Source organism: Melospiza melodia, chromosome 6 (genome assembly GCF_035770615.1).
Source record: "Melospiza melodia melodia isolate bMelMel2 chromosome 6, bMelMel2.pri, whole genome shotgun sequence".
Classification (NCBI taxonomy): domain Eukaryota; kingdom Metazoa; phylum Chordata; class Aves; order Passeriformes; family Passerellidae; genus Melospiza; species Melospiza melodia.
This window is the reverse complement of record NC_086199.1, coordinates 18,176,495-18,248,583: the sequence shown is the minus strand read 5'-3', so window position 1 is coordinate 18,248,583 and position 72,089 is coordinate 18,176,495. Positions and strand designations below refer to the sequence as shown.

The 72,089-nt window shown below is 39.0% G+C and overlaps 2 protein-coding genes across 5 annotated transcripts; one reads left to right on the top strand and one right to left on the bottom strand.

The window, feature by feature from the left end:
• Positions 1–12,512: 12,512 nt before the first annotated feature.
• GALC (galactosylceramidase) lies at positions 12,513–44,260 on the bottom strand. The gene is given in 18 exon segments (XM_063160156.1): positions 12,513–15,126; positions 16,849–16,925; positions 18,477–18,640; positions 20,868–21,048; positions 21,430–21,574; positions 21,908–21,997; positions 23,231–23,320; positions 23,778–23,905; positions 25,110–25,234; positions 27,265–27,420; positions 29,605–29,735; positions 35,228–35,266; positions 37,348–37,487; positions 38,878–38,991; positions 40,911–40,974; positions 42,871–42,939; positions 43,842–44,233; positions 44,236–44,260. Coding segments are annotated over 18 exon segments (2,274 nt in total). The 3' UTR covers positions 12,513–14,982.
• A 71-nt stretch (positions 44,261–44,331) lies between these two features.
• GPR65 (G protein-coupled receptor 65) lies at positions 44,332–55,149 on the top strand. Of its 4 annotated transcripts, XM_063160159.1 has the most exons (4): positions 44,332–48,009; positions 49,696–49,791; positions 50,749–50,803; positions 52,675–55,149. In XM_063160159.1, exon 4 carries the CDS (start codon positions 52,795–52,797, stop codon positions 53,827–53,829), a length of 1,035 nt encoding a protein of 344 aa, XP_063016229.1. In that variant the 5' UTR covers positions 44,332–48,009; positions 49,696–49,791; positions 50,749–50,803; positions 52,675–52,794; the 3' UTR covers positions 53,830–55,149. The 4 variants fall into 4 exon arrangements, with proteins under 4 accessions (XP_063016229.1, XP_063016228.1, XP_063016227.1 ...); XM_063160158.1 differs by lacking the exon at positions 50,749–50,803 and having other exon boundaries at positions 52,678–55,149; XM_063160157.1 differs by lacking the exon at positions 50,749–50,803.
• The last annotated feature ends 16,940 nt before the right edge of the window (positions 55,150–72,089 follow it).

The following is a 72,089-nucleotide window of genomic DNA, read 5'->3' as shown; positions in this document are numbered from 1 at the left end:
CTGCTTTGAGACCTGTCAATCCTACAGCTATGACACAAGATGCTGCTTCCTTTGCAAGCCCAGTTCTGACAAACCTTTACCTTGATTTTGAGCCTTTCATTTCACTTCACTTTCACTGCTAAAAGTAGTATTGATCTCCCAGGAGGAAGAAAGTATTTCTTTGCCTCTCTGAGGTGCCATGGCAATTAAGATGGGTATAACTTTTTAGGAAGCTACCGAAATGGAAGGCACTTAGAAGTTCAAAGCAATATCATTATATTGCTCAGAAAATGACACAATATGCTGACAGAAATTATGCAGTATACTGCTTAATAAACTTAGAGCCAGCATAGTAAAAATTCTGTCAGTAATAAACTCCTTTCCCAGTTGACTGTAGTCTTGCGTTGCCAGAAGTTATCATAATCTTGCACATCCTATAGCACTCCACCTTCACACTCAGTAAAATGGTACCCCAATGACATTGGCAGCCATATTATTTATTATCTACAGTAATGAAAAATACAAATAATTGACCTTGGAATTCTAGGGCTTACTGTTAAATTGATCCATTAAAAAAGTAATAATATTTTATGCACACTTAGGTGAATGTGTTTCCATCTAAGTGAGTATGCCAACAAGATGTGGATCTGCCTGTGTTTAATATCTTGGAGGTAACCTTTATTCCCCTTTACATTTCTCTTCCTTGCTGCCGCAGATGTAACTTACACTTATTGCCATATTGAAGAACCACTTGGGCAATCTGTCCTTGTGTCCCTGTCTGGCCTACAAAGAAACCAACACACATCCAGAAGGCTTAAAGACAATACCAAAAAACAATAAACCATTAGTTGATATTTGCTCTATTTTAGCACAGTGTCAGCTTTTCCTATTATTTTAAAAATGGTCATAAATTATGTATTTGTGTACATGGGTGATTTGGGAGAAAAACCATGTCACCACACATGCCAGTGGCCAGTAATATCAATGGGACCCTTTTGAAAGGCCTCCGATTTACTTCCTGTTAGACATAAATGATCTGGACATTGATTATCTGATCAAAAACATCATCTTGTCCACTCAACTGTCAGCACTTTCTAAATGGAGAACAACACAATCTGAGAGTAATTTGTAAATTACAGAGCGAAAGCTGTTCACGTAAACAGATCGATGGACAAATGCATAAAGGGAATGGGGCCTCCTGACAGATTACTCATAAAAACAAGTTATTAGAATTCATTAAATAAGCATTACCAGTTTACCAGCTTTAACTATCACACTGCAGCAGACGATGGATTTCAGAAGACACGGCTCAGTAGTCTGAGCACAACGCATTTGAAGTATTCGAATGCCCGTGAACTACTGGTTTGAATCCAGGCATAAGGCATAACATTTTGTCCCTTTATGGATGATAAGCCACATATTGGATGTTTATGGAATGTAGATAAGACTTAGAGAGCAGTCTCTCCTGCTGGGATAATAACAATCACATATCAGCTTTTCATTAAAGGAAAAGAATTAGCCAACAGTGTGCTTGGCCAATCTTCTCAAGTCCAGCATGAGCATGTGTGACTCACATCTTTCTGCTCAGTGCAAAGCTTTGGAGAGTGGCTTTTTTTTTTAGAGAGACTATCTTTACCAGCCAAAGCTGAGTGCCAGAGTATGCCTGGTAAAACTGTAAAAGGGGAGATGGCAATTCATCACAGGGCACGAACTGTGCAGCCAGAAAGATGCTAACACCAGTGCTAGAGCAATAAACCTTTACCTGAATCCTATCAAAGGGTTTAAGCATCATCCTGATGAGATTCTTCTTTTTTGCCTTTGCTATGAGAGACCACTCATGACTTGAAACTGATTCAGAGAAAAATTATTGTGCGAAATGAACAAATTCTAAGACCAGCGTGGCTCCTTCTTGCACCAAAATTTGCTTATGAATCCTTTAAAAGAGCACACACAAAACAAGAACTGAGAAAGTAATTTGGCAACAGATATAATGAAGAGGGAAGTTCTTTTCTAAGCAGTAATGTCTCAAGAAAAATACAGATTCCTTGTAGCGTGGGAAACATCTAAATTTTTTTGATATACGTCCAGTTCAGTTACCCTGTGATATGTCCTCTAAGAGTGTGATGACCAAATGCCACAAGGCCTTCTCAGAAATATAGCATAGACCTAATAAATACATAAATAATCCAACATTTCTTTGACATTTATTGACTTCCCAGGGGCCCATGGAATATGAAAGACCAGAATTTTAAGCAGTGTTGCCTTGTGTAGTTGAAAGGCAAAAGATGGAAGGATTTTGTTTACCTGTAGTCAGAGATGCAGAGAGAATATTAGAAGCTGAAAGTGGAGGAGAAGTAGCTACTGAGCTTGCTCTGAAGCCAGAGATAAAATGGGTTTAGATCTGTGACACAGAGAGCAGAGGCCCATAAGTTAAACTTCATCTGTCAGAATAAGCTAGGCTTGATGTTTAATATTCATATTCCATAAAATAAGAATTTAAGGTTGAGCACAGTTCAAGATGCCTTCTCATGCTAGAGTACCTGAGATTTCTCCTTTGACCAGTTTATTAAGATATGGATACTGCCACAACCATTCGGTGTAGAATCAGGAAAAAGAGTTTTTACCCCCTACTACTTGACCTCCCTCCCCAGCCCATCATCTATATAAGACAGTGGTAAATGGGAAACATTTGCCATTATTCAGGTATTTATTCAGTCTTTCTACAAGATGCTTCTTCCAATTGGCTTATAAGGTACTCCATTTGGAAAAGAAGGAATCTACTGAGGAGGATTTTATGAAGCAAAACTAGCTTTATTGGTGATAGCTGATCCAATATTGTGCTGTTTGCTTAAAATGTATTGTTGCTGTAAGCAACACACTGAATTGCAAAACTATAACTGCAAATAGTTTATATGTCTGTGGGTGTACACATCAGCAACAAAGCAGAATGCAAAGATGTGCGAATAGCTCAAACTCTAATTCAGCTATCATGCTTGCAGAGCTTGATTTACTGTTTTAATAGGGTGGCTTCTCTATGCTGGAGCTGTCTTAAGCATCATTAAAATACTAAAATTTGTTGCCAGCTAAGAACATACATATGTTTTTACAACAGCTCATCTCAAATATCATAACTCATCTGACAACAATTGTAAACTAGCATAAGATGAGGCTGACTCCTCAGTCAAGCTTCATGTATCCCTCCCCAAAGCAGCAATCAGCCTCAACAATATGGGAAAACAGACTGTCAGTTTAATTTCCAGGACTAAAGCACAGAGAACAAGGGTCCAGTTCCATTCCCACTGACTCGACTGCCAGGCTGTGGGTTGCTCTGATATGAGTTCTTCTTTCTTCTATCTGAAAAATCCTGCTCTGCTCTGGAATGGTAATATGTACTTCCAAAATCAGCATTTCAAAGGGCTGCCCATGTTTACCACAAAATACTCATAGGAAGTCATGCCTGAAGTCACTTGTTTTGGTGCTTTTGGATAGGGGGTGTGCCAGATACACCCAGTGGATTTAACAAAGAATAACTTTGAAAAAGGTTCCTCTAAGTACTTATGCTTCTCAAGCACAGGAAAATCCAGGAAAATTATTGGACCTTTTATCTCACTTTTGCACATTTTTTGTGTGACTTGTCAGTCTGAATTCTTCACCGAGTGAGCTGTAGGGACAGATTGCACAAATTAAGCCTAACCAGAGACCAGGGAACCCATCGGCAGAAGGGCTCACTACCCTCAGCTCCTGCTGAAAGTCACCCCTGCCTTCACCTCCCCTGGGAGTTAGCTTCATTCCCTCACTTAAAATATCCTACAGCTAGCTCAGGCTGCTGCTCAGCCAAATGCTCCCAGGAAGCCTGCCTCACTCCCTTGGCCCAGGGGCTGACACAAGCCCTGCTCCTCGTGTGGTGTTTTCCACGTTAGAGCCCTCAGAATCCTCTGTTCTGCCAAGCGCTGCACACAGCTTTCTGAGGCATCGGATTGTAGCTCTATTCTCTTACTAGAACTCCTCCTCCTCCTCCTCAGCTTCACTGCTCTGTGCTCTGCATTACAGCCCAGGGCAGCCCAAGCTCCCACAGTGCTGCAAGACCATGCCCAAACAGATGGATTTTCATTCCTGGTGGGGAATCCAGCAGCAGGAGCTCCCACCGGCTACTGGCAACAACAGATTTACACCAGCATCTCTCCCAGGCTCTTCCTTCTCTCTCAGGAGCTAAAGGCTCTGTCTTTAAAAATTCACTCACTAAATAATGCAGGAGGAGCTTTTCAAAATTATTCAAAACATTGCTAACAGGCTGCCAAGCTGCATGCCTGCACTGGTTATACAAAGCACAGTCATCCTGGTGTTATCCTGCTGGCTGAGACAGGATCCTATTCCTCACCTGCTCCAAAGATAACTGCAAAGAACCACTGTCCTCAACAGGCCGCACGATACCTTGGGATCTCTCTTTCAGTTTCTTGCATATCCTTCACTTATCCAAGCACATTTTTGGGAAGCAATTTGCCTGTAAAGTACTGTGGGTGAAAGGGAAAACCTGTCAAAGTTTCAGTAACCACATTTCTTTCTCGCTTTTGCACAAGAGAAAAATTTATAGCAAAGAAAAGCAAAATGAAAACCTGAGATGGTCCTGAAGATCGCTTTCTGTCAGAGCAAACAAGGAAAAGAGACATGACCCTGAGGCACAGAGCACCTGAAGGCCTGCAAAAACAACCAGAGGAACTTCATAAAGCAAACAGACAAAGAAATACGCAGACAGAATTAAGATTATAAACCAATTATCAAAATTTCTCTAGTTTTTAAAAAAAGACACTACTTTTCATTAGATAGAGGGGAATGACATTCCCACAGAAAACATTATCTTCTTCTCCCACAGAAATTCTTATTAAATACCCGTCTTAGAAGCCACATAAGACAAACAAGGCAAATAAGCACCAAGATCCTTGCCTTGTGCACTCTCCCCACCCCACATATGATATACTCACCCTTTAAAAAAGAAAACCTCAGGGATGCCTTACATAAAAACAGGACTACAGAACAGCCTCCACTTCAGTTTCACACATCCTCTAGTTATTGCAACAATCTCTGGCAAAATCAGAAACATTTCTCACTTTGTTTTCCAGAAGACAAGGCACGGTGATACTTTTTCCTGTCAGGATCTTGTATTTTTGTTTTAATTTACACAAAGACTCTGCTTCCCAGTCTCTGCATGGGCAGGGACTTTCTAGAATAATGCTAAAGGCACAGAGAGAAAATCAGGGAGCCCATAACGAAGGATTTCCTTGAGTAAGGTGTTGCTGGAGAGGCTGAGCTGAGATAGCCCACACTGATGTGCAGAGCTGTGCTGCCTGACCATGGGGGTCTGCGAGGGACAGGGAAGGACATCACCTCAGGAAGCCTGGGGCTCAATTCAGAGTGAAAGCAAATAGCAAATAGCTGGCTATTAACCTACAGCACATAAAGCTTTTGAAAACCTGGCATGAGGGAGTGAATTGCTTTCCCGGTAATCACTGCTCATTTACCTCTCCCATATTTCAGATTATGATGTTCTGAGACACTTGCTAATGGACAAACCCATCCTCCCTTTCTGCTTTCACACTGTTGACCTCTTTCTTTTCATAAGTTTCTCGATCACCCCAAAGTCAGCCAGTTCCAATTCCAGACGTGATCTTTGTGTCCCCCTTTACGCGTTTACAGGGCTGCTGCCTTTCCTTGTCTCCAGAGCCCTCTGAGCAAAGGACTGCCTTGCTCAAGTCTAAGCTGGATGACAATTCCTCTCAGTACAAATCTGATTCTTTCTCACAGTGTCTCCATCCCTTGCAGCTGCCCAAGCTATCAATTTCATATTTTAAAACTTCAGCAGAAAAACGAGCCCCACACCTCAGAAAACCTCAGACTGCTGGGAAATACCAATCTTGCAGCTGTACACTGTAAAAATCTCCTGCACAGCATTCTCCTCCACTCGAGTCTGGGGTTTCACCCTGTGATCCCACCTGCACACGAGCACAGCTCTCCCAGACAGCCTCAGAGCTCACACAGCTGCACACAGCTCACAGGGAGACCTTCTGACAGTGGGGCTGGAGCATTGCAGAAGCTTTTAGGATATAGGCTGTGGCAGTGAAGAGCAAACTCATTGTACTCTGAAAATAATCACTCTAGATCCTTTCTTAGCTTGAATAACAGTTTAAAATTACCAAGACTCACACAAAAGCTGTGCCACTGGCAGCAATTAGAAATTGGCTTTTTCTTCATTTAATGGTTTAGATCCAGACAAACCACTGCAGGAAATAGACGCTTTACAAAGCATTTGGGGTTTTATAGGTTAATCTGCTTTAAGGAGATGCAAAATTATTGAATGAGGAATTAGTATTCCTTGTAAGGGAAGCCTTGAGTTTAGTGCACAGAAGGCCGCCCCTAGTCTCAGCCTTATCTTCCTTCTCAAGCAAAGCTGCCTTCACTCCTTGTTTTTCATGGCTCGGAGCGGCTGGCCCCAAAGCTGCAAGGCAGCTGTTCCCTTAGCCATGCTTCCACTGCCATCTAGTGCCCCCAGCACAGACTGCAAGGGCCCCTTTCGCTTTACGAACTTGTCACAAAAGATAAAAAGTGCTGAGGTTCACGTCAAACCTCAATTTTTCATTCGGAAACCAATCTTTGTGATACCACTATAGATTTTTTTTCCCGAGAACAGATCAGACTTGCCGTAATGAGGTGGGGTTTTTTTGCAGCCTGAAGTATGAGCTACCCCTCCTGACTGTCTGGGCTGAGTGCTGATTTCAAATACCATGTCAGTCACACTCAGTGAACTGGAACAGCATTGTTGTTTATCTGGTTTTGGTTAGGTCTGAGAGACTTTTCACAGGGACTTGGGTCTCCAGAGAAGAAGAAGCAGCTATAGTCACACAATAATGTGAGCAGTGCTCATTAGCTTCAGGAAAACACTGAGGAAAGGGGACTGCAGATGGAAAAGTGGACTTGGCCTTGTTTTTCTCTTGTGCCGTTCTGCTCTTTTGCTGGGTACAACTTACATCATTTTTTTCATCAGAAAAGGAGAGAGCCTGGACATGAGAGCATATTATGAACTCAGGTTTTTACAGGTGCAATAACACTCCTCCTGCCTTTTTAAGTCATGTTAAATACACAGGGACCGATCCATCTCTGAGAAGACACCATGTAAGCTTTACATCCTTACACTGTGTGTTTCTCTATCAAACAAAGCCATTTCCAACCTATCCTACTCATCTCTATTCTACTGGCCCCACTAGGAAGGCAACTCTGAAGCACAGCATGTTCCCTTACCTTTTCCAGGGAGTGGGCAGCTGTTAGTGATGTTATGTTTAACTCACTGATTCCACCACTCTTGTCTGTTTTTTCTCTACTGTGAGACTGCTGGACTGTGAACCCACACAATTTCAATGTATACAGGATCAATGGAGTCCTTTCCAAAACTTTGTGAAGAGATCCACTCATAGTGTGACTATCCTTAGGTAGAGCATTATCCCTGTTCTATACAGACACAAAGAACAAAAAAGGCAGCATGTTCAGTGGCAGATTGAAATGAAAATAAATCATCCCTTCCAGTCCCCTACCACCTCTAACACAGAGCAGAGGCACACCCTCAGCAGATTGTTCTCAGGGCAGTCATTTCCTTACAACTTCAACAGGAAGTGACACTGAGCTGTTAATCAATGTTGTCCCCACTAATGCATTAAGTCTTTGTAGGAAGGAAGTTAAAGCAGCAGCTCTGTTTTTACTTAGGTCTACTAAGCAAGAGTGCTCAGTGCCCTGGTACTCCTGTGTGCTTCCTTGTGAGGAAACTGAGGCATGTGAAATGATCCCAGGAACAATGCTAGGATGTACTCCAGACCTCCATTCTCCACTCATTTAAAACTCTGATATCTGTAGTAAATTTAAATTTATTAAAAAACCCAAATACCAAGAGCACTATACACAATGCTCCATAATCACTTAAAATCAGAAGAGTACATTTTGAAAACTCAGTATATGCTCATAGGAAATTCATTATATTCTGACTTCAGAGCACTGTCCCAACAGAGAGAAACCTAAACAGAGACTCTCTGGAGCATGAAACACATATTTCTCTCATTTGCAGTAGAGCACACTGTAATACTTGCATGGTGTTGAGGTCCTTGCAGATTAAAGCGGGATGCAGCCCACCATCTTTTGAAGTGGTAGAAATGGGGAGAAAAAGACATTTCAGTTACAAAATGCAAGGCTAAAAGATCAAAGGGCAGAAAACGCCATCACACTTAGAATCAGCATGTTACTGTAGAAGAAACTAGCTACATTTTCAGAGAAACTGCCCTCTGAAATCACTTAGTACAGATAACTAACACCGGCAGAAGTCTTCAAAGGCATCTGAGGGTGCAGTGTAGGCTCATCAGGGAGGTTGCTGAACACAGAATTACTGTAATCAAGTTTTGATGTAATAAAAGCAACCAAGTACCGTTTCTGCATCAGACTTCTTGAAGAAAAAAAAAATAAAAAAAATAAATGAAAAACAACAAAGAAACATGGTTCAAAAGAAAAGAAAGAAAATCCTCCAGACTATTATATTCCAGTGCCTGATAGTATAATAAAAGTGATCAAAAACCTGCCTGACTTCCAGGAGGTTGAGTTCCACAGAGAATGTACAGAAGATTGGCATTTATCATTCCCATGTCACCATGTCACACACAAGAAAAACACCCACCTTCAATCACTGAGGATGTTACACAGGTAGCCACCCTATATGGCACTGGAGAATGTGTGGGAGAAAGCAAAAATACAGCTAAGGCGGCTTGTGCCTTGGGAGCTAAAACACCACAAGAAATTTTAGATGCCTACATGGCCCTTCTGCTACCTCCTCGCAGAGCCAGTTTAGATTAATTTTATTTATTATAAAAATCAAGTGATGTGACAGTATTCAGATTCAGCATAAGAAAAATATCAGCTGCAATACAGAGGTAAAAAATTTCAACTGTTCAAAAAATGAAGATTGTTGTATTTTCATGTGGCTAAATATTTGTTTGAGAAAGGTGACAGATATCCCCTAAGTATTCACCATTTTAAAAGTACAATCAGGAAAGGAAAATAAAACCAAGGTATGTACTGAATGTATTTACACATGGGGAGGCTGGAATTATTGTTGCGAAGATTTACTAGAACTAACATTTAGGAAAAAATATTTATATCATACTATGGTATTTGAAATGATTCTCCCATGTGAAGCAACACCATAAGAGAAACTCCCATTGGCTTGGGAAGTGGGTGGTCACAGTTGATGTATCTGTATGAAAGCATTCATCTTATCAAAGTATTTTGTCTCTCAAGGTAGAGTCACAGTTGTTTCATGAACGGCTCAAACCATGCTGCAAGTAAATACTAAAGCTCAATAAAAACAAGATACATTCTGCAGTATCAACCTTGCTTTTATCATGAATCGGGAAGAAAAGTTGAATGATCTCCCTGCAACCATTACACAGATCATAAACAAATGCAATCCTGCTGTTTGTCCCAAAATCCATAGAATAGCCACCTACAAAAGAGAAGTGGAAGCTCTGTCACACTTTTGTCTCAGCACTCCACTAAGGCAGGTCTACAATGTGCATTCTGTCTAGCGAGGAGATGGGCTGAATGATCAACAGGATATTCTCAGCCTCCTCCTTCAGGTACAGGCTTGCCCTGCTGCACTGAGCATGTTCCGTATAATGCTGGCAAAACAATTGGTTTAGGACAAAGTATCTGCTGGGCTGCAAGAAAAAAAAAAAAATAAGCTGAACCATTAGACAGCAATCTTAGACAGAACAGGAAATAGGCAGCTCATGCCAGAGACGTTGTGGATCCCAGGGAAGCTTTACAGATCTCTGCACCAAGCCATTTGTGTGCACCTCTGCTCAGCACAAAACCTGCCTGATCTCTGGCCAGTCAACACTGCCATTTACTGCTCCCACTACAGGAGCAATCACATCAGAAGGGAATATGGACATCCTTAACAGGATTTGCTGCTAGCTATTGCCAGCTGCTCTTTCAAATGACTCTGTTAACACTATATAATCAAGCTAAGAGGCTACAGAGTCACTCCTGAGTGATCTCAGATTGGCCAATGTACAAAAAACTTCCCAAAAACTTGGAAAGGGGGGGGGGTGGCAGTAACAGAGAAATATTTGTCTTCTATTTTCCATAAAGCTCTGCTGCTATGCTCACAGGGAAGCAATCTTCTGCAACCAGGAGAGTGAGTCATACCTCACAGATGTGCCTTTCAGCTGCATAACCTGTTCTCATGTTCTCTAACCTTTTCTGATTCCACTGTTTTTGGGAAACAGCAGTGCCTACAATTAGCTAAACAACATTTGCTTTCTAGCAACAATGAAGTCTTGTGTTCTCTATAGGCATTTTAACTGAATCATTGTCCATAGGAAACAGTAAGGAAGATGGCTGTGTTTTCCAGCAGTAACTGAACAAAGGAAGCCAAGTTAAATCCAGATTGTTCTTTGCTTTTCCCTGCACTATTTGGGAACGTGTGCAGCTGGGGGGGGGGGTTGTTGGTGATGCTGTTTTGGTTTTTTTAATAGTCATTTTGTTGTTATCTCCTCCATTTTAGACCATGAAGGATTCCCAGACCATAGCTGCATAACATTAGAATAACATTACACGCTAGGTTTAGTTTCCTCTTACATACCCTGAAGTTAATTCTGTACTGAGACACCCCCTACAATAGTAATATCTTTGAAATGCCTCTGTGAGCACAGTAAAACCAAAGATTACTGTTTTCCTGCACTAAGTGAAGTCAAACTCAGCCAGGTACACTTGATACCAAGAGAAAAGGCATTTTTAAAAATTTAAAAGTCAACACTCCAACAAATACTTTTAGGACACTTTCATCTCTGCTTTCCTGAGACACGTAGGTTTAGCCTGGGGTACACAAAAGTAAAGAGTCAGGTTTAATGCACTCATTGCAAAGTTACCAGGAGCCCCTGACAAAACTGGTGTTGGGTTGTGTATCTGTTTCTAACCTTATCCAAACATCATTCCTTGAGGGGAAAACCAGAGTTTCACAGTTGTTTGTCTTAGCCACTATGAAAACCGCAGAGAAGTATCTTGGCACACAGCAAAAGCTTGGCAACACTGCTGCAGCACACATTTTCCTCTCCTCAATTATTAGTGGCCTTTGGGGCTTTTTTTAGAACACAAGTTCTAGAAACACAACCCTTATTGTTTCAGCAACACTTGGGCATAAATGGAAGGAGCAGAGCACAGCTCATGCTGACTTTTCAATGTACACTACTCAGAATTCTAAAAAAGCTACCTGATGATTCCACTGCCAGCCTAGGAAGCCTTCAAAACTAGAGGGTTTTTAAAACCTGTCTGTCTGCCACTCCCAGCATGTGCTAGACTTGTTTGAATGTAGTACTTACAAAGGGTTTAACAACAAACAAAAGAAAAGCACGAACAAAAACCCACAAAAACCAACCAAACAAACAAAAATACCAAAACATCAAAGAGAGGATAATGAAGTCTCCAAGCATTGTCCCTCTTTGACCATATCACTGAAATAAGACAGCTATAATTATGATTGTTAAATTCATAATACCCACTCCCCTCCAGAAAATGGACTCTGGATAGAAACTTCAGGTAAACCAATGAAAATTTATAAAATGAAAACAAACAACCTGCTGCTATGATGCAGTAAAACTGATTCTATAAGGCAAAAGCAAACCACTACCACTCCAAATCAAATCTGGAAGTAGAAATTTGGTTTTGATACAGAGATACAAGGAGACAGCCGCAAAAGGAGCCTAAAGAGTCTCCTGTAATTTTAAAGCAAAGGAGTCCTAGTGTTTTGCATGAGTTTGAAAATCCCAGAACTGCTCAAATCTAATTTCAAAGGTGGGGTGGCAGAGAAGGGACAGAATTGATTTTGATGCAGTGTTTGTGTAGGTGGTAGCACATAGCTAGTTACTGGAAGGCAATAACTCCAGGGTAAGCCATATCTACTGGCACAATGGACTGGGAAACATACCTAGCTCTCTGGAATTTCTCCCTTCTGTGTAAAATCAAACCCTAAAGTTTAAGTTTATCTTAAAGATAAAATAATGTGTTTGAAGACAGATTCAAAATGATATTCAAAAAAAAAAAGAGAAGCCTTTAAACCACAGAAGTACATCCTTACAACACTGTTTCTAAACCTAGAAACTGACTTTCAGCTAAATCTCACATGACCTTAGTACTCAGCAGTTTTGCATCACTGGTCCTCAAATACAATTTAATTCCCTTCACTAAATTAAAAAAAAATCCAAATCAAAACACCAGAAAGAAGCAAAATGTATATTGAATGCTATAAGAAAATCATTTTATCAATAGCACAAATCCTAATGCGTATGGATTTTGAGATATTTTTAATAAGGACTGGTTGGCTATACTCTGCAATCCAATCAAGTTAATGTCAAGCATATTTATCAGAAATCACAATGAAAAAATTGTCAGCTTTCTTGCTGGAGAAAAACAAGACCCATTTTACAGAAGCATTCTGCACAAATAAAGCGTTTTTAAGTGTTTTATTTGTCCATTTGGAATGATTAGCATTTATAATCAACAACATAAATCCACCCCTCAGTGAAAAACCCGACAGCTTGTTATTGCCAAACATATTACAGTCTACTGAAGGGTGAAGGATTACAGACATATAAAGATGAATAACATTATGTCACCATTAAATCACTTACTCTGTTCATGACACTTTAATCCTCCAACATTGTAAATTAAGATTAGGGGGAAAAAAAATCAACATTTCCAGTGATAAAATACATGGTGTTTAGTACACAATATAACAATACAGTGTATTACAGTAGTGCATCAGAAAGTTAAAAAAATGGACAGCTCCTTTGGAATAACATCATCATTGCTGATCTCTCTGCTTGCAGCCACAGAAGATACCAGGAAGTCTCCAAGAAGCATCCAACTACAAAAATCCATCACAGCTAAAATAATTTATTCTGAGATAATTATACTCATATTACCTGAATATGAGGACCTAAAATCAGATTCTTTCACATGTGGAGTGACCAGTGACATTCCTTAGGAAATCAGGCAAGCAATGAACAGATCTGCATCCATACTTGAAAATTACATGGAAAATTGCCTTTCATTTTTCACCCACTTAAGTAAACAGTTACTTAACATTTGGAAGTCTTCTACTAGAGTTTTAAAGCTTAGTGGTTTAAAACATTTTTCAAGGTTACTGGCATGTATGAAATTTCCAAGTATGAATAAGTAGTATCAATCTAACAGCTAAAAGACACAACATTTTTACTTACTAGAGAAAGAATTTTAAGAACTCTTCTCCAAAAACGAAAACGGAAGATCAACTTTATAAAAATTTTCCAGGAATGATATGTATAACATTAACTTTATATTAGATGACAACTTCAAAGACTGAAGTTAACAATTATTGGAATCAGCCTTCAAAATAAAGGGGATCAGAAGAATAATCTCTATAAATCAAAGTACACCGAAAACCTTTTTCTCCAGATGTTGCCTGCTACAAATGGCCTCATACAGCTATTAGAGCCTTATCAGGCATGTGGAACAACTTGCTTGTCAATTAAACAGGATGTGAATGTGAAAAGTAGATGGACACAGGAAGTACATTTCATTAAGACAATGGATATCATCTTCCTTCAAACTGGCCAACAACAAACAGGAAAAATTCTGGAGCCAATTGAACTGCAAATGCAGTGAGGAAAAACCCATTCAGTACCTCATGTTCTCAATTAATTGCTTTTTTTATAATGCAGTAACTTGGGGGAAAAAATAAAATGAAGCAACAGCTAAATAGAATCCCTCCATTCCCAAAGATCTGAATTATCCTCTGAATTTCACTCCATGATACCTAGGAAAAGTTTAAAAACAGATATCCCTGTGTCATTACCACTGGCACACTGAACAATTCCCTCTGTCCACCAGCTGCTATTTACGTTTTAATCAGTTTGCAAACCATTAAAGGCAAAGACCACTTTTTTTAAAATTTCTTTTATACCAGGAAGTGATAGTATCCATATCTCCTCTGTGCCACAGTAATACAATAAACTAAATATCATTGTTAGGCTTTAATTATTTTCTATTCAAAGCTCTAAATCTAGCAAAAGAGAGAGATGTTTGCCCAAGTTTCTAGGAACAAAAGGCCAGTTTCCACATGTGACCTGACATGGAAATACCCATGATGCAATGTTTTTACTCTTTGTACTATGCAAAAAACCCCACAATATTATCATCAACAAACTGTAAGTTATGGTATCTTTTCATCCATTTCAACCCTTTCAGTGGAAAGAGGAGGTAGATTAGAAGTAAGCCACATGCTGCACTCCCTGATCAGTCATAAGGCACATTTCCATTCCACTGAAAATAGGATATATTTTAGGGCTGGCAATGAAAGCTGAAAGATGTAATCAAATGCATTTGGAGAACTGCAATGCCTAGTCATAGACTGTAGCAAAAAACAGACAAAACATCTTTTTTTACTATAGGAAATCTAGGTAGTTTATCCAAATGAAACTTGAGAATGATGGACCTACAAAAGTACGGGGCCCACTGGCTCATAAGGCTTACTGGCATTTAATTCTTTCTTTCACAGTGAAAGCAATGGACGTAATAGAGGAAGTGTTAAAAAATAGGATGAATCTGTCTTCTGTTAATTTCTAAAGTTATCTTAGAAGTGAGCTGGTAAGTTAGGATGTTGCTATTAAAAGATATTTAGATCAAAGAATTTGTTTTCATCGTTACCTTGAACTAAAATTTGCCCCCAAAAACTGAAGGGCAAAAATCCCACAGCAATAGGGGATAAAGCTACAATCATGTTGATATCTACTCAAGTAAACCTTTAACAATTACCACGGACTGAATCCAGACTCTTTGCCAAGAGATCAATCACAGTTTAGCCCTCAGCTCTCCAGTTTGTCTTGGCTCTTACACAAAGTAACATGAGAACCAGGTTCTCCAAATGCCAAAGCCACCTCAGCAAGCTTCAATGTGAAAGTTGTCAAACTGTGCAAACTCAAAGGAGCGAGTTCCAAGGGCAGCCCAGCCGTTCCCCGGTTTGGAAATGGTGACATTCTCCCAGAGAGGATAACCATTCAACAGTCCTGAGGCCGAGTTGCCCTGTCAAAAAAAGGAAAATGTTAGCTTTGTAAAATCCAGGGTCTGTGTAGACACTGAGCCTGCTCACATGGGAGATAAGACAAAGCAGAAGGATGTGAAGTCACCTTTCAACTACATTTCACACATTCTTCATGCAGAGATGCATCTAAATATTGGATAGAATCCTCCGGTGTCTATCAGCTCTGTGGAATATATTCCTATATAATGTATTCTTTACAGTGAATACATTAAAGGCTCCTCTTCTCCTACTCACAGCTTTGCTAACTCAGTGTAGAACCTGATGTGTAAACTGGTTTTCCTCTCCCTTGTATCAGACTCTTTCAAAACAGCCCAATTTACTTAAGGTGATATGATACACTTGGCACTGCTTCTGCAGAATGAGGCAGAAATCAAAAGTAAAGAAAGACGTAATTTAGCAATCAAGCTGAAATAAAGAGGAGATAGCAGAACTTTCAAGTATCACTCAAGCCACTTCAAGACACAAAATTAAAACATTTTCAAGAAAAATTACAATTTATCTTTTGTGTGCTTGCATTTCTTAATCTGAAAGACAATGATAGACACAGGTAAAAGCAAAGAATGTCTTTCAAGGAGTCGGTGGGAGAATTATTTAAAGATGGCTCTGGACAAAGACATAGTGTGCTGCATCAAGCTATAAGAGGTACAAAATATTTAACAACGTAGATGGAAGTCTGAAGCATTGTCGTTTTAAAATTACTCACACTGTTTTAAGTGATTATGGTTCATCTTCAGTAACCAAATGTCTTGGCCCATTTTACAGATGACAGCCATTGTCATAAATGTAGGTGTACCAAAGCCAAAACTAAACTACATCTATTTCAGTGAATGCCTTAGGGGCAAGTGTCCCTTTGTCTCCAAATGTGACAGTACAAGAGACAAAAACAGCTTCTAATACTCAGTGGCATTCTAGCATGAGGGGCTTGGTGCATAATTTTAAGTTACCTTCATCAGTAAAAATCCCCAGCCAAGATTCCCCACATTTCTGGACAGCTGGAGTTGCAAAGGTTACATTAGACAAAGGGATTAGGCACTCAGAAGAGGAACTTAAAGCCTTTTAGGTACTTGCACCAATGACACACCCATCAAAGCACACAGGGATATTTAAAGTACAGTTTGGGGCTACTTTCCTCCCCAAGTCATTATGGTTAAAAAAGGTGAAGTGGGAGGGAAAGAAAAGAAAGCAGACAGGCTTCTCATTAACTGCAGCCTATTTATAAGTAACACAATGCCTGTGCTCTTCCAACACAGTAGAGAAGGAACTCAGCTTATCTCAGTTTTCCAGTCCTTTATTAGCTCCACATACAAGGCCTCAGCCTGCAAAGGGAACTGGTGGGAGACAGATTTGTAACACAGGCTACCTTAGTATTTTACTCACTGTCCTAAGAACAGGAAGCCAGGCCATCATCTTTCCATCAGATTAAACAAGAGACTTGCCTCTCTGACCCTTCTACCTCCAGCTTTCAATTCAGCTTTCCAGTTATTTTCCATACCTTCTACAGAGTCTCAAGATCTCTTTTACAATACAGGCAGCAGAATTCAGTATGGCATTTTAATATTGATTCAATGTAACAGATACTGTTTCTGGTTTTGATAGGGTAAACTAATACAAGTACACCATCAATAGTACAGCACAGCTTTGTCTAAACTATTTAGGACTGAAGTTTCATAACTACTTTTCCAGCTTTTTTCCTGTGTCCTTACCTGAATGTTGAGAGTGAGTGTGTGCCATGCATTATCCCGAACACCAGCAAGTCCTTTCATTAATATTTCTTTTCCAGCTGAAAAACATGCTTAAGTTAGCAAAGTGTTACTTCAGCTCTTTGCTGAAACTGATAAATACCAAGCCAGCAAAAGGATAATAATATCTATTTTTCAGAAGTGTTCAGGATTGACATTTTACCAATTTCAGTTGCAGCATGGGAGGTTTAATATGCAACCCCAGACTCTGCAATATCAGTACATTCTCCTGTTTTGCCAGAACTGCTTTTTCACTGAAATCCTCAACGCTCTTGGCAATTTGGCATAAGATGAGGATTCACTCTATGGAGAGTACAGGTTCACAAAGTGTGACAGTAGCTATTACTCTGCTCATTCTATAGATCTTCTTGTTTATTTATTGTTTGTAACTATTTTAAATCACAGGGTTTCTGTTGCCACACTATCATGTTGCTTAGCTCTACCCAAAATTTAAGCTAAGCAAAAATGGGGTGTGAATGACACCTGGAGGGAGGACGAAGACCTGAAAAAAATTAAGTGCTACAAGTCTTCATTTATTCAGTAGACAGTTTTTACTGCAACATAATTTAACATTCAAACTCCCTTCTAGAAAAATGTAAAGACGACTGAAAATAGCTGTACAGAAAAAAATTATCATCTTATGTTACAGATCTCAGCTTGAAATAATCGGGTGGTTGATCAAAATTCACTCATTTCATCTAGGAAAAATTACTTCTGACAGCCTGAGAAACTAATCAGGTAATGTTGTTAGGTCTTATTACAAATAAAAAATTGAGTCAATCCTAAGCACAAGTATGTATTTCCATACAGCTGAGACTTCAGTTTTTATAGAATTATACATTGCGAAGTTTCACCAGGGAGCATTGATATTTCAAGGGAAGCTATGTAAAGCCTTTGTTATTCTAACTGTCTATGGTAGAAGTGGAAAGGAACACAGACACACACACAAAAAATATATCTTGTCAGATATATTGTAGATCTAGAACTACTCACCATAAACTATTGAAAATTTTAATTCATATTCTTGAAGTGATAGGAAATGCATTTAAACAACTAAATAGGCCAGTGCCTGTCAAGTGTTCTACAGATGAACACACGTGAATGTTAACATCACAAATAGAACGTGCTCACTCCACTGAGCTACACTAACAGGAGGATGCATCATTTGAGGAAACAGGAGGCCACTTATGATCCTCACTTTAGCCAGATGTAAGTACAGTGACTTGAACTGCTCTCTAAGAAAAGCCATTTCATGTCAATCAGGATTTTCCTCATGCATAGTTTAAGAATACAGGTCAAATCTTTCTGTAATTAATATTGTATCAGAGTATTTTTAAAAGCAAAATAGTCCATATTTTCTACTGTAAAGCAGACATTGTCAGTGAAAATACAAAAACTTTAGAAAGCTGAGCCTGAGAAATGGGCTTCAGATGCTTTCTCCACATATGAAATGTGGCCATCATTAGAACCAATAGGTTAAATTCATAGTAATGACAAATGAACTAAAAAATCTGAATGTTACCTATTTTTATCAAAGTAATCAAAATGACATGTCCATATGCCAGCATCCCCTTTTGCAAAGAACTGCTTACCTAGGTCACTAGTGACTCTGTAGGTGCCATCTGCAAAAACCCAGAAGAAAACTCCTTTGGAATCTCTCACATATATCCCACCATTGTCAACTCTTCCTGCAATAAACACTCCTCCATCACGAGGTTTTTCTATGTAGATGTCACAAGTGACTGTCATGTTTACCCTGTAAAAGAAGATTAGTGTTTTAACAAGGAAGGAATCCATTCTTTTGAATAGGCAGTATTAGAAATTATTTGATTTCTTGAGATTATACTCCAGCTCAACAGTAAAGCACTGTGTTATGCATGCAATGAGAGCTGTAAAGAAGAATAAAGCAAAGTAATCAAATAGAACCATCAAATAGTACCCAGATAATTTACAAAATTTCTTCTTCCTCAAAGCTGCACTACAAGGCTCTTAACCATAAAAATTCTTTCCCTCTATTAATGGATCTACATCCCACATCTGAAAGCACTTGTAATACAGATACAGCCACAAGGTCACTTACTTAAGAAGTAATAATTACCTATATTTATTTACAGAATGTGAAAAGACTCTCTGTGACAGCAGCTCAGCTGATTACTGAATTGGAGAATATCTATTCTAGCAACTTTTCTTCTCACTTCTAACACAGTTTCATTGTGAGTTTTCATTCTAATGTAATGCTCCAGAGTCCTGAATATATAGTCATTACACAAAAAAAATTACCTTCTTGCCTTCCCATTTATCAAAAAAGAGACCCCCCCTCATTTCCCTTAAGCCATTATAAAGAGACTCAAGGCAATATAGCAATAATTACATGGTAATACTTTCAGAACATATCCAGGTTCAATAAAACCATCAGAGAAAAACACTAACAAATTCACGGTAAGAGAGCAAAAACTTTCACACACACAAGTTTAAAATCCAAACAATCCTGAAATTGAATCATGATAAATTTCCACCAACAACTGAGGTAAAGTATCATCCTACAGAGAAATTTAATGCAAGATTGGCTCAGAATTTCAATAGCAGGTGTTCACTGTTGAAAATATCTGCCAGGGACGAGTTGAGTCTTAAACTGAGGATGAAGCAAACAAACTTGAGGGCCTGAAATTGAGGACTAGCATTATAAAAAGATACTGACTAGTAAAACTTGAATAATAAACTGATTTTCAGGAAGTAAGCTTGGTTTTGAAAGCAAGATAAAGACTCAGAAAGAAACTGAACTAAACAAAATAATAGAAGTTTTAGGAATCTGAGTATAGTAATTTAAAAATATGTCCTATGTAGCTGTTATAGGAATCACTGAATATAATTATTTAATGAGGGAAAGTTGCTTCTAGGGAAAATATGAGACCTTTCCTAACAGAGGGCTGCAAAAGCAAACATCAGATAACTGAAGAACAACTTCCAAGTACAAGAGGGTGGTATTCTTCCAGGCTTTGGATCAAAGTGATTCAATCACATCTCCAGGCCTGAAATTAGAAGTGTGAAGCAAGTTCTGAAAAAGCATTTGCCAGATCAATGATCTAATTAAAGTGAAAAAAAACCTGACAAAACTGCTATTTTAAAAAATGTATCAAAAGAATTTAGGCTAGGCCTCTAAGCAGAAGAGAAAGTTTTTAGCATGAAGTTTATTATTATTATTAAAATCATAATTAGTTAACAGGCCCTTTCCCAAGTGCTTATTAATTTTAAATAAACATTATTCTAAAATATGCTGCTTGATTCTGAATTACCATCATTGCAGTTCCTAGCAATTTTTTAGCTCCTAGAAAGAATTACAATTGTAACCATACTTTAATCAAAACAGTAAACCTCAGTTACTTTCAACAGAAATAAAAGTGGTTGAAGCAGGATTGGCATCAAATCCACACAATTCTAGGAACTGCTCAGAAGATGGCAGTCTGCAACAAATACAATTGAATTATAAATGAAATAGTCTGAGAGTTATGATACTGATCAAACTCCTAACAAATAACTCAAAATACTGTAATTCAAAATTAATCTCCTTCTTGGTCCAATTTAAGAAAAAAGAAACTCAGGGCACACATTGGTGTTTCTAGTATGCCAACTCAGATCCATTAGTGTAAAAAATTAGCTTGAACAAATATGCCCAGAAGGACATAAGCAAAAAAAAAAAAAAATAATTCTAAGACAGTATAGCATTAGGCTAAACAATCATGAAATGTGGTTGAATCCCCATCCGTTAGGAGTCACTTATACAGCTGACCTTTGGCCCTGAGCAGGGCTCAATGACTTTAGAAGTGCCTGAATCATCATTCCTACATGTCTACAGAGAATCTGAAGGCAAAAGCAAAAGCCCTCTGTCCAAGAGAAATGAGGCTTGAGACAAATTAATTGATCATTACTAGCACTGGTGAGGAGAACACTTCCCCAAATGTCACTACAAAACAGTATTTACATACCACTTAAAATTTCCTATGACACTGATGGTCTGGTCTGCATCAGAAACCCAAGTGATGGGCCGCTGAACCACCACCTGGCGGAGCGTGAACACATGATCTCCTGGGTCAGAAGCATTTACAAAGTATTCAAATACACCCGTCTGATCTGCAAAGTTTGGGGCTTCACTGAAAGGTGGATTACCTGTTCAGAAAATAAAATACACATCAACTCTAAAACACTATTTTTCTTCGGTGTACTTGTTTTCAGAAATTTACCACTTAAAATTTTCTCCAGATTTTTGACTTGCAGCCCCCAAATGGAAGTTTTTAAGCTGACACCGGTTTTGCAAACACAAGAACACCAGGTAAGACATTAAATTAAATACACCTCATTGCAAAAGTAAGGTGTACACTCACTCATACAGGGGTAAGCTTTTGGAAAAACAGGTATAAATGAACAAAAACAAAATAGATCTTCAGGCTACCTCATGTAGATGATTCAAATAACATAACTTACTGCCTTCCTACATTACAATTATATCTGTGTGTGAATGGAGAATTGGATAAGAGAATTCTGGCTTACGTATATTGAAATCATCACTGTAAATGGAAGGAAAGGGCTGGGGAGGAGGCGGCTCTGGGTAACCACATTTCCATCCTGTCTTGAGTGTGGTTAAAGTGTAGACTTCATCCACGTCCAGATCTAAAGAAAATCTTCCCCTCCACACCTGGAATTGAAGAAAGCTCAAGCTGCAAAAGTTAACAACTAACTGACAAAATACCCAAGCTCCTGAAGTCAAGATCCTCTGAAGTCCTGATTTAAGTCAAAATTCCCATCTTCTTGCCTCAGCATTTAAATATCTCTGGGGTATTTTTAAGACTCCTTTTCCCCAAACTTGTTATTACCTCCAGGTACACTTGTACACAGCCAGTAAAACTGCAGTCAAACAGCCTTAAAACCTAAACATGCAGCTTAAGCATGAAAGTTGAGGAGTTTCACCAAAGAGGGAAGACACACCTGAAACTGCAGAGGGACTGATAATTAAAACTGATCAACTTACCCGTATAGGATGGAGTTGCTGGAAAAGACTGGAGTTTCCAGATTCAAAATCAAGTCTAGAATGCCACACTTGAAGGGTTTGCACCACATACTACAATGGAACACACCATACAATTTAAAACACAACAACAGCAAAATAAACAACCTTGAATATTCAACTTGAGAAATACCAGTCCTCTATGGGTGTCTAATTTTTGTTACTTTAAAGCTGTTGATCACATTAGAGTCACAACTTTACTCAGCCAATCATTACACATGCCTTACATTTTTATAGATTATACATCAATAAGGCATTGCCCTAGCAGGCCCTAATGTTGCTTATAAAGACAGACAGCACTGCAAACACAGACACAATCTTTAGCTTCTCTATCACCAATAATACACCTTGGATACAAGCTCTTCTTGAGAAGTAACCAGACTGAAATAATCCCACATGTTTCACTTTTATAAGGCCCTCAGTCTAATTGCTAGTTCTTTGATTTTAATTTTTGAGCAAAGTACTTTGCTTACATGTCTCCAACCTTCTGCAATACTCAGTTCTGCATATCAACTATATTAGTATCAGATTTTGATCACACCTAACCCCTATAATTTCTTTTCAGTTACCAACATCAACAACAAAGCAAGCAACCTAGACCTTGACTTGGATAAGCCATCTAATACTTCCCTAAAAGGGAGCTGTGTATCCAAATTGACACTCAGCTACTTTTCCTAAGTGAACTACTGACACTAAGCTACTTTTCCTTTTATTGTCAAAAGTATCATCCAAATTATCTCCTCCTAAAGGAAATTATTGCTGCCAAAAAATCAAAATCAAATTGCAAATAAGTAACAGTCAAGTTCTGAGAAGGAATCATCTAAATCAACTAACAATGATTCCCTCCAGTTTACACTGTGAAAGTATTGTTCACATTTCAGAGGGAAATATACTTCAGTGAAATTAAAAAATAGAATAAACAAATTAACAACTGGGAGAGTCTCAGACTATCTCTTCACAGGATGCAATAAAACCTACAATACAAAATCAACTATAGCTATTCCCTGGAAAATCAACTGATAACTAGAAAAGCCATGGCTGTGTCAGCCCAACAAACTATGTCAGCATGTCAGAGCATCCAGCCTTGGAATATATTCTAAACAAAATTTTAGTTGCATTTCTGTCCCATTAAATTTCTTCTTCAATATACAGATGATTAGACTGAGAGGCAGCAATTCTACAATTTCAGTTATGACATTGCAACCTGTGATACTGACTTGCATGTATTTGATTATGAATGGCAATTCATTTTACAGGGCTGATCAAATGTATTCAAGATGTACTTACAAATGACCCTCTGAGGTAGAAAGTTGCTCTCTGAGGTACAACATTGAAATTTGGCAATGGAGGCCTGATACATTTAGAGTGATTATGACTCTAAAGAAAAAAAAAACAAATGTAACAGAAGAGATACAAATTATTAGAATGCAACACATGGCAACATTCATGAAAAACCCACAGCACAGAATTGAAATTAAAAGAGCAATAATTTATTTCACTGTTATCTTAATAGCTGCAATTGCAGTAGTTTAATAATTTTATTCCAAATACAGATTTTAAGAAAGCACATAATATAACTTCCTCCCAGTGTGTCATCCAATTAAAGCTAATGTGAAATAAAAAGACAAAGATGGCACATATATTGGCCTCCAGAAAGTCTCAACAAGGTATTTTGAGTTCAGACAGAAAAAACAGCCTCTAGTGAACTCACTAATAAAGCTACAAGTATCAAAGAACATTCTCAGATACCAAACTACATAAATCAAGACAGGTTCTTCATAACAAAACATCTCCTGTAACTTTTTCAGTCCACTGGAATTGCTGATGCACATACCATAGTTTCAATGATGATGGTAAGGTTCCCTAGGCCATCTGTCAGAGCTACAAAACTCCCACCTCCTTCTAAGTGTCCATCCACTTGCAGGTATGACCAGCCTGGCTGAGTGAACTGCGTGGTGTGTGCTGAGACAAAAGTTAGAATACAATAATTAATTAATGGAAATTAATAGAAATGGTAACATTTGTAGGCTTTATTAAATTTCTCTCTTATACATGCTGACAAAAACTGAAACCTTATTCAGAGAAGAAAGTAATAGAACTTTCAAAACAAAATTTACCTATATAAGAGGAAAGATTAAAGAATTATACTATGGGAAAATTAAAAATATCAGTGCTGTGGCAGACAAAAGAGTTAAAGTGATAGCAATTATTTAGATATTAAGCACAAACAATACACAGTAATCATGTCCATTCAATTTGAATATTCATCACAGTTTAGATTTTCCCAAGTCTTTTTTTTTTTCTTTAAATAAAATAAACATTTCTTTTTTAAAAAATAAATGGCAGGAAAAGCACAGATGGGCAACTTCATGAGGTATAACTAAATAAGTAGGATTTTCAGAAAGTGAAACTATCAAAGAAGAATATGACCCAGATCATGAAAATCCTGAGCAACGTGGACATAGGAACAACTGCTCAGCTGTTCTACTCATGGGAAACTGTGGCCAGTTTTGCTTTAATGCTTTTACAAATATAGATAACTAGCAGAAGAACAAAAATTAAAGCCTTTGTCTTGTTCTTCCTTCTTGGCACTGCATAGTTACTCTACAGAACTGCAGCACAGACAGTAAAATATTACAGGACTACAAAACAGCCAGTGAATTTGTGTGTCCACAGACACTACATGAACATGCTTCCCTTTCCCAGGCTCAAGGAAATGCTGATTTACACAAGCCAAGAACGTCAAGCAGGAAAAGAATAGAGAGGTTCTTTGTTCCACTTTTGCAAACTGAGAAGTACCAAATGGAATTGATTGATACTCAAAGATTAAAAATAAAAAGGGAAAGGAAATAGGAAAGCACATTAACCTTTACAGGCACATCAGATCCAAATATTTTAATAGTAACAGCTAGAAAGGCAGTAGCTTATTACTTTCTGATACAGCTAAAGTTCAAGTATAAATATTTCCCTTACAATTATATCTTTCTGCTTTCTATTGAAATGAGATTATTTTCTTCTTTCTTAATGTATTCACAAAACTTTCCACAAATCTACCTCAATTTGGTACAAAAAATACTCCACATAAAACCACTAAATCAATAAAGGCCTCAGAAAATACAGTGATGTTTGGTGTCAGATCACCAACTTATAACTGCAAGATTTTCACCTGTAATCCAGATAGGAGATTCAACTTTATAGTGGCCACTCCACGGCTCCTGTGCTGTCATTAATGCGCATCGACCAAAGGGGAGCTCCTCATAATAACTGGCCACCAGGTTCCATGCAATTGTTCTGGAAGAAAAACAGGTGTTTTCTCCATTCATATGGGGAGGATTAGATTAACTTAGTACAAAAATCCATTCCTCCATTTTCTCCAGCATACAATGAAAAAAATTTGGGGGGTGGAGGGAATATCTTTCCCACAAAGAAAACCCACAGGAGAGGAAAATAAAGCAAATCTGCAAATCAGCGTTGAGAAGTTCTTCCAAAACGGGTGGTAAATTCTCTGGCTAGAGCACCACAACAAGTTTTACATTAAAAGAAACATGTATTGAGGGTAAAGACACCATTTGTTTGAGGTTTTTTCCTGTTCTGAAGAGAAAAAATTTTGTTAGCAAAGTCTCCAGCTTTTTGCTGAGTGTTTCGTTGAGTTTTTTTGTCATTGCTTGGTTCTTTCTGTGCATGGTGGTAGTTGTTTTGGATGGAGTTTTTTAGTGAAACAGTTAAGTACCACAAAAAAAAAAAAATCTTTATTCATGTAAGTAACAAATAAAAACAACTTTAACCAGCCATCCTCAAGGAGTATTTGCTCCATCCTGACAAGGATAATCACTTCACACACTTTGATTTGGGCTTCATTGAAAACGCTTTGCGAAGACTTTAAATTTAAAGACCTCTGGGCCTTAAGGATGGAAATACAGCTTAACAGAGCAGTTAAGCAAAAGGCAAAAGCTGTCAATCTGTTTTGCTGTTGCACACAGGTGCATACAAAGGCCTCATTCTGAAGTCACTGCCACAGACTTATCACACTATACATACACACAGAAGAGTTCCTGGAAGTCTATAAAAACGTGATCATAAAATAAACAACTGTTGAATTGTAAATTCAACTTGCTCACATCAAACTTGGTCTGTTGATTTCAAACTTAGAAAGAAAAGTAGGAAACTAAACTTCAAAGGAAACAAACTTAGCAGAAAGATAAGCTGCCTTTTGTCAGAAAGATTTTGTTTTCAGTATACAAGCCAAGATAACTTCACTTCTGGACATCTGGACTTAGAACTGTTCTACAATAATTTATAAATAAAACACATATGCCTTGCTGCTTGGCTGTGAAAGAAATGGGCACATATAATTTGAAAGGCCTTGGAAAAATATAAAAAACAATGGGGGAAAATTGCCTAAATTAAGATATTAAACTATATGAGGATTAAGAAGCAAGCAGAATGATCAGGAATTCATGCAGGAAATATTCACCTGTTTGAAAATTTCAGCTTGCAGAGAAGACAGAAGATTTGTAGAAATCAGGTGACTTAAGAAATTTCCCTTTACAAGTATTAGTGATTTTTCCTGCACTTCACTTGAAGCAACAAGATTTCTCTTTATTTTTCCAAAATGAAGTTACAAAGCATCTAAAAGCTTTCAACAATTTTACTCACATATTGACACCTACATTTTCTTTAATCAAACTTTTTCCTTCAGACTACCAGTTGGTGCACCAGAAACATCAAACTTTATTTTCTATTCTTTTCTCAAAATGAGTTGTGGAAATTCCCAGTAAAGAGAACATTTTTTTACAGTATTCAGTTTGGAAAGAAAATGTGCAGAAAAGAGTAAATTTATCATGCATGTTTAAGAATGGATTCTGAAAAATAAGCTGTATGGAAAAACTAGATAATTACATCTGTAATTATCTGTTTAACCAAATACAAACAATCTGATAAAGACCTTAAGAAAAATATGATAAATTAGTTTCATTGTTATTTTCCTCCAATGCCACCTCTTCTTAAGAACATTCTTTTTTTAATAATTATCATCATTCTCAAAGGCATCTGAAATGAACTGCATAAACCCACTGCATAAACTGCACAACCCCATCAAGTGCTGGAGAATAAGAATACATTGAAACTTGTGGGACTTCTACTCCAGAAAGAGGCCAGAACAGCAGACTTCCTATATTACAATATCTGAATTCAGACCACATTGGGGTGACTTTCAGTTTACCTGTTTTCTCACCAGAGCAGATGGATGTGTTATTTAATAGCACTTTAAGTAATTCTTACACCCCATGTTGTGAAAGCAAGCAACAGTGCCCAACACTTACGCGGTCATGTTTCCATTCACGTAGTTTTGGTTCAGGATCCGAGCCCAGCAGCCTGCACCGACATCATTATTGAAAGTACTGTAATCTTCTGATGACCACAGTTTCTTGCCAGTTAATATGGCATTTTGCACTGTTTTTGTCCCAGGATAGTGAGCCCTACACAATATTTTGAAAAGAAAGAGCACTTAGTACAAGGAGAAAATCAAAGTTTGGAAGTACATATAGCAGCAGTGATTCACTTTCTTCAAACTGAAAATGAAAAATAAAATTTCTTTGGAATACCACAAGGAGAATACAAGAATATTGAACAAGGGGGAGCTGTAACATTCCAGAGCTTATTGTATTTACATTAGTAGATTATTTCTTCTGCTACATGATAGCATATAGCATTTAGTTAAACTTAGATTTACAGATGCCATGCAATTTTCACAGCTTGCTAAAGCAAACCTCTGTCCTGAAATGGAGCTTGAAGATGGTCATTACCATAATGTGCTGAGTAGAGAAAATACATGCTAACTCATACTATCTTAAAAAAACTATAAATAACGTAAAACTAACAGTAAGATACAGCACTAGGCACTATGCTGAGAATTGAGCTGCATGAATGTCTTAGAACCAAACATGAACTTGACTGATTTTGCACATCTTTTTTAATAAACTCAGGTTTCAAAAAAACAAGCTAGTTGGACTAGAGAAGTTACAAGGTATTAACTGATATTAGTTGAAACATAACAATAGCTAATTTTCTTTTCAAGGCCTCCCTTAGTATGAGACATCCTTTCTCCCAATGGAGACTTTGATTATACTCAATCACTACACTGACCATGGTGCAAGGTTTGCTGACTGAAATAAAACCTTTCAAACCACTTGCAGAAAACAGGGTTGTGATTTTCCTCACTTAGCACATTCATTAAACATACTTTATTTATACACTAAAATGGAACTATTTCCTTAATTGCAGCTTGACAAATTGATTCATTTGTGGCAGGAAACCAACAGTTTTTCTAGGCTGACTGTTGGGGTTTTTTTTCATTATTTTCCCTCTAGTGGACAATGACCTACTTCCCAGTGTTGTAGAACTTCATATGCAGCTTCACTATCAGTAATGTAACAGATAGTGGGGATTTTAGATACATTCTGCTCTGCTGTACAGATTAGTGTATATTTCCTCTTTGGCTTGGAAACCTAAGTATTGCCTTAGTACCAACCATAAGATTTCTGCAATGGCATAAAGTGCACAGCTTGCAAAAATAAAGCAGAGAAGGAATAATTTGTCTTTCTACACTCCTGAAAATGTGTTTCTTAAGTGTCAATATCCCTGTCCAATAAAAGTTGAAATACACAAGAGATATTTAATTTCCCTGCTAAGACTGAATCAGAGTAGGGATGTAAAACTTACACTTCTAGAGTTAAGAAAATACAGCTTACTTAGACAGTGTAAAAACTGTTGAGCCTCATCCAGACATGATCCAAGACTCCACCTATGAAAAACTGCCAGGATACTCTTCATGTTCAGAAGGGGGGGAGGGGTTAATTGCAAGGGTACATGACACTGACTTCCTATATGTATTTGCAGGAAAAAAACCCATTTCTACACCTCCTATGGTTCAGATATATAAAGATAAATGGAAAATACTCAAATTGAAGCAAGGAACTGACACATTTGAAGCATGTGATTGGGTCAGGCAAGTTTATGGGACCTAGGAAGTCAAGTTTAGAGCTACTGTAAAAAGAAAAGTTAATGAACATTTTGTATACACATTTCCATTCAATCAATCAATCTCGAATTCAGTCTACTAGTAAAATATTATTATGATAAAACCCTAAACTAGTATTAAAAATCAACTGGTTCCATGTTTTCCAAATACAAATTTGTCATCAAAACAAAATGGGAGCTAAGAATCAAGCCATTGTAACACAAAGAATCACAGCCCAAATTCATTTCTGGATGACAAAATTTCAGTAACAAACCAGTGGAAATTACAAGGCTGTGTGCTAAGTTGTAAAACTAAAGCACTTTTTGTATACCAGTTAAAAGTAACCAAAACCCTAGTAACAAACAGTTTTGTCCAAAAAGCCTTCCATCCATCAAAAGCACAACCATGCCCAACAGGAATCTTCAGCATGATAAAAGACTCTTGATTCAATTAAAGGTTGAGGCTGTTACTGGGACAAGAACTGCATGATTTGATTTGGTTAGTAAGAGAGTTTTATAGTATCAATCCTTTCCTTGCAGGTAAAAGTACAGAGAGGTACAGCTTTGTCTGTGTTAGTTATAAATAAGATGAAGACAAACTATAAACAAACCACCAAGAAAGAAGAAGAGAGAGAACCCCCTACCCAATCACATCGACCACTCCGTGGAGCTCAGAGTCAATCATCATGACAAAGGAAATGGGCTCCCACAGTCTATCGCTGGCTATGATCCTCACCTGCTCCAGACCATGCTTATCCAATGTGTACCTCAACAGCTTGGAAGAAAAAAAGGAGAGCAAAGAACAGAGAGAAGAAAAAAAAAAGTTTTTCAAATTGTCAAAACTTTATATTGGGAAAGGCAGCATCTTCTTCAGCACCAGCTGAAAAAACTACTATGCTTCAATTCATGTTTTTGCAACTTGGACAACTGTTACACCAAACAGAACATACAAGACTGTCAAGCACAAAGTGACTTCAAAGGACACCTTCTTCTTCTACCATTCTGAATTCCAAAATACATGATAAAAAGAAGAATTAAAAATGTTTTGTTCTTCTTACAGACGCAAAAGTACAAATAAAGACAAAGCATATCACATTTCATGCAAGATACTCTATTTGCAGATCAGTCACTTAGATGTTACAGGGCTGACAGGCAAACTATAAGATGCGTATGAACTTTCTGAACCTGAGCATTTGAAGGACAGACACCTAAATAACATTATCTTTCACTAGGTCAGCAAGAACTCTCTATGGTAGTTAGTACCTTAAAGTCAGCATTGCTTAAGAAACATGGTGTTCTTAACCTTGGTGTTTTGTACTAACCTTAATTTCTTGATAGATAACAAAACCAAAGTTTCCTGCACAGGAAAACTTAACACTTCATTTTTTGTGATCAGTGGTGGTGGGGAAATTGGGGAAAAATCTGTATGACATTCAAGAAAAACCTCTGACAAAAAGAACTTCCCTTTTAAAGAACAACTAAAACATGTCTGTGGTTCTAAAGGCACAAACAAAAACAAGTTCTCCTGTCCTTGATTCTGCCAAGCTCTTAAAGAAGCAAGAGCTGTACACAGTCAGTGCATTCATTCTTCAAGCTGTATTGTCATGGAAATCATTACTAAAACATTTCCTAATGCACCTGTTGAGCTGCAAGTCTTGCCTAACCTAAGAAAGTTTTTTTTAAGTTTATTTTAGACCAAAGGAGTTACTCTATGCTGGCACTATCATCAGGATTTCTCAAGCAGCCACCTTCAGGTGATTGATGTTTACAAACTCAACACATATGAAAGCACTTTCTTTATAAAATCCTCACTTAACTGACTTGCTATAACCCTTTAGCCATGCATTCACTTAAACTATGATGAGCATATCATACTTCCTTACATACAGAGAATAAATGGGACATGAGTGACCACAAGAATGCTCTTATCTCAGTAATGTTAACAACAGAGATAAACAAGTTAACAAATGTAACACAAGTGAGCAATTTGTATCTGCACAGATAATTACCTCTGGGAACGTGTAATTTTGTAAAAACTACATATAATTTTGAGAAACCAGAGTTTACAAAAAGAGCAGAGCAGCAGAGTAAATTGCCAGAAGCAAGTAAAAAAGTGTATTATGGAACAAAAGTGAAGGTAAACAGTTGAGTTGACATTTGCTGAAAAACCAACAGAAAAAATTGAGATAGGCTGTATTAGTTTACAAACTTTGGGTGCTTGTTTTTACTTCTAAGTTACTGTCAGTGCATGCATTGCTAATATTATCTGTTATCAGAAATTAAACAAGAAACAGAAACTTCTAGCTCTAGTATATGACCAGAAAAATCTCAGCTGCAGCCACAGAAAGTCCCAGGGTGATAAGTTCCACTCTGAAAGCTCAAGTTCACCCAAAATGAAAACCAGTTGCAGACCAAGAATCCAATCCTAAGGTTTTTCTGACCTGGAACATGCACATGCAGATTAGTTAGAAGTTTCCTGTCATTTGCTAGTGCTAAGAAGCCTAAAACACAGCTCCTAAATGGACACTTGAAAGAAATGATAGAAGAGTGACAAGGTCAGCTTACACATGTACTAAACTGAAAGAGAGAAAGACAAGAAAGACTAATCCATCACCACTGTACACAATGATGGAAAAAATGGAAACAGCTAGGAAGTATGAAACAAGAATATATGACTCTTGAAAATGGAGAGGAAGACTTAGAGATAGGAAGGGATGTTTAAAAGGCCTCCCTTCTCCCACACTTACCCGACTACCTCAATAGCCTCATTAAGATAGGGATCAACTATCATCTCATTTGAGATGCTCCAATCTCCATCCGCAGCGATGATGCCAACGTTCCACAGACCCAGTCTGTCCAAATAATGTCGGAGCACCTTAGTAACAGACAACACCACGTAAAGTACAGCCTTCATCAATGAGGCAACATGAAATTTAAGACTGAAAACAGGAACTTCAGAAGGAGTCAGTGGAAGCCTCTATTTACATACCAGGACGGATAAGAAAAGTTCTCACTTCCCAAACAAGAGCTATGGTGGCAACTAAGACGAAGTTAATGGTAAGTATTTTTAAAACTGAAGGGTTACCTCTGATATTGAGATGGTCATTACACAAAAATGGGCTTCTCATCACTTGGATAACTTTTGACACTGCAAGTGCACACAGATATGTGGAGGGATAGCATGTAAGAAAATAAAGATAGTGCAGAAGGTGATCTCACACCTGAGGAGTTGCAGCTGTACTAACCACCAAAGATTAGGAACAGACCTGCCCTTAACAGGCCACAGCTGTGTCCAATAAGAAGATGAGTGCTACAAAAGAGTGGGTTAGCTGGGTGAGGGGAGACATGGAGTTTGTTGGCAGTGCTGTGAGGAGCTGTCCATGAGAAATCACCAAGAAGGTATGGAGCTTTTGCAATAAGATGACAACACATATATTACACTTGGACACTCTCAACATACTGACTCCCTGGCATGTATGTAATTTGTTACACAAAATAATGGATTTATCATCAAGACAGTCATGTTAGGCTAATCTAAAAGTCACAGCTGGCTAAAATGTGGAAGTGGACATACATCCCCAAGTAATCAGAAGCAAAAGTTAACCTGATCCCCAAAAAAGTACATTGAAAAAACAGAGATTGAAGTTTTAAAATAGAAAAGACCTATCCATGCAGCTCTCTACAAGAACAGAAATCTCTGCCAAACACTGTCCTGTTCAAGTGAAGAGCACCTAAACATTTTTTCACTGCCCATTTTACTGAAAAAAAAAAATATCCTTGATGTTTTAAGTTTAAGTTTAATATTTACATTTTCCCACTACTTGGTTCTCATGTTTCACTAACTTTCAGGGAGAGCAATGAATAAACCTAGAATTGCATATTTACAACAAAACTAAGGGCAACCAACTTTGAATTCAAACATGCCAGCAGTAAAGAATTCCTATTCTGTCTTTCCAGGTTCTCTTACTTTACTTTCACTGTTAAAGATGATAAACAGCTCACATTTGTCTGTGGAAATTCTTAGGTAAAATACACTCATACAAAATATACTCAGCCTTAACAGTTAAGAACAAACCACACTTACAGAGAGAGGGCTGGTGCTATCTGAAAATTCAAACCAGAAATCTAAAACAAAAAATTAAAAAATATATTTTCAGCAGCTTGTACAAACAGCTGCATCTGAAAAAAACCCAGTCCACAGTCTAAATTTTTTTTCAATTTTCGTTATAAAAGAATGATGCACTGTGTGCATGCATGCATAAAAAAGATTTTGCAACTTGATTCAAAGATCAGTGGGCATGAACCCTCAAATTATTTCTTGTAATAGCCCTCAGGCAATGTGAAAAAGAATAGGGAACATTTCTCTTTTTCATGTAGTCAAGTAAGGACAGAAATAAATGTCTAAATGTTGATGACAATCAAAGCCTAGATCTAAAACTAATTAGGACATAAAACTTACTAAGTAGAAAAGTAGCAATGAAGTTCTGTTCAGCTGTTTGAAACTTTTGAAACACAAAGTCTACAAAAGAAAAATTCATAATACTAGAAGGTCCTTGAAATTTAAAGCATTCTAGCTACCTAGACACTCAGAAAAATTGCCTAACCACAGAGACAGCTCAGAAGAACAAAATGAATGATTTCAGAATTTCCATGCTGAAAGAGAAGTACCAAGGGCACAGAACTGCATGCACCCAAAACACACTCCACATTTGCAGAACAGCTCCCTCACACACAGTATTCATATAACTGAAAGAACAGGATTTTCTTGAACAAGAATTTAGCAGCATTAGAGTCTCCATTTCTTTCTTCATTTTTTTTTCTGCTTATTAAGAAACATAACTAGTGCCTTAGAGGATGAAGTATTTAGAATAACATTTTACAAGTAAAAACTTATCCAGATAATGAAGAGCTTATCTGTGATGTATTTAACAGGAATTACAGAAAATGTTTGGTGTGCAGCAGTACATTTCAGTATATTGCCCTCTTGCAAAATGGCAAACAGAACTACAGTGCAGAGGAGAGAGGTGGTGCCAAGTGACACTGTAAGAGAATGAATGGTAGAACAGGTGTTCAATAAAAAACCTCTTATCAGTTAACAGTGGAAGGAAGGCCAAAACCTTTCAGTAAATACTTGGGTGATTTTATGGTCAAATTTTAAACTAAATATTCAGCTCCAGAAGCCAATTCAACAGTGTTCAAAAAGCTATAAAGAAGGATGGTGGCCCTAGACTCAACAGTTTGTTCTCCATATTCTTTCTTGCCACATGAGCAAGCCAAGACAAGCAGACAAGAAAGCCCCAAGGTGACATGACAGAGATTTGAGATTGTTCAGCCTGAAGAGAAGGTTTTGGGGTGACCTAATTGCTCCATTCAAATACCTTGAGAGCCCACAAAAAAATACAGAGAGGGACTTTTTACAAAAGCATGTAGTGACAGAACAAGGTTGAATGGATGGCCCCATCCCTGGAAGTGTTCAAGGCCAGGCTGGATGAGGTTTTGAGCAACATGGTCTAGTGGAAGGTGTCTCTGACCATGGTAGGAGGATTGGTACTGGATGATCTTTAAGGTCCCTTGCAACTCAAGCCATTCTATGATTCTCCGAGTCTTGTTTGCTTTTAAGAAGAGGTAATGCCATTGTGTCTTAGTCTCAAGCAAAAACAAGGAAAGGAACAAAGCAGGAGCTTGTGCTTAAGATCTCACCACAAGGCAGTGTAACAAACAGAAGAGAGTTTTCAAAGCAGGGCAGGGGGCACTGCAGGAGCATTCAGTAGTGAGAAATATTACAGCTATCTTAAGGTTGTTTATGTGAAACACTATGTTCTTCCAGCTTTTTAGAACAAAAGGTACTGAATTTTGCAAAGTTAAAAACACAAAGCCTTTACTGTGATTTAATAGCAATATTTAGGGTACTGTTATCACAGAACTTAGCCACAGAATTTTAGGCAATTCTAGATCTTGGACTTCTAGCTATATCCAAGCTGGTATAAAGATTATTTAATTTTGTATGATAGTAGCATCAACTGAAGCTTCCATAAAAATTTAGAAGCATTTAGCATACACTGACATGCCCAAAGTTCAAAGTAACAGTTTCAGACAGACAAAATAAACAATCTAGATATCTGAACATGTAATCTTTCCATGCATGCAACTACAAGAAACACAGTTCAGTAAGTGACATAGAATTATGGTCCCTTTCCTACACAAATTCAGAAAGCTAATTGTTTGTGTACAGTACGACAAGCACTTTACAGAAATAAGAATACATACCTTAATGTATTTGCTACTAAATGCCCTTTCATTCCATATCTATAAAGAGAAAGTAAAATCCATTTAGAAAAATCAGGATACGTCAATGGAGAATTAAAAGATTTCATTTATATATAGGTAAGATTATAGAATCCATTAATCAGCTCCATGGTTTCCGTGTGCTAGAGGGAAGTGCTGGCTGATTTTGTTATCAGCTTTTCTGGGGAAAATTCAGTATGAAAGTTCATAGTGGGCACTTGTTTATCTTTCTCTAAGGTCTACTGATTGCCTTCTCGCTGACAAGAATGCTAGAGCTGCTTGAGCTCCACAATGGCAGCAGTGTTACATTACCAATGGCTCCACAGTTTGCTAGGAATCATTGAGAAACACGTTGTGGCTTCAAGGTGTGGCCGAATGAATGGGCCCCTGTTGCAATACATGGGCACAGGAGAGCCAGAATAACTAACATATTGAACAAAATCTGTGAAGCTCACTGTTCTAACTTACACAGGGCTACATCCAAGCTTCAACACAAAAGCATATTTTAAGTAAACAGACAGAAAATGAGCTAATTTCTAAATTTTCCATCTTTTATGGAAAGAGAGTTTAAGCTAAACACAGCTGAAAATTCAAAAGCAGGAGCACTGATTTTCCATTCTACCAAACCCCCTGGCCTATAACACACATAGGCAGAAACCATTTTTCTTTCTTTTTGAACTGCAACATGAACACTGTGACTCCAATAAAGGTTTAGCTTAGGAGTAAACACAATTTATTTTGATATTTCTACATCTTCCTATAAATGCTAACATGAAACTTCAAGAATGAGTCAATCAAAACATTACTTAGTGCAAGGCTCATCTCATCATAAAGCAAATAGTGATACACAACATGTACTTACAGCAAAAAGAGTGGTAAAGACTAACCAAGTACAACCATAATGACATTGAAATTGTTTTGACAGTTTCTGAGCCTTCACAGACCTCTCAGTGTTTCCCTGCATTTCAGATTATATCCACAAAGAAATGAGACAACATGTAATATCACATTGCCTGGATAAGCAGAAATTACCTTTTCTTAGAAGGACAGAATTTAGAAAGCTAATTACTGTGAAGTAACAACACTGAAGTCAATATTACTCAAACACATGAAGTAAGCAGAACATACTTTCTACTCCAAGAACACAGGGCAGAGAAAAAATTGTAACAGCAATTGTTCTTCCTCTCCCAAGAACTGAAGTGCTGAAGTATCCCTATGTTACCCACAGTGCAAGACTGACCCAACTGAAATAAGCCAGCAACACCAAGGGGGATGCATTCCCCAGGAGATACAGCAGAGATCCTGACCTTCCCACATTGCAGCAGAAACATCTAAGGGATGGGAACCACAGTTTTAGAAGCATTGTTCTGGACTGCTGAAGTGATTTTCAGCTTTTCTGCAGTTAAATTTCTCATATCAAAACATTTAGGACTCCAAAATAAGTGTTCAGTAAGTATAGGATTGATTTTAGAGAAACCCTAGACACACTTTCTTGCTCAAATAGTGAACTTGAAGAGCTTTTTCAGATTGTCTGCTTCTCTCTCTCATCTCCAATTTATGACATTTTTTTCTCAGACATTCATTCACTACTTCCCTATATTGCAGTATAGGACACCGCAATTGTTGTACTGTAAAACATGAAGTTTTATCTACTATAAATGACTCAGGTAAAAATGCAAAAAGTTGTAGAGGACTGCTCCTCTGCAAAATAACAACCATACTTTATGCTAAGTCATGCTAGCTGACTTTCAAACTGTGTTAACTGATGCTTTTTGTTATGTGGTAACTGCTGAAAGGCAAGCAGAACAAAAGGCAGAAAAGGAAAAAGAACTCTCAAGTTATTTGGTAACTGTTTTAGAACTGGGAAGGTAGGAACCACTTGACACTTCTTCTGCTTTAACAACCATCATTTCAGGAGGACTGTAAACTAACACTACTGTCTTTCCCCTGCTAACAGTACAAGATGAAACTGCAATTACAAAAAAAATTTCTCTTGCCATCCTCCTCCTCCAATCATCAACAATGAGATGCAAGAGCAAGATTTTAGGAGTGAAGATAGATAAAATATACATAAAATACACAAGAAATTTTGCTTTACTGACCCCAATATAATCAATGTCCAAATCATGATACTGTTTTGCTCCTAATATCCAAGAAACAATATAGTAAGCAGTGATATCTGGATAGTCATAGGGCCAATTTTCACCCTTCCCTATCCATCCTGGAAATGCCCAAGGTAACCCTGGAAAGAGAGAAGAAAAACAAACCAATAAGGCAAGTGGTTGGCTAACATTACTCAATAAGCTTAAAGAGCAAGCTGTAATTTGCTCTGCCTGAAATTACGGAACAAATATGCACTTGAAACTGGCTTGGTTCCAGTGAAGGCAATGAAATGTAACTTCTCCAACTGCAGAGCATGGTCTAATACCAACTATGATCAAACAATTCAAACAATTAATAGCTGCTTTTTTTAATGAGCTAGGAAGCATTCATTACTAGAGAACAACTGACTACATATAATTTGTCAGTTTTATGGTACTAGCTCTAACTAGTTTAAAAATCCAAAGATTTTAGGATAAATATTTACAAAGCTACAGCAAAGGTCAATACAGAACATGAAAAATTGTTTATCTCATGAACATGAACTTAAGAAGACATGATGATCTGATGATAACAGAAGGAGGAAGATTAGGATAATGAAAAATCATTTCCAAGTCTCAGCTGTTCACTGGATCTTGTGGTAAATAAGAAAAACAAATTAATCTAACCAGATGCTGCTAAGCATCCAGCCAACTTGTATAAGATACCATAAGCTAATTTAAAAGTAAACCCTCCTTCCTTTATTGAGAGCTTGATGTGAGGGAAGAGGGATATTATTAATAATTACAATTAGTCATAAATAGTTGGCCTAACAGAACATGACTGGCAAATCCTGCACCAAGCTTTGCTTCATGGCTGGATATGATAAAGCCCCCTGGAAGTTGAGGAAATTAAGACATCTTTTAACCAATAGACTTCTTACCTTGTTTCATGTGAAACACATTTGTGTTTCCAAAATACAAAAATACAGCCTAGGGTTCCACACTTGTAATGTCACAACACACACATAACCCACAACCAAAACAGGAAGAGAGGAAACTCCTCTTACAACTCAACTACATATGTAGGACATATCAGAAGGCCAAAATCTTCTTCACTACAGTGAAGAAGAGGTGTGTGATTGTTTTATAATAAGAACATTCAATCAAATGCAGTGTGTGTAAGAGTTACATATTTATGCTTGCAGTAACTTTACTTTATCCCTCCCCATTTTTTTACTCAATTATTCAGAAATTCATCTCTCATGATAAATCAATCATGTTCATTGCTGCAATATACTAAAAGTATTAGTTACTTAATAAAAGCAAATTATGAGAGATTTGTTATCTTATGCTTCTTGTCAGGATGTTGTGCTGCAGTAACAAGGTAAAACACAACAAGCATCAAGAAAAGCTTAACAAATATTAGAGATTATATTTTGTCTACTGCAACATCAAAACATCTCTCCATTAAAATGTTAACTAAGGGTCAGATAGGTAATTTAGTCAGGGGAATAAAAAGGCATTTAAATGTAAAAGCTCAAAGCAATTTACCAATCAGTTTAATTTTGGGGTTCCTCTTCTTGGCTTCCTTCATCAGCCACCATTCGTAGCCCCGGAAGTAGTTCTCGTCATTCTCATAGTGCATATGGGAGGGTTCAGTGCCATCTAGGAAGGAAAGGGACAGGCAGCTCACAATTATCTCCTGTGTCACAAGCTGTTACACATCAAAGTTTGCTGCATTGCTCACTCACATAGCATGCAGGCACGTATCTGCTACATGGTTCACAAGTTCCTTGGTATGCATTTCAAAGCCAAAGGAATAGAGGGAGGTAAATGCAAGATTTTCTACCCTTTATTCTTAGCATGTTAACTTAGCATAATTTTAATATTTTTATATTGAAGAGGTTTTGCCTGCTTTTAACATCAGATGTGGTTAACTATTAGGCATTTTCTATCCCTAGCTATGATAACACTAAACCTATATTTGCTGTTGTCTCATATCTTGATACTAACAACCACTAGGAATGTTACAGCATTAAGATTAAGAGGAAAAAAAATCATTATGCAAGCAAGTTATCTCTAAACCAAAAAACAAACAAAAGAAGGTTATAGTTTGTTTCTTCTGCACAAGGCCAGGGAGAGAAAAGAAAGGAACTACCATGATCTTTTTCAATTACAGGAAAGAGGTTGTGGGGTTTTTCATTTTTACAGCAAAATACCTAGTTTATAACTTTCATGGTGCTCTGTGACTGTAGGAAAAAGTTTTGGAATTTAACACTAGGTGCAGAATTTCCTCAGGCAAAGGTAAACAAACTAGAAAGGTGCAAAAGAATCAGTGTTGCATGGGAAATCATTACACACAAAAGTCAAGTAACAACTTGTACACATGACTGCAACAATTATGCAACTGATTTCAAATTGTATGCAGAGACCTTTCCTAATAAAACTTTGTTTAAATGAAGTCTGCTGAAACAGCACATTTCATCACAGAAAATAGAATTGATTTTTTTTACTTTACTAAAAAAGGTAAGGTAAGTTTGTCAAGGACATAGAACAATTAGATTGCAAATTTAGGCTTCAGATCACATTTCAAATGAACTCCTGATCCCACCTCTCAGGCCAGAAGAAGCGCTGCAGTCTAGTGCATTGATATATATGCATCTTATTGTTCTTCTTTTCAAAACTGGACCATTACACAATGGGACATGTGACAGTCTCCTGAGCCAGCAGTAAGAGAGTTTGAAGAGAAGGTCTGTGCATGCCTCAAGAGGATTCCATTCCCTCCACCCAGCAATTCACTGCCAAGCTCTTAAACCCAGCATAGTACTTTTCAGCATGTTAATTTTTGTGAGGTAAACACAAGAATGAAAAACAGTATCTAACTATACAAAACACAGACATTACAGGAAAAAATGTGTATGTATACAAATATATATATATACAAGTATAAAATCAAATTCTATGCTATTTATTAACTGTGTCTGATGTGGCCAGATTTACTTTAAGAAAAATACCAAAAAATACCAAAAAAAGATACAAGCTGTAGTCTCTGCTTCTCAGCTTTTGGTCACAACAGTTACTAAATAGTTCCTCCTGTATGTAAATGTAGTTAGATAGGCTAGGCAAATTATATCAAGACATTTTCATTTGCAACTCTTCCCAGGAAGAAAAAAAATTCCTGCCTACTGGAATTGGCTATTCCAGCCAATGCCACTCTAGTGAAACATATCAGCTAATTAAACCGAAGCAATGTAACTGTTTCTGATCAGATGCATTTGCATTTCATGCTTTTAAGCTACAAACGATCTGGTATTGCCAAACTTGTGCGTGAGAAATGCTCTGCAACTCAGAAACCTGCAATAGGGGGGGAAAAACAGAACTCATTTGCTCTAGAATGGAACCTATTAACCATAGGATAGTGAGAACTGCTTCCAGAATGTAGGTGTGAATCTCTCTTGTACAAGCCATTATGGATTACTGCAGCTGAGCTCAGCTATCTCCGTGCCTCAGCTCCCTGTGCAGCACACGTTACTTACAGCATCACTGAAACCAGAAGTCAAATGCTGCTCATGCAAAATCCATACCTGTTGACTGTGCATCACCTCCAATCTCTACCTTGAGAATATGTAAAGATGCACCAAAATTTGGCTGTGGAAAGAAGAGACAGAAAAACAGATAGAATCCTGCTGTTAACAAGAAGAACTTAACAAGAGGTAAGTTAGTGTACAATCTTGAGCATGCTGAAAATTCCTTTTTTTACTTTTTTAAACACCCATTATAAATGTAATAAGAGATTATATGAATTTCTGCTCTTCAAAAGAAAATCTTCCAGGATAAATAGTACACTGATCTTTAAACAGTTTTATTGACTCTTGCAGCATTAACAACACTCCTCCACAACTATGCAGATTTTAAATAGATTATGCTCAAGAAAATACTAAAGCACTGCTAAAGCAGAACACAGAATACATGGGGAACACAGCAGTATTTTAATGTTATTAGAAGCCAAACTTGTTTTCTTTTTAAATCAAATTATTGAAGTCAGTATTTTTTATTCTTGTTTGTAAAGTGTTACACTGCTTATGTGAAAGAACATACATACAGGTGAGGAATAATCTGGAAACTACAGACAGATAGGCAAGAGAAGAAAAAACCAACCGCACTGGAAAACAATTGGCAAGTCCACCATCCCCCTCCCCTGGCATCTGGCTGCTGGACCCAAATATAAAACTCAAGCTCACACAGGTGATTTGACTGCCAATGTGTTCTTCCAGCCATTAGTGGCTTAAGAGTTGCTCAAGCCAGAAGTTACAATTAATCATTATTTTAACAACCACTAATAAGCTGGCCTCCTCCATGGAATGACCCAACTATAATTTTGGTATCTAAAAAAAATGTTTTAAGATGTAAGAATGCAATTTGATTTTTAAAAAATGCTGCATACATGACATGCCTTTTTGCTTACAAGTCTGGGATTTTTGTTTGCTTTTAACAACAAACTAACTATTTTCAATTTACCATTTCTCTTTTTGACATTTTTTTTTGTTTTAAACTTCTAACACATTTGTTCTCCCATTCATGAAAGTTGACTGACACTAAAAGACAAGGAGAATGAGGTAAGGCACACCCCTCCCAAACAAGACAGTTTAAGAGGTTTTGGTAAAAGAGTATGTCAAAAGTTCTTTGAAAATCATGATCTCTCTAGATTTTCTGTTACCACATGCCTAATCAGAACATTCATATTAGTAACACACAGCTTTAGTCTCAAAAAAAAACATCAGCTTTGGTTCCCCAGGCACATATTACACCTTACTCTATCCCTGAAAATTAATTCTTTAAACTGCATGGTAAATTATTCCCCTCCAGCCATCTGGATTGCATTACTTGAAAGTGACATGACATCCTCTTCCAGCAGAGTAATTTACAGTGCCAAAAGCAAAACAAGCTATTAATGTCCAGTGCAATAATCTTACCATATATTAAGTTGGGTAACTCTGCAGGTTACACTTGTTAACTAACACAGCTTCCAAACCAATGAACTTCCTACACCTTCTAGTCACTGCAGTTGTACTTGAGACTACTTTAGAATAGATATGCTGTTACAAACCTGCAGTCTGCACAGTCATTTTTAGGGTATGGCAATCTATCTGTACTCCAAAAAAATCCAAACTGTCTCTAAGACCCCCTTGCTTCAATCACTATGAACAGCTAAACACCCCATTTTAGCCACAGAAACAACTTATGATTTAGCCCCCACAGATGATCAAATATATAGTTGAACACATTTTCGAAAACATATTTTCAAAACACATTGTGAAAACGCAAAAGGGATTTTCACAACAATATGAAGAAACAGTCTCCTGAACAAAAACACCACCTAAAATTTAAGGTTCTGATAACAATCATCACTAAAATATATGCTTGACAACATAGGATTTTGTCTAATTTCAAGCAGCATAGAATATATTATAGGAGTTCCCATTTTACACAGTAAGAAATTCTGCATTAAACCAAACGTTATTGCAGCAGTGAAGGCAACTTTACCTTGAACAGGTAATCTAAAATCTCGGAGCGGTAAGGTTCTGGGTAGTTCACCAGGAGTCTAGATGTGGCCTAAAACGGAAAGAAAACGTGAAAATGTGACACGCAACTTTCAAATGTTTAGCTACATCCCAGCTTTTCATTCTATGCCTTTCACAGAGCTAATAAACCTACAAAAATAATTATAGCATCAGGAACTCAGCTAAGCCCTTCGTAACTTGTTTCTAAACCTTCAGCTGTGCCTTTCTGGTTTCACAGGTTGCAACTGCCTTGTACTCCAGTTACCTGGAATTTACTGAAAACAGAGTCCAAAGAGCAGAGAAACAAAGGGATCACACGGCTTTATGACAAGCAAAAGGCAGCTCCCTCCCAGCACCATTTCTCCTGCTCTACTCAGCTCTCCCTGCTTTGGCTCACCATATGCCACAGCAAGGGGAGCTCACAGGGCACACAGGTGGGAGGCCAAAGAAAGCATCTCAGCAGCTCGAAAAGTGGATAAAAGCCCCGGGAATCTCACAGCTCTGCTGCCTGGACCACACGATAGACGACGAGCGGCTGTGGCTTATTTTAAAACGTAGGGACTACTAAGACCCTCTGCACAAAAAGCCAGCCCGGCTTAGCTCTCATTCACCAGCACCCAGGACACGGCTGGCCCTGGGCACCCCGAAAAGCCACGGCACAGGTGGCGCGAAGCGGAGCCCGGCTCCATCTCCCCTCAGCGGCTCCACCGCCCGCACCGCTCCCCTCAGCGGCTCCACCGCCCGCACCGCTCCCCTCAGCGCCCCCAGGCCTCCCCCGCCGAGCCCCGCTCAAGTCGTGGGGCTCTCCCCACACCCCGCCAGTCCTCAGGGCTCCCCTCCGCGACACCCCCGGCCCAAGCCACCACACGCTCCCACTGCCGGGATGCCCAGCCCAGGTGCCCCTCGCCGCGCCGAGGAGGGTACCAGCACCGCATCCCCAGCGGAGCAGCTCACCCCGCCGCCGCTGACAGCTCCGATCCCGTCGAACTCCCTGCCCAGCCCGTTGGCATCATCCAGCACGTAGGTGGCCGCCAAGAGCGGAGCGGCACCGACCCTGGGGGGCCCCGGGCCGCAGCTGCAGGCAAGCAGGATCGCGCCCCAGAGCAGCGCTACGCAGCCCATCCCGGCCCAGCTCCACTCCCGCGGCCGCCCCGGCCCCCGGCGCCTCCGCACTGCCCGGCAACGCGCGCACGTGACCGCGCCGCCCGCCTGCCCCGGGGCGGGGCGGCAGCGCCCGGCACCGCCCAGCGCCGCCGTCCGGCTCAGGGGAAAGGAGGGCGGGCAGCCTTGCCAGCCTTTGTGGGCAGCCCCGCCCGGCTGAAGGCTGCTGCTGCCATTTTGAGAAAGCGAGCTGGTGAGGCGCGTGTCGCCATGCTGGAGTTGGGCACTGAGCCGCGAGTGAAGCCATTGCGGGGCCATCCTGAGTGCGGGAAAGCCGCGTGGCTGTGAGGCGAGGCGGGGTTTGTGCGGGGGGAGCGGCTCTCGGTGCAGTGCGAGCAGCCGCGCCTAGGGGCTGAGTCAGGCTGTCCTTTTCGGGGCCTCTGACTCTCCTTTCTGGGGCCTGCTGCTTGGGGCCTCTGGCACGGCACGATACTTGTTCCGGGCGAAGAACGGCATTTCCTTGTGCGTCTTTCATTTCCAGGCCCTCCCAGCCCCTCGCAGCCAGTTTCCTGCTTTTGCGCCGCTCTCAGGCTGCCGCCCAATGCCCCGAAGGCTCGGCACGAAGCGGCGCTGTGAAGGAGCACATTCCAGCCCGCCCTGAGAAGGATCCTGGGTCGCCGCAGGGGCAGATGCTGGGAGCGGCTCCAGGCCCTGCCCGGGGAATCCCAGCTGGCTCCAGTTAGATCCGCAGCTCCGTCAGCAGGGAGGATCCCCAGAGAGGGATGCTGAAAGCTGGGGTTAAATTATGATGGGCTGAACGTGCCTGGTTACACCTTCAGGGGTGCGCAGTAGGGCAGCCGAGCCGAAATGAGAGGAGCCAAGGTGGTGCTGAGCCGCACGCCAAAGATTTCCGTGAGGATTGCCGGGGATCGCCCTCACACTCCAGCTCATACAAGCATGCGGCTCGGAGGAAAAGTAACCCGGAGATCGGCGATCAGCTTGATTATCGTAATGGGGATCTCTCTTGTCTATTGATCTCAGTATTTCATAAGAGATGCTTCATGTGCCTAAAGGAGGAATGAGCCATGAGGGGATGCAGTGGCTAAAGCCCTGCGTTGTGTAAGAGCTGTGAAAAACCCCGGTTTTGCACGCATTCTAACCATAAAGAATGCTGTTATTCGAGCCTCGGTCACTCTTATTGTCACTGTGTCGCTGCCACTCATTGAGGGATCTATGTCTCAGTGATGACATTGCCTGACTGACGTTTCCTGTTTATTTCTTTTTAAATAACAATACCGAGCACTCACAAAACATTTTGCACTTTACAGCAATATCGAGTATTAGCTAATGAGCCTGCTCACACCCAAATGAGCTATATGACACCATTATTACATGCAGACAGTCAGAATGACTTCCTCAAGGGTATTGTGAGTCAGTGCCAGAGGTAGCATTATGCTCCTGGTCCTATTTCACATTCATTCCAGCAGACTGTAGAGCTTTGCACACCTGGAAGGTTTGCAAAACCATTATAAATTATTAATTGATTCATTTTGATAGTTTAATTGGTTACTGCATCATTCTATTTCATGTAAAAGGCTTCAGCTGGGAAATTCAGTCTCTTATTCACTCACAGGATCCTAAAATTGTCAGTTTTCAAAACTTGTATTTGCAATCCTGTGATGTGCCAAGTGCCCACCCTTTTCAGTTGGTACAGGCAAGCATTCTCATAATCTGTTTTGATGGAAGGAAAAGTATATTTTGGTGTGACTCTGTCAACTTTCATTCTGCATCTTGACCTTGTGTTGAACCATTTTTTTCTTTACACTGAAAGGAATGAGAAGGAGATGTCTCCAAACAAACTGTGGGCCAGATATGGAGAGGTGAAGGAAGCAGTGGGGGGGACCATGAATTCCATAGGAATTCCACTAATTGACACAGACTCTTACTCACTCAAGACTGTCCTACATGTCTGGATTTAGAGAAAAAGAACAGAGACACAAGGAAAAAGAAGAATGAGGGGGGTATACATTAGAAGGGGATATTACACATTTTGGGAAGTCTGTACCTCTCAAGTGCCTCAGCCAATGAGGAAAGAGAGGGAAATTTGGCCAGGAAATTAGGATAAAAAGGAGGCTGCATCCCCTAACAATTTTGAGAGACCCCATGAGGAATGCCCTTTATTGAAATAAAGTTACTGGACTCCTCTGTCTTCTTTTTGGACATTAATCGACAAACATCAGAGGTTTATTTTCCTGTCAACACCTTTGTTCATGGACCCTTTGTAAACTCAAATTTAAACAATAAACTTATTGAGGACTTACTCATTGCTTCTTTTCTAGATAAGATCGTTTTCCGCTGTTAATGCTTTTCTGTTTTAGGGTTGGGGTATTATGCTGATAATACCTGTTGGTTTTGGATGACTGATCTAAGATACTGTGTATGTCCAGATCTCACAAAAACCCTGGAAAATTGTGCTGCTTACATCAGAAATTAAATTTTTGCATATGGACATAATTAAGAATTTATTTTAATATACAGTTTTACTTCCAGAATGCATAAAAGGCATCATCTCCTCTCTTGCTTCCTTTGATCTTTCGATTCTGCTGTCATCACAGCAAAGAACTGTAGAGATGTTCCAATTTTGTTTCTCTATTTCTAATAATTATAAAAACTGTTTTTTCTTTAGCAAAGTATAGGAATGCTCAACAAAACAGCAGAACCAGCATACTGGACACTTAGTATGTACAATGTTAGGAAAAAGCACATGGAGAGTGATGAAACAGGTCTTCATGTGATGACTTTTCTCTCAGTGAAAATGAAGGTGTGACTGAAATTTATTTTAGAAATTTATCTAAGCAAGTGTTCTTCCATTCACCAGACAGGAAGGGGCTATTATTACAGTTTGAGAATGGCCACAAGTGTTGGATAATTTAGGCTTCATGTAACAATCAGATCGGTAAAAAACTATGGATGAAAATGTCACACAGACTGGAAAAAGGGAACCAAATCTGCATACAGTGGTTAAATATTATAGAGCTGCATGGTATTCTCAAGGAAGTCAATATGCCCCTATTTTAGAACTTTTCAATTTGTTCTCTTTCATTTCTCCTTAGCATCTGAATCATCAAACGATAGTTTTGGTGTTACTCAACAGAGGGACATTTCAAGTGAAATTGTACCCACTTTCTTAAAGCAGAACAGAATTTAAGAAAAATACAATAAATTATTCTGATCACAGAGAGGGAAAAGAACCATGCTCGTGTAACAACTTTCCATCAGTCTAATTGAATAGAATTATCTGTTAAAAGAATCACTCCCCTGAAAACTGCATCAAATCTCAGAGTCAGTTTATATAAAAATATAAATATGTAACCTGTCACTATGCATGAAATGCTGTTATCCTTTGTTAACTAGAACTATTCATTAACTTCTCATAAATTCTGAAAATACTTAATTCTTTTTCCACAAACTCCTAAAGTGATTGTAAAACATTTTTGAGCTCTTCTCAGGTGGATTCGTATTTGATTCTGTGATCAGATTGTAGGGAAAGGCAGGTGAGGTCCTTCAGTCAACAAAAATCATACACATTTTGAACTTAGACAAGTAAACACAAATCAAACACAGCATTTTATTTCTGTGGATTGGATTATCTGAAGATCATGTCTCCTAGATAAGGAGTGTATAATATACTATGCTCATATAATTAGGCAATATTTTAAATTAAACTTTTATGAAGTCTCTAAAAGTATTCCTGTATCTACTGAGGTTGCTTCCCATCCTTTGTTCATCATCTTTTTTCTCATGGGTAAGCTTAGATTAACAAGGAATTGAGGACAGGGAAAAAAAAAAAAAAAAGGAAGCAAAACCAAGAGATGTGTGAACTGGTGCCTGTTTATCTGCGAGCAGCTTCCTGTCTCTGTGTGTGATCAAGCAGAAGCAGACACTTTTCTTAGAAGCAGATAGGGGTGACACTGCCAATGGCATAACGGGGACCGCTGCACGGGGACACGTGGCGGCCAAGGTGAGTGCTCGGGAGCCTGGGACGGGTTTCAGCATTCTGGGACAGGTTTCAGCCTGGCCCTCCCAATGGGATGCTGACATCAGGCATCTGAAAGAAGGGACAGGAAGGGGGCTGGAAAAGGTTGCTGTGGGAGAAGGATTATTTCAATCCCAGCACAACCAAACCATGAGACTGAGGCAAAAGTCATCAAAAGATTGAATTAGGAAAGACATGCCTAGGATTACGAAAGAAAACTTGATTCATTGTTTGTTGTAATAGCATTGTCATGATCAAGCTGCTGTTGATTACAGAAGGGGGAAGAATGGAGAAGAACTGTATTTGGGGGTGAATTTTCAACACTCTGAGCTGTCCCATCACTGCAAAATGTGCCTCAGACCTCACAGGGGGTTCCAGTAACTCTTCTATTAGTGTTCTCCAGACACTGTTAAGATACCTAGTGGTATTTATATGAATATGCAAAATGCTTAAAACTTAGCAGAAAAATAAGCTCTGGTAAAAGTAGCTTCTTTGAATGCCATGTATCATGTATGTGAAAATATATTGTACATATTTCTGTATGCATAGAGGAAAACATGACACACTTAATGATAGAGCAAAATAATACTTGCCTGCATGGCCTACATTCTAAAAAAATGTGGTGTTTTTTTTCTATTTGCCCACATTAAATGAATGTTTATGCTCAATTAAACAATCTGTAAAGTATATCTTTAAAGGCTCAGCTCTTTTAGACCTGTTTGAGTCTCTACAGAATCTCATGGAGACCTGTGGGTGAAATTTAATGTTGCATGAGGAAAATTGCTGCTAATTTTAAGCAAAAAAGGCCATGTTTCTGAAAGGCATATTTCCTAAACGGTGAAGTTTTTCAGAATTGAGATGTAAGATCTGCTCATTAGGTAAAAAGAATTAGCTATGGAATATCCCCTGTACTTGAAGAACTCAACTTGGCAATAAAACTTATTTTGACAACACAAAGCAATCTACTTTGTTGAAATTTCTTAAAGAGAAAAAGGAAAACAATCTATCTTTCCATCTTATGATTGATATACAGTATCACCAGTACAGCAGCTACTGCAGTAGCTCACACAGCATTGTTCCTTTCTTCCCTTACAAAGCTCTTTACAGATAGGACTATGGAATATCCTTTTGTATTTAAGCTTATGAAAGTTTAACTTTGTACTTTGCAACTTTCAAAATGTCATAAATGAAGAGACCACATAAAGCTCTCTGTGAACCTGAAGGAGATGCTGTAGAAATGTGTTGATACGAATACAGTGTATAATGACTACTTTTCACTAAAAAATCTCACAGGGTTCCTTTATAGGCTTGTTTGCATACAGTACTTGAAGCATAACATTTCTCTGGTCCATTTCTCTAAATTTTTTGTCTTAGTGACTCTTCAGAAATTCTGTACAGTAGGTTTTCTGTAGCAAAATGACAGTCAGGAACTATGGTAATAATTGATTAACGTGTCTAAAAGAAAAAATTACTGTTAAGAATTTTAATATTTTTTTATTTGAAACATCGCATACCAAAACAAGTCTGTAAAATAAGTCACAAGTATATGGAATTAGTCACAGTAGGTTTGGACCATGAAAGTCAAACCATTAAACCATATCATTAAACCAAAATTCCTTGACAGTTAAAAAAGAATATCATTGGAGAAAATAATCAAATGTTATTTTTTAGGATAGCTGTAAGCCAATACCATCCTCCTAGGCAAAGCCAGCAGGTGTGCTCAGTAGCAGAGAGAAAACCTGGGAATGCTTCAGATCATGCATTCAGGTAAGAAAAAATCATCTTGCATTACAAAGTCCTAATTATGAAAAAAGCAACTCAGCAAGAAAGTGTGATATGGACTACTTCCTCTGAAATGAGGCCCCAAGCAATTTGAGTGAAATGTTGTAATCAGGACAAAGTGGTGCTTTCTGCTTTTATATTTCTGTGCAAGAAGCTGCAGCATGTCTTGTGGTAGGCTTCCTTTGCTGGCTCTTTGACACATTTAAGTATAGGTCATCAATACTTGCCAGAATGACACACTTCTCGTTATTGCCATCACTGAAAGCATGTCCTCCTGTAAGTACCATCAATGTGTCATCAAAGTTCAGCATGGATTACCTGGCAGTGCTGCACAGCCTCCAGGCTGTGTTCAAAGGAGCTAAGGAACATACTGGTTAAGAAGAAAAGAAAGCAATGGGGTCAGTGACTTGTGATTATGAAGGACAGAAAAAACTTTCTGAGGTGAGAATTTTCATGTAGTCTCAACTCACTTCTTTGAATTTTATTTTTAGTGTCCCAGCCTGCCATTAGCCAATGACACTTTCAGATATTAGTTCCTTAAGGCAGATGGCAGAAGAGCAAAGTCTTGCCTCAAAGAACATGTGGTTTATTCAGATAAGAGCAATATAAGAACAAGTGTTTTACCTTATCATCAGTAAGATCAACAGAGTGAAATTCTTAGAAACAATGAGCTAAAATGAAAAAGCTGAAAAAAATCCAAGTGGTATGAGGAAATTGGCGTGTTGGTCTAAGAGTAGATACAAAAGAATCTGTTATGGGTAATAAGAGAGAAGTTGGGAGCTTACAAATTTGGTGAGTCTGTAATACAAGTTGACAAAAGAGAAAGAGTTTATGGGGGAGGGAGAAGAAATTCCAATTTCTCAGTCACGAGACCAGGAAACACTGCCTCATACACTTGCTGCATTACACACATGCTTCTGAAAGGGCATGTTTCCCTCTTAGACATGAGGAGACCTGTCACAGGAAAAGAGATGCTAAAGTGTGATTAGGAGAAGAGGTAGGTATTTTATCTTTCATTCATCTGGTCTGTCTGCATACATTTGATTACTCTTTGGTGAGAAGTGGGTCACAAAACCCTGGGATCCAATTTCTAGAGCTAGATTTTTATTTTGTGATACTTACCTGTACTGATAAGCTTACAATGCCTTATTTACTGTTTGGTTCTATAAAACCAAGCTGAAATGCAGACATCTGATGCTTGTCTTAAATATAGACACTGCATTTTTTTAAATTAGTCATCATGCTGATGGGGTTCCTCAATGGACCAAATTGGCAAGTCCTTCTCAAGAATTTTCTTTGGCTTTCAAGCTTGTGAATGAGTTTAGCTCTAGCTAATCATTTAGGCAACTTGATCAAATAAGGCAGGGGCAGGTGAAATTGAGTATGTGTTCTCTGGGTAGTTTTGTCATTACTCCTTTTTTTAATGAATAATAACAAAAGAGGTTTTTTTGTAGGCAAGAGATCCATATAATAACCTCTCAGCACAGACAATAAACCTGGTTTGAGTTTTTCTGATAAACCCATAAACACATCCAACCTATAAAAGGCTGATTTTTTCTTACCCCGTGGCAATGTTTTGGCACACGAGATGTGTTGCATTGGAGTTCTTTCCCACGTTACAACAGTTGTAGATGTGCTGTCTTGCAACCTACTCATTCTTCAGCCTCTTCTCCTCTGCTGCAGGCTCAAAGCACAGGTCAGCCATCACAGCAGTCTCTCAAGCATTTAGTATATTTGGCAGTATAGCTGGTCTGCAACTAATATTTTCCATTCTTGTATTTCCTGAACGTAATAGTTAGTTCTCTAGAGAAGGGAACTGCCAAGTGTCAGAGCTGTGATACTATCAGTGAGTACCAGCTGTCTCACAACTACAGTTGTACACCCTTTCTTACCCTTTCCTCACCCTTTCTAAAGGTCAGCTCTTCTATGTGTTCCTAAGGCTCACACACACAACACCTCCAGTCCCACTGCTTTAGTCAGGGCTGCCATTTTACTGATATTTTCATATTGAAGCTGTTGATAACCACAGTCCTGGAACTGACTGAGAAAAATGTAATTGCTAATGGCTTTATGAGCTCATGCACCACAGCTGCAATTTTTAGAGGGGAGAAGTGTTAATGATAAACTCTGCTCAGTCTCCACCTCACATGTTCACCCAGCAGGATGTGCATGCAGGAATCCAATAGCCCAGCAGGTTTCACATGAGGATTTCTGGTACATGCAGTGAGCCTTGCTGGAAAAGCACACTTGATGGCAAGTTCATGTGGGATCACATACAAAGGAGGAGAGAGGAAGCAGGAATGTGTGAGGATGCAAACAAGACAAGAGTGATTTGCAATACATACAGAAAGATACCAGACACACATTTTCCCCTTCTGAGCAGATTCCAACATCCAGTGGTATCTGAATCCCTGTATTTCTATCCTTGTCTCTCCATTGCCTTAGGGGGGAGGAGGTTGTTTGAAATAAGAAATCTGCCATATTCATATGCCCAAAGCAGTGCTTACCATAATAACAGAAAAGGCACTTCTGTTATTTTATTTGTGGTCCATTTTCTGATCTCCTTTAACTGTCCCACAAGAGAGACCCAGGATTGCAGGATAGCACCCCACTCCTAGAAAAAGTGTTTTAACTAGTCATCCTACTTCTGCTGTGGAAGCTTCTAAGTAACCTTGACAACCTTAGATTTTGGGTTCCTCTTCCTATGCATTCCTAACTCCAGGAGCACTAACATCCTCCGATCTCCTAAAAAACAGTTTCTTTCTTCTAGGAAAAAAAAACAAAAAACAAAAAACACCACACACCAAGAATCCCATAAAAACAACAGAAATGTAATAGCTGACATTTTTCATTTTTCCTTTTTGGTAGCAGACAGCTGGAATCTTGTCAATCAGGTCCTGAAGAACTAACAGATGACAACCCATCTACAGCAGGGGGTTCTATTGCACCCAGGCTGGAATTATCTCAAGGGTGCTACCAGGGTGGACAATGAACAACAGCAGTGCATGCCATGATGATCACACCCTGGATAAGTATTTGTTTCCATTTGTGTACAGTGTTGTGATGATGATCAGTATTCCCATCAACTGCATATCCCTCTATGCATCTTGCATTCAGGTGAGGAAAAAGAATGAGTTAGCAGTCTACATCTTTAGCCTGTCCCTGGCTGACCTTTTGTACTCCTTGATTCTGCCTCTGTGGATTGATTATGCCTGGCATGGAGATGACTGGAGGCTCTCTGCCTTGCTTTGTCAGATTTTTGCCTTCCTTACGTATATGAATTTCTACACCAGCACTGCGTTCCTTGCTTGCATCTCTCTTGACAGGTACCTGGCATTAGTTCACCCCTTGAAGCTCCAGTACTTGCGCACAAGAAGATTTTCATTGATTGTCAGCATAATTGTTTGGCTTCTGGAAAGCATCTTTAATTCTGTCATATTGGTGAAAAAAGAAGTATTCAATGATCCTTGCAATTTCACTAATCATACATTATGCTATGATAACTACCCCCTGGAAAGGTGGCAGGCGAACATAAATTTATTCCGGATATGCTCAGGGTACCTGGTCCCTTTGATAATCATTTTGTTTTGCTACCATAAAATCTACCAAGTAGTGAGGTGTAACCAGGCCACAGTAGATGAAGAAAAGAAAAAAGTGAAAAAACTTATTGTGAACATCACTGTTAGTTTCATTGTTTGCTTCACTCCTTATCATGTTGTACTGCTTATCCGCAGCATCAGAGAACCTACCTCTGACCCACATCTTTTGTTGCTGCTGTATAAGGTTTACAGAGTCACACAGGCCTTAACAAGTTTGAATTGCATCGCAGATCCCATTCTGTACTGCTTTGTGAGTGAAACTGCATGGACAGAGATAGTGAATTTGCTCAGGTATTGCTTGTGCCTACGAAAGCGTGGGGAAGACCAAGTGAAAGGACATGTTCTGTGCAGTTCTGCTACAAAAAACACTGCACTGGTCACCTACAGAAGTTCCTGTGAAACACAGACGGTCAAAATTTCCTAATGAGCACATGCAAATGGAAACTGGATAACCTAAAAGGAAAAGAAAGAAAAATTCTTCTCCTAGGAACTTGTGTAACTAAGAAATGCCCCAAAAGTCAGAGATACCAGTCTAAACAAAACCAGGAGCTGGAGCCAATAAGAACTTACTATAGGGTCAATGAAATCAATGGAGTATCAACACCTATCTTTCAATCACGTGTGGTATATAAATCAGTGACAACAAACAAATGCACAGTCAAGAAGGATGGCTGTGACGCGCTGACAGAATTACTGAGGATCTCCCACAGAACTGTCTCCTGTGGCAGCTTGCTAGCCAGCCTGTACTAAGCTGGGGGAAGGCTGAATTCCTCTTTGTCCTGAATAGCAAAGGACCAGACAGAGGGAGTGTGGTAAATTTCATGTTGTGATTTATGCTGCTATGAAGGTTCTTGTGTTTCACTAAAGACTCCAATTCTCCTTTAGCATATCCCTGAGACCAGAAACTTCTTAAAATTGTTTACCCTGCTGTGTACAGACACTCACCTGCACTTAAGATTTTGTTTTCCTTGAAAAATATACGGTCTAATGTATAGCTGTATGTCATGCAGTTTCATTACAATACCAGTGGTGTTTCAGACCATAGTTGAAGATTCATTAATTCAAGTGCCTATAAAGAAGTGAATTCTAGCCACCAGTGCTTTAATTTGGATGAAAAATTTCCTGATACATGCAGGGGAGGAAGAGGATAGAAAAGTGAGGTTTCAAATCTCAGCAATGTAAAGGGCCAGCCTTCAGAGTTGCTTATTGTGACTGAAATCTGGAGTGTGGTTCTGTTTTCTAATTCAGTAGAGTAATGTTTGTATCCATTTACTTAACTGCACATGGAGGCCTCAGCTAGAGGTTCCAGGACTCTCAGTCTGGCAGTTTTAAAAAAATTAAACAAGCTAGCCAGAAATACTGGCAAACCAGCAAAGAGCATGAATGTACCAACAAACAGTAAGAATGGAAGCAAAAGAACCCATACTTTTAAAAAGTTGGTGTTAGCGCAAATCAGAAGTGCAGCTGTTAATTCAGGACCTGTTCATGTGCAGGCAGAAGCAGCTGCCTGGCTCCCTGGTTCCTTGTCCCATCCAGACACCTGACCCTCTGAAAAGAGTTAAAACATTACATTTTTTTCTCTTCTCACAACCTTTTTACTTTTTCTCAATTCCCAGGAAAAATATTTGGTTATGGTAGTTTCTTTATTTCATAGTGGAAAAATTTTGACCAGCGTTTTTCAGACCTTTTAGGTCTGACATTATGTGTGGAGGATGTGCATAAAGTGATCACAAGCAATATGATATTTCTTATGAGAATGTGCATCTGTGTTTAAATAAAAAATTTCTCCATTGCAAAGAGCATTTCCATTGTTTTCATGAGTTGCTGCGTATGTCTGTACTTTCTGGTAATTTCACATTCTGAAACGGGACCTTGCCAGGCTGTGCAAGCTGGGTTTGTTCAGCCTGGAGAAGGGAAGACTTTGGGGTACCTAATGACAGCTTTGCAATCCTGCAAAGAGGATATTGGGAAGATGGAGCCAAGCTCTTCACAAGAGCTCATGGCAGGAGTGGTGTGTTTTCAGCCTGGCTGGAAATTAGGGACTACACAGCCACTCACTCAGCCCCTTCTGTCCCCCCACAGACAGGTGGAATGGAAAGGAGAATCAAAGTAAAGCTTGAGGGTTTAGATAAGAGCAGTTTTATAATCAAAAATAAATTTTAAATGTATAATAATGGTCAATTATAATAATAATGATAATAATAAGGGGAAAAACAAATTATGCACAACACAATTGCTCACCACCCACTGACCAATGCCAGACCCCACTTCCTGAACCCAGATCAGCCACCCAGGTTATCAACTGGGCAGGACATTCTATTGTGTGGAATATCCCTTTGGCCAGTTCAGGTCACCTGTCCCAGCTATGCCCCCTCCCAGTTTCTTTTGCAAACCTCCTGACTGGCAGAGCATGAGACAAGAAAAAAGTCCTTTACTTAGGATAAACACTTGACAAAACCAAAACACATCAGTGTGTCATCAACACCATTCTCATTCTGAATTCAAAACACAGCACTGTAACAGCTATTGAAAGGAACTTAACTCTACCTGAGCTGAAAATAGGACAGGGAGGGACAAGAAATCATGTATGAAACTTGAAGCAAGAAGGGTCAGAGTTGATATAAGGAAGAGTTTCTGAGCCATGAAGAATAAGCTGTGGAGCAGGTTGCACCAAGATGTTCTGTGTGCTCCATCCTCAGCAGTTTCCAATACCCAACTCAACAAAGCTTGAGCAACATCTGACCTTGTAGGTGACCTTCCCTTTAGCAGAAGGCTGCACTTGAGATTCCCTGAGGTTCCTTTGAATCACAATTGTCCTGTATTCCTGTGGGTGATCACTATTCTGGCTGCTGCTTTCCTCCCGGGAAAGTTACATTCCCTTCTTTTTTGTTTCCATTTACTGAATTCCATTTTGATGTGGGTTTGTGTTTCTGATTTGGGTGGGTTTTTTTCTGTAGTTCCTTCTCATATATGATGAAGGAAGAATTATGCAAGCAGCAATGTAGGTTACTTAATCATGATCTTTTTCCACTGCTGACCTATGTATTTTGCAACAGAATGCGAAATTTCACTCTGGCATTGAAATGAAAGCAGAACCAAACTTCACTGTAACTTCATGGAAAAAAGAACTCAGTGGTTCATTTTTAAATCTTTCACATGTCATAAAGGTTGGAAAGTTAATTCTATTTGGGCTTTAAATTTAAAGAATTCAAGAATTAATTTAAAGAATAATGAAAACTGAAGCTAAGCAACAAAACTGAGTCAAAATAAACCTCTGTGTCAGGGAGTAGAGAGAGCTGGCAGCTCCCCAAGGGGCAGTGAGCCAGGAGCTGAGGGTGACAGTCAGGCAGACTGGGCAGCATTGTCACCAACAAGCCACAGTCCCATGGCACCCAGCGAGGCAGAAAAGCAGGTGTGGCCAGCTCTGATCACTGGACAAATCTCTGGTGACAAGGCAGGCCACAGGTCAAGCTGGGAAGCCAGGTCAGGAAGGCAAGGTTGGGATCAGCAAGGTACAAGGCTGGATATGGCAGCACCATGTCAGCATTGGCCTGTGCACAGGCAGTTAATTCCTGGTGTAGTAGGAGAAGAGACCACAGACTCACCCTGAGTCTCTGCCGAAAGTTTCATTTCCACAAAATTTCACCCTGAGATTTTATATTCTTTAATATTTCACCAATGCTCATGAAAGCCACAGCATGGACCAGCTTACATGGGTATCCGTGGGTGTTTTTCATAGCATCATTTCCTGTGGTACCTGCTGGAGATTCAATTCAAGATAAAGGGAAACCATGACTGTGACTGGCCCCATAGGCTGGCCTTCATGAAAAAGCTCAGATAAGTCCAGGGTCCTATCCCTTTATGATAATAAAATTTAGGTTTCTAATTTCTTAGATTGCTCAAAAATGCTTCTGCCTCAGACAGCAGCTCCTGGCAGTCCCCAAGCCCTGTGAGATGGCAGCTTGCTCCTGCCCAAGGGCACCAACTCCTCTGCCCCTGCAGGGTCTCCAGTGGGGCTGATCCAAGGCAGCATCTGATAACTGATGCTCTAGCAGTGATAAGGGGAAAGAGCAAAACACATAGTGCATGTGTTTTTCATGAAGTTTTTTCTTTCATTGCTGCACCATAATGGCTGTGTTACTAACAAATTGCTAGCCTAAGCAGACACAGGGAAATTTTTTCTGTTCAGGTATAAATTAAAAGTAATCAAGCTATTTCACCTAAATCCTTTAATAGCTTAGAAAGAGATAAAGTATGTTCTGGACTGGGACTTCACTTCAAAAGAGAAACACAAACCAAAGCAATTAAAAAAACAAAAAAAAAAACAAAAAAAAAACCACCAACAAAAATGAGACAAGACAGAAAACATTAGGAGAAGACTGCATCAGATGATATGTAAAAAGCCTGATCAAGGTGAATTATGAAGATGCTGCACAAAAGAGAGTCAGATTCTCATCTCTGCCAACCTAGAGATATTGCCATCAGTGTATCACTTACAGCCTGTATCCAGCCTCTGTACAGCAGAGTGTGTGTCCTATAGCATCTCTCACTGAATATCACAGCACACATCATCATATCACTAATGTGTCTTGGAAGTGCTAAAATAGTGGGAGGTGCAAAAAAAAGTGGGCAATAGGTCAATTCCTTTTTTGTTTTCTTTTCAAAATTAACTTTGAATATTTTGGTGATGGGAGCACAGACTGACAGCTTCTTTAAATGGAGTGTGACAGAAATTGAAAAAATAAAAGATGATGTCTCAAGAGCAAAGGTAGCTGGTACTTTGAATTTTGTATTTTGAGAAATGTTATTGCTATAGCAACTGCTAAAGGTTCAATACAGGGATAGAAGATTCTTTTCTTTACTTTTATTTAATTTTCCTGGTAGTGTCAAGATCTGTTGCTGGATGAAAAACAGAGCTGAGGACAGAGTGGTAAAAGCACTGTACTAGTGCCCAATCACATATAACCTTTGTGGGGTGCTGGGGAATGAGAGGCTGGACATGACCCTGCAATATGCACTCACAGCCCAGAAAGCCTATCCTGAAATGCATCCAGAGCAGTGTGGGCAGCTGGGCAAGGGAGGGGATTCTGCCCCTCTGCTCTGCTCTGCTCAGACCCCACCTGCAGGGCTGCATCCAGCCCTGGGGTCCCAGCACAGCAAGGACACAGCCTTGTTGGAGTGAGCCCAGAGGAGGATCCTAAAAATGATTAGAAGAATGGAGCAGCTTTCCTATGAAGAAAGGCTGAGAGATTTGGGTTTGTTGGGTGAAGAGAAGGCTTCAGGACGACCTAATTGTGGCTTTCCAGTACCTGAAGGGGGGCCTATGAGAAAAATGGAGAGGGACTTTTTACAAGGGCATGAAGTGATAGGACAAGGGGGAAAAGCTTCAAACAGAGAGAAAGTAGGTTTAGATTAGATAATGGGAAGGAACTCTTTACTGTGAGGGTGGTGAAGCACTAGAACCTATTGCCCAAAGGAGTGGTGGGGGCTCCATCCCTGGAGGTGTTCAAGGCCAGGTTGGATGGGGCTTGGAGCAACCTGGTGTGGTGGAAACCTTCCCTGCCCATGGCAGGGGGGTTGGAACCAGGTGATCTTTCAGGTGCTTTCCAGCCCTGGTCACTCTATAATTCTATGATGATTCTTCACATCATTTAGATATGGCACCTTGGTTGCCTTTCAAATGACTTACTGAAGTTCACTTAACATAAACAATGACTTGCACAAGCTTTTCACAAGAGATGATCCTAATATCCCTAAAGTTTGCTAAATTTCATACCTGCTGCAGCTTTACTTTGATTTCTTGTAGAATCTTGGTCTTACCTGTTTAAAAAAATCTTCCTTCGTTTAAAAACAGGGGAACAAAGTAGTGACTGTTTTTCTGACCCCACATGAAGAACTACACCAGGAACAATCTTATTTCAAATCCCTAGCTTTTTACCACAGATATTTTTTGCATCTCAATCCTATTCATATCTCAGGCCTATATCGAATGTCTGGAGGAATTGTTACCACAGTTTCCTTCGTCTGATAGCTGTTGCCTTACCAGATGTCCCAACAAGTACTAAATCCAGAAAGCTACAGTCTAAAGGAGAGATCCATACACTGTGTTCTGTTTCGCATACTTAATTATATGTGTGAGGAAACACTGTGAGGAAAGTGCTGTTGATCCTGTAAATCAGGAATTCCTTAGACTCACATCCTTAGGCTCACATCCTTAAATGAAATGAACTGGTGAGGCTGAGGTGAGTATCCTAATTTGAGGTACCTGGTCTGAATAGGTGTCTGGCTTATGGCAGTTCATCTTCCTAAATATCATTTCACCACGGGAGACCCAAGGACTCTTAAACAAAAAGATAGTTCTTAGTGGGCAAAAGGAATTCTTAACTCTGCCAAATACCTGAGATTCATTGTGTGCTCAGAAAGAGAACACAAACACATAGCTTCACTCTCTTTGCTTATCCTCATGCAATACAGCCCAACGAATAATTCTCGGTAAACCAAAGTTTCTGTTCCTCTTCAGAATGTGTTGCAGCAGAAAAAAAAAAACCAGAAAAGGCCAAACTATTGAGGGCTGCTGTATTCATGGTAGCCCCATGCAATCTTGTGAGCTCTCCTTCCTGGCATTCAGAAAACAAGCACATGTCACTGTCTGGCAGCTCAGTGTATGTGAACCTAATATGGGTTCTGTGGAGCACAACCAGCCTAGGAAAAAGCTTCATCCTGAGACATTATTCAGGGAAACAATGCTGCAGTCACATTTGTTACAGAGTTTGTGCCATAAATGTGTGAAATTCAGGATATAATTTCTTGGACATCTGCTCTGATGTGATCAGTGCCAGTCTTCCTTCCCTGTCTGATGGCTGTTGGCTCCCAATGCAGGGTCTAAACCCTGTTCATGCATGACTCAGACCACATAACAGAAAAATAAAGATACTCCAGTGTATTGTGAAGGCTGCTGTGTATTGCCTGTGACTCCACATGTAACTTTGCATTGAATTTTGCAGCTGTGAAAATTCCCCATGCTCTAAAAAGGCCATTTCATGGTGAAGTCTAGTGTTCAAACTTAGAGGATGATTTACTTTCTGTGGAAAGCAGGAAATAAATTTAGCCAGTAGCATTTAGCGGTTTAAAATTAGACATGTTTAGAGAGGAAAAAAGAATCCTGGAGGTTATTTTGATCCCTAGTACACTGCTAGTAGATTCCAATTTTGATTTTATATAAGTCTGACATATGTGGTTTCAAAAAGATCTAGAAATATTCATCGGCAGTAAGCACCATAACTGTATTATCTCTACCAAGGCAAATAAAAGAAAATAACTTTATCTGAGGGAAAAAGTCTCTGATTCTTCCTGTCTCACTGTTGTTTATACTCACATTTTCTTCAGAATTCTTTCATGTAGTTACCTGAAAGCCACAGCTCTTGCATTTGGAGGTTCATGTGTATTTTCCCTTACTTCCCCTTGTGCTTTATGTTCATAAATGTACAGTCTTTACAATGTTAATTTTAAAATACTAAATGTAGGCCAGGAAAAATAATCTAAAATACGTTATATTTAACTGTAATTGATTTTTAAATAAAATCCTAAGAGTGATTTGCTATGCATTTTTTTAAACCTTAACAGTGATTTTATCTCTTCAATGTAACAGGAAACAATTTACATATGGTGTGTCATGGTGGAAATAATAGAAAAGTCTCTTGATCACTCAGATCAAGCAAAAGGAACCTGCAAAATGGATTTAGCTGGAAGCCCTTCAAAAACTTGCCAACATGGTACATAGAGGTTTATCTTTTCTTGGACATTCACTTCAACTCATTACAGACGTACTAAAAGTGAAACCACTTCTTGATACTTCTTTGGGGTTTGGCCAGTTATGCAGTCTGTTTATTTTTAGCAATTCATTCAGAGAAACAAGGAGGAAGAACTCAGAGACCTTTTGCAGCTCTACCTATGCAGGAGGAAAAAGACACCCAACACAGACTATAAACCTGGCATTAGACACCCAACACAGACATTAAACCTGGCTCTTCACCCAAGATTCCTGTAAATACATTCTGAAGATAATAAGTAAGCATCTTAATGATTGCAGGAACACCTGTGCTTGGATAGATATTATTTTATGGAAAATGCCTGTGTTCCTGTCGCTTCAGAAAATACAGTTTTTCTTAAATTCTCGGGTTTTTTCTTGCAAAAATATTGTTTATCATTATCAGTCAAACTTAAATGCAGTGGGATATTAGATTATCTCAGTTTTATTTACAAAAGCCTTGTGTAAAGTGAGTGAGCTGAGAGGCTGTCCTCACTAGGTGGCGATTTTGGCCTGTTTAGGCAGGCTTCATGGAAAAGCATGGAAACATCCCTGGTTCAAGGCTGTGTTTCTAAACAGAAGCGAAGTCTGAGAGCGGAGCTGGCCGCAGTGCCCGAGCTGCCGGGAGGCTGCAGGAGCCCCCACGGTCCCCTCAGCCTCTGCCCTGAGCTGCAGCAAGCTGTCAGCCTGCCGGCCATCACACCCAGGAGCAAAGTCAAGCAGCCCGACAGGGAGCCCTGAGAGCTGCCTGCAGCAGTACACCATGAGCTCTCGTTTTTCTGGTTCAGTCGTCTGTGTCTAAACATTACATTTTACTGAGAAAAATGTTCCGTGTTATGCCGTGCAAGTCCATCCAATATGAAGCCTTAGGTTTCTCTTCTTCCTTCTTCTACCTCCATTTCACTAGTCCTTATGTTCATTTGCTTCTTTTTTATGTTTCCAGGGTTCATTCTTCTATATCGCTCCACCCTGGTACATTATGTGTCCTGAAGAATATTTATTAAAAATCTCTGCTCAACTCCTCACATCTTTATTACCAATATAAGCAACCCTGAGCCGTGGCACAGCACATGGAACCGTCATGTTGTTGGGGAAGGGAAAAAAGAAGCTCATTGGTATCAGTATTTTGGCTAGGTCAGGAAGAACATATTTAACACAATGGCAGCCACAAGCAAGATTCAGGAGAATTTTCTCAGAGCTTAAATGAACTCTATGAAGTTTCATATGAATGTGATGGCAAAATAAATAGATGTCATGCAACCCAGTTTCCTTGTTACTGCAATCTTCTGTGCTTTTCCCCACTTTTTTCCCCCTTTTATTTGGGCTATTTTTGTCCCTGTTAGTTACTACTCTGAAGAGCTCTTTAATATGCAACTGAAGTAACTTAGAAAGTGCACTTTTAAAATTAAAAGTTGTTTGCTAGAATAAACATCATTTACCTTACCTTAGAATACTATGAGCATGATCTAAATTCATACTGAATTTCAAGAGATTACTACAGAAAGATAAATTAGCTTGGTCAGAAAAGAGAAGATCTTGCTGAGCTCTTACATCATATTAATAATTATCTGTGAATAAACACAGAACAACTGTAGAGTGCTATATTGGGCAGGAATAACAACTACTTATTTAAACAACATGATTTTTCCTCTTGCCATGAAAAGCATGGACAAAAGACATTTTCTCCATATTCTCAGGTATGAGTGGCAATTAGAAAAGTATTAAATGTCTTTATTTGCTTTGAAAGGTTTTGTAGATATATAAGCATTGCAATGAGGTGCTCAAATACCTATATGAGCTATACACATTTAAATGGTCTCCTAGCTATTGACCATGGAGCTTCATACAAGAACACAAAAAACCTTCCCATTCTTTCCTTTTGCAACCTTGGAATAGTTGTGATGTGCAGAGCTGAATGCAGGGAGGATTCCTGCTCTCACCTCAATCAGTATTGACTCTCTTGTGGTCTGTATATGTCAACAATGCCAACAATGCTCGTCAACAACAAAAGCAGAACTAATCAATAATGTGTCAGGAGGACCAGTGGTAAGTTCAGATGCTGGGAATATCAATCTTTGTCAAGAAAACACGATTTAAGCTTCAGGCTCTGTTACTTTAAGTGTTGAATGTTGGAAACAGACTGTTTTTTATCTCAGAATATGTTTTGGTAATGTTCTCAGTAGCTCCCACCAACATTATTACTATTACTATTAATATTTTTAAAAATAATTATAGTAGTAATAATTATTATTATTATTATTTCCCACTTACACAATCTTTTTTCAAGAATAAATGGTTGTTTAATTTACCATAAGAATAATACATCCCAATAATTCTCACTCTATGCCATTCAAGACAGAACAAGAAAATATGTGCCCAATATTCTTATCAATAAGGAAGGTATCTGAAACATTTGGTTCTGTGGGAGCATGATCATATGAAACAGATACCAAAGGAACAGAGAGCCCTGATGCTGTGCTGAGTGTCTGCTAGGCTGGAGTCCCTTTGCCCACACTCTTCCCTCTCCTGCCCCACTGCCATCCTGGGATGGTGCTTTGCTCTTTTCTTGCGTTGGGCATCACTTCTTCTTGAAGGTGCAGTGCATGCAGTCAGCAGGGGAGCAGCATGTGTGCAGGTATACACAGGCACTCACAGGCATCTAAGACTGCTGGAAAATGGCTTTGCAGAGAATCACTGTAGCCAAGAAAATTCCCCTAATTCCCACTGAGTTATGGGAAGCTGTGATCCTGTGTTGCACAGCCACTCCTACCTAACCAGTATTATGTCATCTTAAACATGCATCACTAGCACAGTCCCTATTTCTTAATGAATTTAAAATCACAGATATAATAGCTGTTATTTTACAAATACATTTTTTTCTATATTAACTACTAGCAAACTGCAACTACCAATAGTATTTGCCTTACCAGTGACTGTGCCAAAAAGTGAAAAAAGGCTATTGCTGAGCTGTTCAGCCACACACCTGGATATAAATCTCCCACAGCAAAGATAAATAAGATCAGACTCTGAATACAGTGCAGCTCAGAGTCTGAATACAAGTGCAGCAAGGAGTCCAATTATATGCGTGTTATATATGTCATGCACATATCAAGTGTTATAAAAAACCAGTGCCAAGCAGACAATACAGAGCTCTAAAAATAACTTCTTTGTCCTGAGATAATTGTATTTCTTCCTCACTGTCAGCTATTTGTGGAAAAGTATTAAAATTCACATGAGGTGCTAAACCACAAAGATTTCTATAAAGAGGATATTAAAGAAGTCATCATCTCAGCCCAGAAGGGAAGAATCCCATTGTCTCCAACGTGACTGTCATTTTTCTATCTATTTCAATTGAGAAGTCACATAAAATATGCAGCTATTAAAAATTACATGTACATGCTGACTTTTAACTATAGCATGCACTAATTCAATAAATTGATTCAGCTAAGTGTAAAAATGAAAGTGTTTCCTTGGGTATGGCAACAGTGAAGGGAAGCACTTGTGGCAAGGTATATTACTTATTTCCCTTTCTCATCATCTTGTCTCACCTCGTTAATGTTTTTTTCATGCAGCAGCTTTCTTTCCAAAATCAGTATGAGTGTACAAAAGGCATAAACTAGCTCTTGTCAGATTGTGAAGAAAGATTCTTGGGGAGTTTGGTGAGCTCTGAGCTCCGCTCTATTTCCTCAAATGAGTAGCACCTGTCATACTAGTAATGGCAAGTTCAAATTTTAAATAGAAAGTAATATTTAATCAGTGTGATTCATTTTTCCATAGCAGTGTCATTGCTAAACATTTCATTTGGTTAGGTTGCTTTTATGGAGCATCACAAGCATTAATATATTGTTTGAGAACACTATATTGCAAGTGAAACTATGATCTCTAACATTACCAAGAACTGCCTTCTTCAATCAAGTTGTGGCATTCCTGTACTTATCACCATTTCAGGAGATGATGTGGTACAGTGCCTTCTGCTGGCGATGTGCTTGTCACCTCGCTGTCACTGACTGCAAACTGGGCATCTGGAGAGCCCTGTCAGTCAATCCAGAGCACACTCAGGCACTGCAGCAGTCATACCTGAACACATTATGTGGTTTCTCACCCTGGCATTCTGTTCTGAAAGTGAAATTCTGCCCTTGGCTATTGCAGCGCAGCTGCTGAGCCCGTGCTGGCGCTGGGATGAGCAGCACTGTGAGCACTCCTGCCTCCTCAGCAGAGTTATTTTGGTATCTGCTGGGGATTGCTACAAGTGCACATTGCAGGCTGTTCCTGCTGGCAAGAAATTAGCCCCAGTGCTCTGTCCCAGTGTAAACCAGCGTGTGAGACGTGAGCCACACCCAGACCCATCTGCTCAGCTCCATCTCTTCCCATCTGCCACCCTGCTCTATGCTTTCTATAGGACATGGCCCCAGAATTGTGAATCGTCCTCTCTCTAGGCTCTCAATTTCCTACTGTAACAGATGGGCACGACATATATTCCATAATATCCATTCTGGATATAGCTCCCTTTGTTACATGAATGAGAAAGGAGCCAACTGGCTGGCATTTCTACACTACTGACCTTTCAGGTAAAAAGGGCTGAAGCCCAAGTCTGTGTTAGTAACCCCAGAGAAGGCACATCTGTGAAATGATGCATTACTCCTTGGTTTGACTGGAAATCAATACATGAGGTAGAGTCCAAATCTTTGTTAGTACCACTAACTATGGCAGAGTAATTCCTAGAAATAATCAGTGCTGCCTTATGAGTGGCACTAAGAATAAATAAATGTAATGTTCAACACTTATGACATTTTGTCAATACATCAGTAAAGAGAAATAAATATTTATCAGGAGTGAACCACAGATGAGTCCACAATAGGAGAGAAGCATCTCTCTGCTGGTTGCTTTGTATGAGAAAATGCTATGTGCATGCCAATTTTTAAGAGATGTGAACTGCTTTCTGCTGCACAGTCTAAATTTCACAAATGAAGATCCAGGCACTAGAAAAATGTATTGCATGTCTCAAGGATTCAAGATATTTGATCACCCAAGAAGTAAGCTGAGGAGTAATTTGATCACTTTCTTAAATGTTTAGATCTTGAAAAGGTGTGTGTGACAGGAGAAGCTTATCTGCCTGGCTACCCAGAAAGGATCACAGGTCCAAGTGCTTAGAAATGCAGTTTGACATATGGAAAAGGCCATTTCTGCACAACAGTGGTATTTAAACATTTTTCAGCTCCAAGGCAGCAGCCTGTCACTTGGAGTCTCTAAAATGAGGCAAGATGATTTCAAAAAACTTATAATCCATTTTTTTCCCCATAAATATCCTTCATTTAAAGATGCGGGCTAGATAAGCAGGATGTGATGACCCATGAGTGACTGAATCCTTGCCAGTTATCCTGAATGCAAGCAGAGATTTTCTACAGTGGCTGAAGGAGCTGCAGCAGCCAGCAGAGGAGTGTGTTTTACCTACTCTGTGCAACACAAAGGGGGGACAGACTGTGTCTTGAACTTTCATTCCTGCTGCTCCCTCAATATCATTACAGCTACAGCCACTAGTGCTGAAATCAGTAACTCAGTACCGAGGACAGGGACAGAAATACACAAAAGCATGAGGCTCAGTGTGTGCAGTGTGTGATTTAAAACAGTATTCATGATAGGAGATAGTTGGAGAAACATTATTTTAAGAGCTGTGGGAACTTTTTTTTTTTTTTTTTTTTGGTAACACATTATAGGCTAGCATAAAGAATTGCTGAGGCATTTCAGAATCAAAGAGCACAAAGGGATCCTCAGGCCTCTCGCTATAAAAATCTCTGTTTTCATTTCTCCAGCAACAGTGGCAGGGACTGGTTCCCATTGGGCTATCAGGTTTTTGTTAGAATTATTGTTTCCACTGGATGTGAGGGGGGGAGGATGTGGGGTGTGGAGGTATTCAGGTAGGTCACCAGAATACAGCAAATGGTCTCCAGTTCTGTTGAGGATAAACATTTCTTCAGCTGCTTTGTAGATCTCTTCATTGTTGTTGGGATTTTTCATCAGCACCTCAAGACTTCCAAAGGAAACAGTTACTGTAAAACTGTAATTGGGAGTGCATATGACACTCTAGTGATGAAAGTGACAAAGCCAGGCTGCATTTTATATAAGCACATGATTTTTGAAGGCAGTTGTCCATCTAAATTCAAAGGATGGAGGACATTGCTAAACGAGTATCTTCCTTGACTTATATGTACTGATGGCATCTCCATAAGAGTCTACTGTCCCTTGCTTCCAGGCAACAAAGCCAACTTGCTCTTAATATTGAAAACCAGGAATAAAATGTGCTTTTTTGCAATGGCTGTGGTAAAACTTAATTAATTTAATTTTCTTAATAAGTGACAGAATTCATTATCATAATTTAACAGGTTTTATCTAAACATTTTATTTTCTTTTCAGTAATCTTTTATTTGCACTCAATTCTACAGTGGCTAATTAAGATTTACAAGCAAATCCAAAAATTAGACAAATTCAGCAGAATTAACTGATAAAACAACCATAATGCACATTATTATAATGCAGCTTTCTACTTATGAATATCCCTTAGAATGTGTAATTCGAGGCTATTAAAAAAATGCTTTCCCTGCATTTATTCAGGATTCATACTAATGGCTCTAAGCATGGTATCATCACTAATAACAATAATAATTAGATTCACAAATCATTAAAGGAGTTATTTCTGCAGGATTTCCTGCTGTTCTTCCACCTTTAAAGATCTATTTTTCTCCTACATTGCTGAAGGAAGGGCTCTGAACCCCCCTGTGATTTGCTGTGGATGGCCCCTAGCACACAAAGCAAACCCAGTACACAACTTGTGGCTGAGGCATCAGAGGAGATCTGCCCTGTGCTAGGAAGCAGCTGGCAAGGGACCTCCTTTGCTGTGGGATTGCTCTTGGTGCCACCTTATTTAAAAATATTTCAACACCATCTAGAAAAGGGGCATATGCTGGCAAGAAAATATCTATCCTTACATTAATAGCACTTTCTCCTCATAATCCATCTAATAGGACAAAGAAAGAAGCAGCTGATTACTATGACTGATATACGAAAGGGAATAAAACCTCTTTGCCACTATTCCCATTGCATGCCATTGCCATTCTGTAAGTGTACTGCACTTTTGCAAGAGATAATTATCTTCAACTTGTTTCTAGGGAATAACTTTCAAAGTTTCTCTGGAAACAGCACTATCATGATCAATTCATTTATTGAATAACCATGAGACACCTAATATTTCAATTAAAAAATTCCTCCCTCAACCTGCATTTCTCCATTCTTCTTGAAAAATGCCATGAAATACCTTTTGATAGAAATTATGTACTTTCATGCTTTCATCCATCCAACATTTGCTTCAAGATCACCATCAGTTAAACTATGTCACACATCAAAGAAATAGAAGAGCCAGTTTCTGACTTGCTGTAATGAGATGCAAATCCAGATCCTTTTTATTCATGATCTGAATTTTTCTTGAATAGGGCAAGGTTTAGTGCTGGCTTTTTGCAGGATTAATTTGCAGATATCCCACTAAAGGAAAAGTGGGTAAAGATAGGAAGGAGTAGGTTTAAAGTTGTGATTTGGAGTCCAGAAAAATTTTAGCACAAAAGTGTGTGTTCAAAGAGAGCTGATGGTAAAGGCACCCTGATGGCATGTGTGAAATTCAGCTATGGTTTGAAGACAAATCTCATAGCAATTAACATTGCAAGACACTGTTATGAGTTTTAAAAGGAACTTCAGTCTAAAAAAAATCATTACTACTTCTGTGTACCTACATTGACAAATATGAGCCAAGTTCAGCCCTTTTTTGTGTTATAGACTTCAACATGAACAGATCAAAATCCTCTATGAAAAACAATCAAACTCTCACTTACCACACAAAAGTTATGTGCCATTGGCAGGCATGTGAGACTCATGGGGATGGTGCTGTGCAGGGCCAGGAGTTGCACTCAGTGATCCTTGTGCTCAGCTTATCCCATGACTCTGTGAGTCTGTGACATAACTGAGAGCTCAGAACTGGAAAGACTGAGCACCAGAGTCATTTCAGGTCCCTCATTCATGATCCATATTCAGAAATTTGATCCATGGCTCTGACAGACAGACAGACAGAGTTGCCCTAATGCTCTCCATCAATGGCAGAGGATGGAGACCACCCCCTCCCTCCCCAGGCCCGGTTGTGCTGTATCCTCTGCAGTTGCACAGCTCTCTCCCCAGAGCTTCATAAAAGCAATGAATTGGTGACGTGGTTATGGGTCTGTTGCAAAGTTTGTGTAAAATCTGTTAACAAAATCAAAGCTGGCTATTCTGAGAAATGAATAATTGCCAGATTGAATTGGGAAACAGATTGTTATAATTAATTCACTTGGATGACACTTCAATCTCTATAAGCATGTCACAAAGACTCTTCATTCAGGAACACAGATGTGATTGTGTCTTTCAATTCTTTATCTATTCCACCATAATTGAGCATGAATAATGTGCACTAAAAGCCAGTGTCACCCAAATTAATGCTATTAAGAAGGAACAAACATCTATCTGTTAGTTGAACTGTTGCTGAACCTGCAGGCTTATGTGATTCTTGTCATTAAACATACCATCAGCATTGTATAATGATATGTAAATGAATAAGAATTGTTCTGAGTGAAGATGAAATGGTTTGAGAAATAGGAGGCAAAAAACATTTGTGCTACATACCAAAATACACACCTAGAAAGTTCTTCTGTCTCTGGTGGGGGTTGTCAGTCTGATCTTTTTGCATTTCACTTCAGGTGAATCTGCTAATGGCCATCCATGTGTCCCTCTCCTTATTCCCTTCTTTTTTCTGCTTAGGCAAGTAATTCCCATCTGTAATTTAACAAAATAGATATACTTAACTTATGTATTATTAGATAATAATGCCTTCTTAAATGAACAAGACTAGCTTAAATAAAACAGACTTGGCCAAAACAAATCTTTACAGTTTTATGTAAACAGAAGAAAATAATAGAAGCTAGCAAGACTCCCTGTTCTGCCTGTCCTCCTTGCCTGAAATATGTATTTAAAGGCTCCAGAATGCTCCACAGAATGAATTCATCATTTCCACTTTGAAGAAGGAGAAACTTAGGACACACTGTTCACTTCTTGTGAAGTTCATATGGTCAATTATAGCTTTCAATCATTTTGTTCAAGCATCATAAGGTTTAAGGTCCAACTCTGAGCCCTGTACACAGCCCCAGGGCTCACATTGCCTTTTAATCCACAGTGAGTCTTGTACCTATGCCCTTTTGTGTTCACACATAAATGTATATTTATACTTCATTTTCTTTCCCTGCCTTGTGTGCATACAGATAACACTTAGGCAGAAAGCTAAAATTTCAACATGAGAAACATTTTGGATTTTTGATTACATATTGAAATGCAAACTTACAGTAAAGTGACTATATAACGTAGACAACAAAAACAGCTACGGAAAATACTTCCAATCCCACTTAAGCTATTACTACTTATCCTCCTCATCAATATGTGTTGATTATTAATTTTAAAGCAGACACAGTGCAGAGCCAAGACAGCCTCTTTACGCTAATGGCTCAGAAGACACTGTTAGTATGCTTATAGCTCTTTTCTGAAAATCAAATTATTTCAGTTTTAAACAGCATTCAAGTAAATTACTGGAGGTGCCCTTTGCCACTTAGTGCACAGCCAATTACCAAATGCCATTAGTTTCAAACACAATGAAATGTTTTGGTGCCACAAGGTTAAAGAGAAAACCTATTTGGAATGAATGAAAGGGCATAAAATGTCACACACAGAAACAGAAAGACAGATTGAAGAGCTACAGCAGGAGTCAGAGGTCCAAAGCACAGATGAGCTGGTTTCCCCGGCATGATTGCTGGCTGTGAATGAAATGGGATATTCACCTGAGATTCAGGAGGCTCTGCACAGTAAGGGATATTGAAGCAGATGCTAAATTCTTTGTGCAGCCTCCTGTGAGGAAGATAAAAGGATTTTGCTTTTATGTGACATTGTGTTAAAAACATGCAAAAGAAAAACTTTTAGTTGAAAGAGCTGTGCTGTGTCAGGTTAATCTTTGTGTATTTCAGTCATACCCTTTAAATACCTTTGAATATTGTTTGATTTGTTGCTTGGTCTTGGTTTTTTTTTTTTTTTTTTTGTTTGTGGGGATTTTTTTTGTGAAACATCTATGACAGGTTTACAAATTTACAGATTTACATTCTGTAATGTCAGTACAACAATCTGTAGGTAAGAATTACCTTTGAGGAGAAGTTTGTCTGCTGCTGTTTCACATTCCCCTTTCATGAAAGGCATTTTGCAATCTAAACTGAAATAATTTCAGATCAAAAGCAGTTAAAAAATCTGGAGTCCAGTTTCCATGAGAGAGACTGTCAGCTTGAAGAATTAATATAAGTTTGGAGCATATGCCACCTTCTTCAAAACAATGATATTATTACATATATGAGAAATCTTGGTGGTTGTGTAGGTACACACATTGCCCATCAAATCAAAGAAACTGCTGACATCAGAAGAGGCTTTCCAAATATGTTCTCCATGATCTGTCCACAATTGTAAGTAATCACTATCAAAATAAAGTAGCAAGCATGTAGGCAGAAATTAACCATCTAAATTAATAAAAATACGTCATCCAGGATATTAAGTTTTTCTCTACCCACAAATTGGCTCTCTAGAACAGCTGTAGATTTTATCTTTTGTTATTGATGTCATTTTAGCTGTACTAGTGCCTATTCCCCAGCACTGTCTCCATTTGTCATTTCATTTTCCTTCAGCTATTGATTTATGCTTCCCCTTCTGGCTAATAGTATCTCATTTCAATTATTTCACTTCCTAAGTCCAGTTCCTACAATTACTTGAGAAATGTC

What these genes read in the sequence shown, in the direction of transcription:
- GPR65 (XM_063160158.1), top strand. Translation starts at nt 52,795, where the DNA reads ATGAACAACAGCAGTGCATGCCATGATGATCACACCCTGGATAAGTAT.